The sequence below is a fragment of the Hyaena hyaena genome, unplaced genomic scaffold, assembly GCF_003009895.1.
Source record: "Hyaena hyaena isolate Hyena2069 unplaced genomic scaffold, ASM300989v1 scaffold_33, whole genome shotgun sequence".
Taxonomy (NCBI): Eukaryota; Metazoa; Chordata; class Mammalia; order Carnivora; family Hyaenidae; genus Hyaena; species Hyaena hyaena.
Genome location: NW_024080666.1, coordinates 450113 through 522201, shown reverse-complemented (window position 1 = coordinate 522201; position 72089 = coordinate 450113). Strand labels below are relative to the sequence as shown.

The 72089-nt window shown below is 44.7% G+C and overlaps 1 protein-coding gene across 5 annotated transcripts; it reads right to left on the bottom strand.

Moving 5' to 3' along the window:
- Positions 1–38300: 38300 nt before the first annotated feature.
- On the bottom strand, positions 38301–65484 carry MRO (maestro). Of its 5 annotated transcripts, none has more exons than XM_039228804.1 (8): positions 65436–65484; positions 60724–60853; positions 50021–50123; positions 48452–48598; positions 46963–47145; positions 44041–44196; positions 42853–42960; positions 38301–40228 (listed from the first exon to the last, which is right to left on the bottom strand). In XM_039228804.1, the coding sequence occupies exons 3-8, from the start codon at positions 50117–50119 to the stop codon at positions 40100–40102; spliced, it is 822 nt and encodes a 273-aa protein (XP_039084735.1). In that variant the 5' UTR covers positions 50120–50123; positions 60724–60853; positions 65436–65484; the 3' UTR covers positions 38301–40099. The 5 variants fall into 5 exon arrangements, with proteins under 5 accessions (XP_039084735.1, XP_039084740.1, XP_039084736.1 ...); XM_039228808.1 differs by having other exon boundaries at positions 40162–40232; XM_039228806.1 differs by lacking the exon at positions 38301–40228 and adding an exon at positions 42220–42503.
- Positions 65485–72089: the final 6605 nt, after the last annotated feature.

The window sequence follows — 72089 nt, the reverse complement described above, 5'->3', positions numbered from 1 at the left end:
CACGTAGGGCTCTGTGCAGGCAGCTCAGAGCCTGGAGCCTGCTTTCAGATTCTGTGTCTCCCTCTCTCTGCCCCTCCCCCACTTTGTGCTGTCTCTCTCTCTCTCTCAAAAATAAGTAAATATATTTTTTTAAGTATAAAAAAAAGAGGCATACCTCTCTCAGGCCCTATTTCACTGAGGCCTTTCCTACCTGCTTCTCTTCCCATCCAAATGTACTTGCCCTACTGCCGGGAGCCGCACCGGCCTCTCTGGATGGCAGTCACAGCAAGGAAATGGCAGTGTTTGCGCAGCTACCGCCATGAGAAATGAAAACTGGTATCTCCTGCTACTACTGGCTCATGCTGTGCTGGTATTGACCAGGCCTCACAATATTCCATATCAGCCCAATATTCTGAACACAGATACCTCATAAGGAAAAGCATATTCCTGCCTTTGCAAGAGAGATTTTAGATGAAAGCTCTATGGATGATTGTCAAAAGGCTCTTCCTATGGGCCTTGCAGATCCAAGACTTAGGGGGTTAAGGACACAAGAATTACAACTGAGCCTGGCCCCGAGACAAAGAGCCTAATTTAGAGGTAAGGTACAGATAAGGGCAGAACTTAAGTTAATACTTACACCTTCTTCTAACTGGTGATGGATGGCAGTCCCTTCCCCAAGGCCTACTTTCTGCAAACACCCTCCCTTACAGGTGGCTGGGATGAGGATAGATAAGAGTAGCTAAAACATTACCCACAAACAAAAGGCTGACACTTTTAGGGCCTCCATGGTGTTCACACATTCAGCATCAAATAGGTTTCCACAAACAACTTATTAACCAACTCAAAAACGTTCATTTGAAAGCCAGACAGAATGCCTCTTTGCCCATCTATACACTTAACCTATGACCTAACCTTAGCATTATTAACTTAGGACAAATATCTATCCTGTCTTTTACTAAGAATACCCTAATTCTCTAGTTATAAGGTTTACTTAACCTCACTATAATTGGAATAGTTCTGCAAGAATATTTCTGTAAAACCTGCTTCTGTACACTTTCTAAAGCATCTTATCACAAAGAGTTATCCTTTGTAAAAATTCCTTTTTCTGATGTCATGTTATCATTTAACCTATAAATAAAGACACCAAAACCGACAGGACGGAGATGCCTGCCTGGTGATCAGAAAGAACCTCGGGGCTCTCTCACTCTCTCTCTCGCCGACACCGTCCATCCTTCAGGGACCCCTGGACCCGCCGGAGAGGCCACTGACACCCTACCCTTTTGAAGTTCTGATTAGTGGACATTCCCAATCTGCCCCATCCAGTCCAGTAGCCTCTGACCACATGTGGCTGTGAAGCACTTGAGATGTGACTGGTTGGAATTGAGATGTGCTGTAAATGTCAAATATATACAGGATTTCAAAGACTTAGGACCCCCCAAAAAAGAATGGAAAATATCTTACTTATATTTTTTATATTGACTGCATATTAAAATTATAATATTTTTGATATCTTGTATTCAACAAAATATATTAGAACTAACTTTACCTGTCTCTTTTTAATTAAAAAAATGTTTTTAAATTAGTTTATTTATTTTGAGAGAGAGAGAGTACAAGCAGGGGAGGGGCAGAGAGAGGGAGAGAGAGAGAATTCCAAGCAAGCTCTACACTATCAGTGCAGAGCCCAACAGAGGGTACAAGTCCATGAACTGCAAAATCATGACCTGAGCCAAAACCAAGAATCGAATGTTTAACCGACTGAGCTGCCCAGGCGCCCCTCTTTTTACTTTTTAAATGTAGTTGACTGGGGCACCTTGGGGGCTCAGTCAGTTAAACATCTGACTCTTGATTTCAGCTCAGGTCCTGATCTCATGGTTTGTGAGTTCAAGCCCTGCATCGGGCTCCAAGCTGACAGTGCAGAGCCTGCTTGGAATTCTCTCACTCTCTTCCCTCTCTCTCTGCCAGCTCCCCAGTTGCTTGTGTGCTCTCTCTCTCTCTCTCTCTCTCTCTCTCTCTCTCTCAAAATAAATAAACTTTTTTAAAATGTGGCAGACTAATATAAAGTTTTTAAGTTTCATAGATGCCCTGCATCCTATTTCTGTCTTTCCCCCCACATTCTGTTGGACACCATGGTTCTAGAATGCCATGGGCTGATTATGGTCTTAATCCTTTTATAATAATATTTCACTTCAGTGAGTTCTCCGTCTTCTCAAACGAAAGGAATGGCCCTCATACTAGAACTCCAGGCCCCATGCAGTCTTTGTGGGGCAAGTCACTTTCAAATCAAATCAAAGATTGTTTGCAAACCCACTTAAACTGCCTTAAACAAAAAAGTAGTGTTAATTACAGATACAATAATGTCTCTCGAAATCTGAAGGTGAGAAGCAGAATTAAGCCTCAGGAAGGACTCCACATAAGCCCTTGGGAAGCCAAGAATCACGGCTCTTCTCTTCGTCTCCTTTTGCAAAGGGTTTTATTACCTCATCTCTTGGCTCAACCACTTTCATTTCAACTCGAAGCCCTGAACCTGAATGTCCTTCTGCTTCATCTGAGTTTAGCAAAATCAATCACTGAAGTCACCAGAACAGAGTGGAGAATCAAGATGACCTGCTTACCAGATTACAGGTAATTTATTTTATCTCCAGTGGTGCCAGACATTGCATTTTACATTTGGGTCCTGTGGCTCTGAGCTGTGATTTATTTATTAGACTTGACAATGAAAAGAGTCTGTCTTGTGCATGCAGAAGAAATTTCAGTCTGAATCTGAAAGTGGAAGATGCTATGCCAAGGATGGCCACTGATTTAATGAAGGGCAAGCCCCTTCACTTTGAGGGAACTTAGCTTCTGGCTTGCAGAATTAAGTCAAATGGGGTAGAACACTCTCATGATAACTCATACTTACAAACATCTGCATAAATGGAGGATTGTAGGAACAAAACTTCACTCCTTAAAACCTAATGGGACTGGGTCAGTCCCCCCACCCCCCTCCCGCCACTGAGCAGGCGCAGACCTACCCCCTCTCTAGGCTCAAGCTGGAGTGTCTGCAGCGCGAGGGAGAAACAGGTCAGATAAAAAAAAAAGAAAAAAAGCAGCCAGGCCTAGACCTCTCATGAGAGGGGCAAATGCCCCCCAAATGGAGTGAACAAAGCTCTACAGAATAGATGCCTCCCCCACACTCCTACTCAAGTCTGTTCCACAGCACCAACATCTCTCCCATTACTGCCTTTCATTATCACCTGCAACCATGTTACCTAGAAGAAACAACATATTGCTCTAGCAAGAGATCCTTCACTAGCTTACCCTAGACTGAGAGCAAAGCCTGAAGGAAGGGACAGAGGTCAGACCAGTCTGGCTGAGATGGGCAGTAGAAGTGTAAGTCTGCAATAGAATGTAGCGTAGCACAATTATGCCACCCCAGAATATGCCACTTTGAGGAGAAGGCAATTAAGAAGTAGCAAATACAGTTACTAGTCTGAAAGAAAGTTCTTTCTACTTTTCCTCCTTTTCGCCTAAAATATAAATTTTGTCTAAGGGTATAAATTTTCCTTTTACTGCAGACAGGCTCTTATCAGCCCAGAGAAGGCACCAGAAGAATCTGCAAACAAATTGTACTCCATTAGGTTCCTTCTATACATTTACCTTCCCCACAGTCCACTGCCCTTGGATGCCTGAAACCCTCCCTTTTCCTTGTCCTGTCATTTCCTTATAGATATATTGTTCTTTGTGGAAGATGCTGGGAGTTCTATGCCACCACTTTGAGTTACTCTTTAATATAGTTTTCTCCTGCGTGATGTACACTGCACATGTTAATAAACTCTTGTCGCTTGTTAAGGTGTCTTTTGGTTAGAGTCCCAGCTGAAAACCTAAATGGGTAGAGGTAATGTGTTGCCTCCCCTGTGAGAACCTCTCTTCAAAGAGAGATAAAAACCAGGTGGAAGAATCCTTGACCACTAGGGGAAGTAGGCTGAACTGGCCTGAGAATAAAGAGGGTATTTCTATAGGGAGAGGTGGGGAAGGGCCCACAGGGGAAAGTTTTTATTATTCTGGACAGAGAATCTGAAATCTCTCATCGGTGAGGGACAGCTGGATAGAACCTCACAGGAGGCAGAGAATATGGGTGAGTGAAGATGGGGAGGGAGGAGCATTCAGATCAGAAACCCCAGGATCTGTGGGACCCCATAGCTTGACCTGCACTTTTCTGCACCAGGAGCCTTCACAGTTTGGATATTGTCTCCCTGGGTTGGTCTGGTTACTAGTCTGAAGGCCTATAGTGGATCTTTACTGGATAGTAAAGCCTGAGTTGATCTCTCTATCTAAAAATTATATTGCCACACTTCCCAAGCCCTGTAGCCCGAGAGCTGGGCTGGCCTTGTAGGAAGAGCAAAAGGATGCCATTCCTCTGTCTCTTCTCTAGCCTGATAAAGCAGGACTTCTAGCCTTCATCAACTGCTTCTACAATAGTTCCTGTGGTCACCAAGAGGCACCTATGCAAGCACCAAGGAAGCTATCTTAGCCACGCATGGCAACCTCCATGTCCTCCGGCTTCAGCTCAGTCTCTGAAGGACCATGTTTACTGTGGAGGCCACTGAAGCCTGATGTCCAAGCGGCAGCTGTTGGGGGCTGCGGTGGCTGTAGGAAAGTTATGGCGAAGTCAGATGACAGTCCCTTCCTGTGACTGCCAGAGGCAGTCATAAATGCTGTAACTACAGCCTCTCTACTTTTCTGCTTCTTCCTAACTGCTTTGAGGCCCCCATCCCTCAGGCAGAGGGAAGGGGCGGGGCTTGCTGCTCTGAGGCGGAGACACTGCCTGCAGGGCCCGCCCCCCCGGACACCCCCCCCTCCCCCGGGCTCCCCAGCCTCTGAGCAGGCGCAGACCTACCCCCTCTCTAGGCTCAAGCTGGAGTGTCTGCAGCGCGAGGGAGAAACAGGCCCTTCCTTGGCTCCTTTCTTGCAGAAAGTCTACTGACTTAGGGCGGGGGAACCTGCTAGGGTTATAGGATTAGGCTCTGCGAAGCCGCTATTAAAGTTTTATGAACCCCAGCCTGGCTGTGACGGCAGTTATCCCGCAGCCCCCAGCTGTTCTGCCCGTCGGCTCCTGCCTCCTCCCCCGCTGCTTCGGAAAGGCAGAGCCCCCTCCTGGCCTCCGTGCCCAGAGCTGTTCCTCGTGGAGAATTCTCGCTGTTAACACCTCTGGCTGCGCGCCAGGAAAACCTCCGGGTTGCTTTGTGTCGTTTCTGTTTTCCTTTCTCTTTTCACAGCCCTCTCTGGGGGGCCGCTGGCCAAAATCCGTCACTTCGTCACTTCGTGTCTCCCCCTCACTTACTCTCACATTGGCTTCAGCCCAGCCTGGGGGAGACCTTTTGTTTGCACAAACCAGCAGCATGACAGATAGCCCATCAATATTCATGGTCTGGAATCCCAGGAATGGGCTCTTCTAGGAGGGTGGATTTCTGAGTAGGCTGGGCTGACAGATCAGAATCCTGCTCAGAATTCTCTATTCTCAAGGCGTGGATGCAGCCCTGTCTTCTTTCTGTCACATGGGTCTCGGCCCTACCTGAAAATCCTGGCGGGTGCCCTGGTGTAGACACATTGCCCGAGAGTGCCAGAACTTCCACTGTCTGTAGTAACAGGTTACCAAAAAGATGACGGACCGAAGAGGACCACCACAGGGATGTTTGAGAAGCCAGGCACACTCAAGGGATGTCCACTTAAGGGAATTTGTTAGGTAAGTAGCCCTGGAGTAATCCCATGAAACAGTTCCGCTCCCCCCACCCCCATTTGCAATGGAATGGTATCATTCTTGAACCGAAGGCCAGAATGATGGCAATAGAGGAGAGATTTCCAGATTGCCCACTGCTCTAGCATCTCACCCTTCCCAAGGCCACCACCCACTCCATTACGGTGGGCCAGCCTATCACCTCCCTGGGAAGTGTGATACTTCTTTTTTTTTTTTTTTTTTAACTGTGTTTATGTGACTTGTAGCACGACAGGGGTTTAATGGGAACCAAGCAAGTGATGAACTAAAAACAATCAGACTGGGATTTGATGACAAACTCTTGCTTGTGAGAGACCTCTGTTTTAATAGTTGTACTTCTAGTTCGGGGATGCTGTGAAAAATAATGAGTATGAGTGTGGGTTGTTGTGTGTAAAGATTACAAAGCAGAAGGTTTTTTAATTTTTTTAATTAAAATAATTTTTTTAATGTTTCATTTTTTGAGAGAGACAGACAGAGCATGGGTGGGGGAGGGGCAGGAAGAGGGGGAGACAGAATCTGGAGCAGGCTTCAGGCTCTGAGCTGTGAGTACAAAGCTGGATGCAGGGCTGGAACCCACGAACCATGAGATCATGACCTGATCCAAAATTGGACGCTTAACTGACTGAGCCACCCAGGTGCCCCAAAGCAGAAAGTTATTTCTTTTTCATATACATATAGATTGACCTTTGTAAACCTCTTAGGATGAAGGCTAAATATATTCATTTGGGGGGCGCTGAGATAACAAGCCGAGAAAAATGTGTTCTTCTAAGTTAAAATCGTCTGCAGAAGTCCATAGGAAGTGAGTTGGGTGCCGCTACAAGGTGGGGGCCCAGGAAAGGACTCCCATTGCAGACCAAACATCTGACATCAGGGACCAGTATCCAAGCTGCTGGACACTCTTCACACCATGACATGAAAAACTTCCTCTCGCCACTTAGGTTCTGTATCTGGGGTCTGTGAATTAAACAGACAAAAGACAGATTGAGGGGGGAAAAAAGGTTTATTTCTATATACCTGGGAGCCAACAAAAGAAGTAGTTGGTTCACTAAATCGTTGAAGTTAGAAGATTATGCACCTACCTTAGTGGGAGAAAGGGTGAGCAAGGAAAGGCTTTTATGGGCTTTAGGAAAAAAATAAATGGGTTTTTAGGAGAACACTCAAGAGATAACATTTGTGATAGTATTTTTCTGTACAATTATGAGTGAACTTGTGGCTCTTTCAGGGCCTTAAAACACCCTGAAGGAGGGATTTGGGTAGATTATATTCAGTTCTCCCTCTGGGAGCAAGCCTGGGCTGAAGAAGGAATTTATCTCAGCCTTCTTTCCCAGACTTTATTGCTTTTAGTCAGATAAGGGAAGCCCTGAGAAGGTTTCTTTCTGCATCTTTTGATTCTCAAAGTGCCTCCAGCTCAAAATAATCTTGATGTCCCAAGTGGTATATCTTGTGGAACACGCATTCTGATCTCCTTCACAAATGAGAAGGGAAAGTTTTCAGCAAACCATCACAGAGAGGTCACTCTAGTTTTCCACTGAGAGCACCTTGCCCCCCACGGTGCACTCACCTGCCCAGAGCACCCTTGACCTTCCTGCAACTACGCCCCACACCTACCTCCCAGCCCTTGGCTCTCAGATCCCTTCTGCTGCGTAAGGGGGGAAAGAGGGGAAAGTAAAAGACACAATGAGCACCATTAAGGGAACCTCACACCTTTACCTTTGCTGCTGTTTTGTTCCTAGCCAGTCCAGGGTGAGGGGGTGGGGAGGGATTGGGGGGACACATCAACTATGAAGGGAAGTTAAGCAATTTTAATTAGGGCTTAGAAATGCAAACCCTAACAAACTGAGCAAAGGCGATAATGTTCAAAATAATCAGAAGAGGTGTATTATTTTTAGAAATCTCAAGAAGCTAAGAGGGTGCTGGAAAATGGCCACTAAACCAGTGTTAAAGGGAGGGGGTGTGGTTAGGGGTGGTGTTAAGGGCAAAGCCAGTTCTCAGGCCTGAGTCACAGGATGGCCATGGTGAGCTGCCAGAATAGAAATGGGAACCCTGGCTAAGACTGAGAGGGCGCTGGTCAACCTTTGTGGAATCTGAGCAGCCAGGATAAGGGAAGCAAGAGTTCTGGTTGAGATGCAGAACCAGACGAAGAGCTGGACTGAAACCTAAGGGGCTGATCAGGACAGGGGGAAGGAGAGTGCATTCCCTGCCCTGCGGGAAGGGAAGCAGAAATGTGGGGAAGAAGGCTTGGGGTACATGCATGCGGGGTAGCAAGCAGACTTCTGGGCCAGGAGACAGGGATTCTGGGTCCTTCCCCCACCCATCTGCACCATGGGGAATGTGGACCCTGCTCTGTCTGCCTGGCACACTTGAGATGATCCCACGATCCCATGAGATGATGGGTCTAGAAGTGCAACATACTATGAGGTCCTGTACACACAGAAACTTGTTTAAAGGGAAGGATTACTTACAAAAGGAGGCATTCAGGTGGACACTGGGTAGATGGCTCTGGTAACCACAAGAGGTTTCTTTGGGCCTTGTCTCTAAAGCAACAGGAGCCCCAGACAGGGCCGGACATGGTTAATGCAACAACACGGCTGATAAAGTGTCCACAAAGCACAGTGCTTAGCGCTGGGGATGTAACATGAACAACACTGACCCACTCCTGCCCTAAAGGACCACACAGCATGGCAAAGGGAGTCAGAAACTTATGCACCATGGCTGTTCCTAAGCTTCAAGCGTCACCGGTCTGACTTGGGCCAAGTCCCAAGCCAGATCTTCATTTGGACATTCTGATGCCTCCCATCTGCCGTGCTTGGTAATCTGGGCACCCAAAATTAGGTCAGATGCCTGGTGATGGAATTACCAGGAAGTGCAAGGAGTATTGATTCAGGGTATAGAGAGAAGAGGGGTGGGCAGCAGGCAGGGAAGGGGAGAGGTGAGGAGAAAGCAGCCAGCAGCTGCTGCAAAGGAGAGGATAATGAAATCTGACTCGACTGAGCAAAGACAATGCATCCTGTCCATGTCTGCTGAGCACCTGCTCCAGGCTGGAAGGGGGCAGTGAACAGGCTCACAGGCCCACACATGGGCCTGACTTGCTCCTGAGCCAAGCTGACTGTGTCCCTTCCTTTCCCACCTTCGCAAATGTTTCTACTCAGCTGAATTCGTAATTAGCCAGCCTTGTAGGTACGATCTGTGGGATATGATTTCAAGGACTCCAAAGTAGGTCCCCAAACCACCGTTCCTACTCATAAGGTGGGGAACGAACTCCACTGTTAGAGACCACTTCTTCTTTGGGGAGGGGGCTTTGAGATGCTTATTATGTGTCAAAAGGCCAGTATAGTGAATGCCCTTGGAAACCAAGGGATTTAGTGCCTTATGAGTTGTTTGTACCTCACTGTTGATGATATTAATTTCTCTTAACGGACAGGAAATAGCCTGCTTGGGTCCTATCAGAGGAGCTCTGGAGAAGGAGAGAAGATGCCCCCAAGAGAACAAGGCAGAAGCTGATCCTGAGATTAAAGAAGTGGGGAGAGGAAGAGAGGCAGTAAGAGGTGATGGAAAGAGGAGACACAGGGAAGAGGGGAGGGCGGGGGTGGGGGGGGTGGTGCCAGAGAGACTCCTGCCTAACAATGACATCATGTTTTTCCATTTACCTCATCTGGCACAAGCTGTCCAGGGGCTTGTTTTCATACAAATTAGAATGTTACTCAATTTGGTTTTTGTGTATTTACCCCTCCAAGCTACTATTGGTCCTACTGAGTATCTCTAAGAGCACACACCCCCGGCCAGCTCCACTCCTGCTCTACCTGTCCTTCTGGAGGCCAAGAGCAGACGACGATCTGGACATACGCACAACACACCCACCACGTGGGAAAACTGGATGACACGAGAAAGATGTGGCCTGAGCCTGGAGTGCCGTTGGAATCGGACCCCCGCGGGAGAAGTCTGCACTGATCATCTTACTTCCTGCAGGCTGGTCTCTGCTCTCCCCTGCACTATGCGGCCAGAAATGTCCTCTCTGCCTCCGAGACCCTGACTCGCAGACCCAGCACCTGACACCAAACCTCCATCAGAATCGGGCAACAAGCTAAATGAGCAGGAACTGATTGAGTTTAGGAGCGAGAGATGCTGAGTTTATGAAGGTTGTGCTCTGTTGCGGCCTTGGTTCGAATCTGATCTTTGGGCCTCATCAGCCCAACCGACATGGACGATAGGAAATGAGGACATCTGGAGGCCAGGAGATAATTGGCAATTCAGCAAGTGTCGGTCTGAAAGCTTCCCTTTCATGCAGAGCTTAGGTCATCCTTCTGTGCCCCTGCTTCGTGACCCGCAGAACCAGGACAATTAAAAATTACTTTAATTATTCCCTCATTGAACAAATAGGGAGCGAGGATCTACTCTATCCCAAGGACTGAGTCAAAGGCTGGGAAAACATAAATATGACAGCCTTTGAACAACCAAAGCACGTGTGCTCCCACCCTGTGAGAACACTTCAGAGCTTGCAGAAAAAGCATCTATGTATGACCTCTGACCAGCCCAGGAGGAAGGCAGGAATGTTCCGGATGGGACTGGAAGGGGAGCTTCAGTGCTCTGTCTGTGACCTCACAGGTGGTCCTTGGCTGGACTGGTGTATGGAATTGGGCCTTAGGGTTGGGTGCCCAGAGGTTTAGGGGTAGCCTCTGGTGGGGGTCAGGGAAAGTGAGTGCTATAAACTGGATGTTTTTGTGCCCCAAAATTCATACATTGAAATCCTCACCCCCAACGTAATGGTGTTGGGAGGTAGGACCTTTGGGAGGTGTTTGGGTCATGAAGGTGGAGCCCTCAAGGATGGAATCAGCACTCTTACTTTTTGCCAGGGCTGGGGTGGGGGTGGTGATCAGTGCTCTTACAAGAGAAATCCCACAGGGCTCCCTTGCCCCTTCTGGCATGTAAGGACACATGAGAAGATGGCTGTCAATGAGGAAGTAGGTTCTCCCCAGACACTGAATCTGCTGGCACCTTGATGCTGGACTTGTTAGCCTACAGAACTATGGGAAATAAATGTTTGCTGTTTATAAGCCACTTGTCTATGAGATTTCTATTGTAGCAGTCTGGACAGTCTAACACAGAAATTGGTCCATGAAGTGGGGTGCTGTGATCATCAGCACCTAAAAATGTGGAACTGGGTGCTGAGTAGAAGCTGGAAGCGTTTTTGAGCTTCCTGCTGGGAAGAGCCTACATTGCCAAGAAAAGCCTGTCAAGGGCTATTCTGATGAGGGAGGGCCCAGAACGAAAGAGGAGAGCTGAAGAGAATGCCTTTTCTGCTTTACTTCTCTCCTGCTCAAACTTGCTTTTTTCTGCTTTCTCAGATGGCTGGAGCCGAAGAAGGCACTAGCAAGTGGAACCCAAAGCAGTGAAGAGAACACAGAGCCCTTGGAGAAGGGGGTAAAAGTGACCTACCTGGTGAAATCAAAGACCTGTGGTGGGGGAGAGTGGCCCCACTACCTCAAGCGTTCCTGATAACTCCCTATGAATAGCCCTTCCCTAATGGACAAATCAGGCTGAACCACACCTGCTTTCATGTCATAAGCATTAGAGCAAATTCATTGATTCATTCATTCATTGATTCATTCATTCAACAAGTGTTTGTTGAGCACTTGCTATGTGTCAAGCACCATGGGATATAGTGATGAAGAAAGCAGACAAAGCTCTCACCTGCAAGGTCTCACGCAGCACACTCCAACTTTGTCTACCTCGCATACACCTAGGAAATGATAACATACATATTGCATATCAGGGCAAATGATGAGGTTGCCCTGGCTAGAAGGGACCGGTCCAGATTCTCTGGCTGATCCAGGACCACCTCCACACACATACTCCCCAGAACTGTAAGGACTAATGTCATAATAACTCATGTGCAGTAGCACACTGGCCAGGGCACTCCAGTTACAGCGACATAGGTTGATTTCTGATCTACAGATTTCATCTGCAAATGGGGCAGATGAGCTTCATGGAGGACCATGAATGTAAGCTCAGAAGAGTACAATGCTGCCAATTCTTTTTTTTTTTTTTTTTTGCTTTTTTTGTATACATTTTATTTATTTATTTATTTTTACAAATAGTTTATTGTCAAATTGGTTTCCATATAACACCCAGTGCTCATCCCCACAAGTGCCCTCCTCCATGCCCATCCCCCCCTCCCCCCCACATCCATCAGTCCTCAGTTTTTGTCAGCATTCAAGAGTCTCTCATGGTTTGCCTCTCTCCCTTTCCCCCACCGTTTCCCCCCTTCTTCTCCCCCTTGTTCCTCCGTCAAGTTCCTCCTAATCCTCCTATATGTGCAAACATGTGATATTTGTCCTTCTCTGCCTGACTTATTTCGCTCAGCATAACACCCTCAAGGTCCATCCATGTTGCTACACATGGCCAGATTTCATTGTTTCTCATTGCCATGTGGTATTCCATCGTATAGATAAACCACATCTTCTGGATCCATTCGTCCGTTGATGGACACTTAGGCTCTTTCCATGTTTTGGCTATTGTTGAGAGTGCTGCTATGAACACTGGGGTACATGTGCTCCTATGCATCAGCATTTCTGTATCCCTTGGGTAAATTCCTAGCAGTGCTATTGCTGGGTCATAGGGGAGTTCTATTGTTAGTTTCCTGAGGAACCTCCACACTGTTTTCCAGAGGGGCTGTACCAGTTTACTTTCCCACCAACAGTGTAGGAGGGTCCCCGTTTCTCCACATCCTCGCCAGCATCTAGAGTTCTCTGATTTGCTCATTTTAGCCACTCTGACTAATGCTGCCAATTCTTGACACCTCTCCAATGAAGATGCAGGGTCTGTATCCCTCCCTCTTGAATCTAAGCAGACTTGTGACTACCTTGACCAGAGCAGAAGTTATGCTGTGTGACTTCCAAGGCTGAGTCATTAAAGGCCAAGTTGCTTCCATCTTGCTCAGTGAACCTGTGCACTTGAAGAACTGAGCCTCCCTCTGAGAAATTCCATCACCCAAGATGGCGTCTCAGGGAGACCACACATACGTGCTCTGTTCAGCAGCCCCTACCAAGCTGTCTTTCAGACAGGCATCTGATATTCGAGCCAAGAAGGCTTCTGGTGACTCCAGAGTCCAGCCATTTGAGTATTCTCAGAGTATTCTCCCATGCAGAAGAGCAAGCCCTGTCCTCTGTGCCGCACCTGTATTCCTGACCCAAGAATCAGTGCCATAATGGGATATGCTCGTTGTTTTACACCACTAGTTATGGGGCTATTGTTCAGCAGCAATGGAACAACCAAAGCAAAGTCAGGGCCTGGACCGAGGATGTTGGGCTGGCCCCAGGTGGTAAGAAAGATTCCAATGCATGCCAGGAGAAAGTGGCTCGAGCTCTGGTCACTCTGGCAGCAGGAAAGACCTGTGGGAAACTTAAAAGCTCTGGTACTCTGAAAAGCAAGGCTGGTTGGGGAGGAAGGATAGTTTATGGGCCCTTGGACTTCCTGGCAGTGGCAAAGTGAGTGCTCCCTGAGGATGTCATCCTGGTGGTGGTGTTCTACAGCCCGCTCCTCCAGCCTTTCCTGAGTTTGGCAAGCACCCAACTCTGAATATTAAGTTCTCTTGTCAGACAAGAGCCAGAGTGGCCTCCGCCACCTGCAAATGAATCTGCTAGGACAGAGTCCACACACCTGCTTGGACTCGCAGGGCCAGCTGGATGCCTATCTGTTTCAGAGGCTGGATCTCAGGCTTTTCATTAATTCTCTGAGCTACCCAGGATCCTTCCAGTAAATTCCCTTGGCTTTGCCAAAATTGATTTCCCTTGTTTGCAGCCAAAGCACCCCAAATGATACAAAATTTAAGTTGCAAATTAAATGGATACATCAGATTTATCCTACTTTTAAACAACTCATTTTTCAGATGAACAGGATAGTAGAAAAATGATTTCCATAGCATTGGAAGATACAATTATGATTTTTTAGTCTTTTTTAAATATTTTATTTTTGAGAGAGAGAGACAGAGAGTGAGTGGGGGAGGGGCAGAGAGAGAGGGAGACACAGAATCCAAAGCAGGCTCCAGGCTCTGAGCTGTCAGCACAGAGCGCAGTGCAGAGCTCAAACTCACAGACCCTGAGATCATGACCTGAGCCAAAGTCAGATGCTTAACCAACTGAGCCATCCTGCTGCCCCTGGTTTTTTTAGTCTTTAGGAGTAGTTTGTTTGTATGTTTCTATAGAAAAGAATTTTCAGGAGCTACCTTAGGATTTAAAATTAATATTCAAATCATTCAGAGACCTGGTTTTCCCTATGTTTTTAAGTTCAATTTATTTTTTTAGAATACATTTGATAGGGCTTTCCTTTTTTTTTTTTTTTTTAAGATTATTTATTTTGGGGAGAGAAGGAACAGAGAGAGGGAAAGAGAAAGAGAATCCCAAGCAGACTCTGCACTATAAGCATAGAATCCAATGCAGGGCTTGAGCTCATGAACCATGAGGTCATGACTTAAACTGAAACCAAGAGTCAAGACGTTTAACAAACTGAACCCCCAGGCACCCCTTAAGTTCAAATTAGAGACAAGTTCTATTTAAAATTTCACAAATGTCCATGATAATTTTAAAGGAGACTTTTATAACTCAATTTCCTTTAAATATTTTAACTGTATTGGTAAATCCAATGTACTCAGTTTCCTTTTAGAAGTAATTCAATTGTCTGGCAGACCAAACAGCTTTCACAAGCACTTAAATAATGCTTACAAATCCAATAAATTAAGTTTATAAATATGATGACTAAGTTCCTCTAAATGTTCCAATGCTGTTTATAGACTAAAATCTTCTTGCACTTTTCAGCTTAAAATCTAAATTAATTGCCCACTACCCTAATGAAACAACTTCTCCACATGCTTTTGGAGTATGCCCCAGTCATAGCCTCTCACCTGTGCTCTAGCCACTGCTGTAGCTCCCAGGTCTGCTCACGTGAGGTCAGACAGCCCCCGTCATCCCCAGGCTCCTCACCCTTGTCTCAGACCCATGGCAAAGCACTCTGGGGAACCACTCTGCATTCACACATGCATGGACTCCAAAGGATAAGGGATGTGATGCCATGGTGGGAAAATCCAGGTGGAGAAAGACACCGGTGCTTCTTTCAATGTGCTTCCTTATCATTCCTTGGGCACATAGTTTCACGGCATGTTCCAAAATGTTCCTCAGAGGTGCTATTACTTACAGCAATGACCAGTTCAATTTTGCACCCAGTTCTATTGTTTTACACCTATTCCCTTGTATTCCTTGTCAGAATAAACTATCTTCCCCAAAGTGATCATTGTAGCTCTGCTTTCCAGGGAGATGCAGGCTAAGACAGATACCAAGATGCACAAGTTATTCCCAGATTTCACACAATAGTAACACCATGGGTTTAAGTTACTTCATGATCTGTGTTCTCAATTCTCCATCATCCCCAGGTTTAAAGGACCCACTACTGCTGCCATAATGAAATTCCACCTGAAATTTTTCCTCTTACATTTCTGGAGGCTAGAAGTCTACAAGCAAGGTGTTGGCTGGGCTGTTGTTCTTCTGAGATTCTGGGTAGAATCTTTCTTGTCTCTTCTTAGGTTCAGGGGGCAGCTAGCAATCCTTAAAGCTCTTTGACTTGCAGCTGCATTGGTCCATCTCTGCCTCCACCTTCACATCATGGCCTTCTCCCTGTGTCTTTGCATCATCTTCCTTCTGTGGGCGTCTGTGTCCAAATTCCCCCTTTTTGTAAGGCTACAACTCATATTGGATTGGCCTCATCTTCAAAATAATGACCTCATCTTCACCAGCATAAATCTGCAAAGACTCTGATCCCAAATAAGATCACAGTCTGAGGTACTAGAAATTAGAACCTGATTTTATGGAGGACAGAATTCTGTTTGTAACATCCGCTAAGGGAACAATTGAGTAATTCTAATATACTAGAGGATTTCCAAGCAAACTTTGAAGTTCCCTTTAGGCTGGCCATTTTGTAAGTTGTCCAGAGGTTGTGGCAGGATAGAAGAACAGGAACTATGGTTCTCCGGGACAAGAAGAAACAGAGCAATCTTCCACAATCATGGCGCCAATGCAAATCTGAGTCTATGCTTTCCGAATGGGATTGTGGAAACAGATTGTACACTACACAGTCTTTCATTCAGCTTTGGCTAGAAAATATGGGAGGAAACAGAATCTCTAAGACCCAGTTAGCCATTGCTAAGGAAGAATCCTGGAAAAATCACAGATTGTTGATACAGGTGCTCTGAAAAAACAAGTCTTGAGGTAACCATGAAATCTTATTAGGTAGAAGAAATAATAGTGCATATTTACACACCTGTAAACAAATAATGGAAACTAATTCTATCCGCTTTCTGCATCTTGTCATCAGAGTTAAAATCCTGTCTAGTTGGCTAACATGCAGTGTAATATTGAAAGTTTTATTGTAAGAATAAACTGTAAGAGTTCAAGGATTTGACTTATAATCTTAAGACTAATATGTAACCACATTTGAGAGAATGTTTATTTTAGAAGAGGGTATTTGTTCACTTGGAGTTATAAGCTACATTTGTCAAAGGAAGTTGATATGTCTCAACAATCTTGGTGACAATTAATTCACTATAACATTACTTGTCTGGCTCAAACTAATTCAAAGGACTGATCCAGTTTTCTTAACATTAGAAGCGTAGCTAAAGGGATCATTTTTCTTGCAATATGCATTTTACTAGTCAGACGGTTCTAACAGATTAACGTTAACCACAATTTGACAGGATGATCTTACTAAGTTGCTTGAGTTCAAGTTACGCATGACCTCATTCTTAAATTAAGTGATTGTGTACCTAACTCACAGCCAAGCTGGCAGCCACTTGATAGGATCTGACTATTTACTTGATTCTATCACAAATTATTTTCATAGTCTCCCTATAATCCATGAATCCATTTGAATCCATCAAAAATTGAATCCGGATTCTGCAGATCTCTCGGACTTTGTCTGGCTTACTAGTCATAACCTCCAAGGTCATATGAATGACAGGAGAGAAGTTGCCTTCTTGAAGAAGTATTGTCAGATGGGCACCCACTTTCGTTGTTGTCATAAGAAATTTCCAGGTGAAAAAGAAGTAATGAACTGAGAAGTCTGATCCTTACAGTGAATAGTTAAAACGTCTCAAAGCAAATCAGTGCAGTTTTTGGCAAACATTGTGTATTTGGGTTCTATTTCTATTAAAAGGAAAGCATATATTAAATTATATGAAGTATATAATAGAATACTTACTTTATAGAAGTAAATTCTATAAAGTATAGAATAAATTATACTAAAGCTTCGGAGTGCTCCATGCTTCTGGAGTGCTTTGAGCCAAAGGACCCTCTCTCTGGTCTTTGGGAAGCAATGAAGCAAAGAAGCTGCATGTTACATTCCTCCTGAGCAACACAAATGATTGCTGTGGGAGCATGAATTATCTGGGCTGTCTCACCTGGCCCTTTGACCAGTGAAGGCCACCAGCCTGTGTCTCATTCTTCATCAGCAAAATGCCTCTTAGTTACTGGCATGAATCCAAACTAGTCAAAAGATCAAGCAGGGGGCAAAGTGGGCACTTCCAAGACACAGACAGCTACACCACAAAGAAATAGATGCCCATGACTGGATGGAAAGGTGACAATTGAACAGGTGTCAGTCAAGATGGCTAAGCTGCCTTGATTTCTTTGGAACTAAGCAGCCTCTGGACAAATAAATATGGGTGAAGAAAGTACAGGGGACTGAGGGGAGCTGAGGCCTCTCTTGAAGGTTTCGCTCTTCCTGATTTAGTCATTATCTTCACCTTTCCCCAACCTGTCTTCAGTGCATGGAGCCCAGGGCCCCTCACTGCAAGGGCTGTCTGGAGGTAATCTGGATTGGGAGGCTCCTGGGGCTCCAGGCTTGGAGTGGGAACCACATTCTTGAGCTTGACACAGACTAGCTGGCAGTTTGATTGACTCTGGAGGCTTCTTGGAGCACTTGGGTTTCATCCTCCAAACCAATATGGGGCCCTCCAGGCCATTCAAGTCAGATAGCACTTAATTTACCTCCCAGTAGGGAAACCCAGCTGTCAGGCTACCCAAGTCCCCCTTCTCCCCAGCCTTCCTGCTGCTGGTGGTGCTTCTGGACCCAACAGAACTATCATCCCTTCTCATTATATCCTGAATCTGCCCCTTTTAGCACTACACAAATTCCTCCTGCTTTTTCAGATCAATAGTCTACTACCGTTGACAGTTGGACATGGGCTCAAGGCTAATGCATTATTCACTTTCAGGACTTATTCAAGTTCTTGCTAGGCACTGTGGGAGTTACAAGTTGTCGTGCCTTCTTTACAAGGGTCTCACTGTTGCTTGCTTCTGTTCTGCTATCTAGGTCACCGCATGCACACTCCTGTGGCCCACTAGTGTCAAATGGGGGTGCTAGAAGATGACATTCAGTTCACTGGGTCATTTCAATTCTGCCCAATGAAGACTCTCATTCTGCTCAAAGGTCATCGCAAGTTTTTGAAATAGGAGAATACGTTTTCATCCCCTTCACCTTGGGAAACACCTCAAAAGTCATATCGTTGTGAGTGACAACCCAACCACACTCAGGCATGGAGACAATGTGGAGGAGCCCTTACCCATCTTTTCTGAACTATCTGAGTCCCTGGATCCCTTCCTGTGAACCATGATTCGCGAAGGGGAAGATAATCACAATAGCACCACCACTAGCCACTGATCAACCACTAGGACAACTACCAGGAGTGGATGAGCACTAAGGAGGCCAGGTGGCAGCGGTGATGTGATAAGACACTTAATCACAACTTCACAACCTCCCGTAATAAAGACAACTATTAGAAGTATAAATAATAATGATTGTAGCCAACGTTTATTGTCTGTTTCCTATGTCTTACAGTTCCACTGCTTTCTCTGGGTTTAACAACTTTAAACATTACCTATTGACTTCCTATTATAGTATATAAACATTTGAGACCTTATACCACACCCTTTTCTGCTCCTCCATCCCAATGACATTATGATTTTGAATTAAGTCCATATTCAGAATTTACCACTCTGACAGTATTTATTGCTGGGCTACGTGGTATTCTGTGATTACATTTCCTTTCTTATATTTTGTTTTCTTGGAATTAAAGACATTGTCTCTCTTATTTATTTATTTATTTATTTATTTATTTATTTAGAGCGAGCATGAGCAGGGGAGGAGCAGAGAGAGAGGGAGTGAGAGAGAATCCCAAACAAGTCCCGAACTGCCAGCACGGAGCCTGATGCAGGGCTGTAACTCACCAACTGTGAAATCATGACCTGAGTGAAAGTCCAATATTTAACTGCCTGAGACACCCAGGAACCCCTCTTGTCTCTTTTATAAATTCAATCATTTTTTAAATATATATTGGAGAGAGAGAGCATTAGCAAAGGAGGACAGAGAGAGAGGACAGAGAATCTGAAGTGGGCTCTGTACTGACAGCAGCAAGCTGATGTGGGGCTTGAACTCAAACCATGAAATCATGACCTGACCTTCATGAAGCCAGACACTCAACCAACTGAGCCGCTCAAGTGCCCCAAATTCAACCATTTTCTTAAACCTGTGGCTACATTTTCCTGCGAACTCCAACCAGTCTGTAAAATAGCTCTCATTTCAAAACTTCTATACTATTAAACAGTTTTATCAGATGATCTGTCGGTTCCATTTTCTCCTTAGGGTCCCTCCTCATTTTCCCGCTCCACTTTGTGCCAACATTCCTGACCCTGTAGACCTGCTGCATGGCTGACATCCTTACACATCACCCTTCCCCTCTCTCTGGACTTAGATCCCCAGACCCAGCAGGGATGTTGGATTTATCAGACTGGGAATTTATCGACTCTGGTGAATGTGCTAAGGGCTCTAATACATGCAGTAGACAGCATGCAAGAACAGATGGACAATGTGAGCAGAGAGAAAGAAACCCTAAGAAAGAACCCAAAAAGAAATACTAGAAATAAAAAATACCATCACAGAAATTAAGAATGCCTCTGATGGGCTCATTAGTAGACTGGACACAACTGAGGAAAGAATTTCAGAGCTTGAGGTATCTCAACAGAAACCTCCAGAACTGAAAAGCAAAGAGAGCAAAGGCTGAAAAAAAGAAAAAACAGACCAGAATATCCCAGGACTTTGAGACACTTCCAAAAGTTGTGATACATTACACAGCTACAGCAACCCAAAGGGGAAAGAGAAGTAAGTTCCCAAAAGGAGAATGAAATACTTGTGGAACAGCACTACGGCAGGAGGCTAATTTTTAAAAGCAATTTGCATGTCCCAACATGTCTTTATTGAATTTCATACTCAATTAACAATGTCTGGGACCAGAACTCAGGGTTGGAAACAATTCTCTTCCGGAAATTTAGGGAGAGGTACACCTGGGTGGCTCAGTCAGTTGAGCGACTGACTTCAACTCAGGTCATGATCATACAGCTCATGGGTTTGAGCCCCACGTCAGGTTCTGTGCTGACAGCTCAGAGCTTGGAGCCTGCTTCAGATTCTGTTTCTGTCTCTCTCTCTGCCCCTCCCCCGCTTGTGCTCTGTCTCTCTGTTTCTCTTTTCCTCTGTCTCTCGCTCTCAAATATAAACATTAAAAAAAAAAAAAAAAAAAACCTTAAGAACTTTAAGGAGAAAGTTCTCTGCTGGCTTTCAGCTCCCAGCTGCAGAGAAGTCTCAGGCTAGTCTGTTTGCTGATGCTCTGCAGCTGGCCTGTTTTTGCTGTATCTTTTCTCTTTCTTTCCCCAGTAATTTTTAGGATTTTCTTTTATCCCTGTTGTTATAATATTTTACAGTGGCATGCCTTCATATGGCTTTTTCCCCTATTATCATGCTGGGCCCTGGCTGAGCATTTTGAATCTGACACTTCCTTACTTCCCTTCTGGTCAATATTGTCACACTATTGGATAAGCCCCCTCTTCCTGTTCTCTTGCTCTTTCTAGAGTGGCTATTAGATGTCAACCTCCTGGAAGGGTGGTTTATCTTATCTTTACTTTCTCATTGGCTTTTTTTTTTTTTTTTGCTGCTGTTCTTTCTAACACACTTTCCAACTTCATCATCCCATCATTTGATATATTTTTATTCCTTTTCCCCCAAGATCTTTTTCTTAACTGATTCTTCCTGTAATGTTGCATTCTGTGTCATTCTCTACACACACTTTTCCTTGGCCTCTCTCTTCTTTCTGGCACCTCACCATCCACTGTGTCTTGGTGTATCGCCTCATGACAATGCCATTTTCCCATTGTGCTCCAGGGCAATTGGGTGCCTGGGTATTGGTTACACTCACCCAACCTCTGCTTTTTCAGTTAGGACAAAGTTCCAGCAACTCTTCTCACATCTTGTACACCCCATTATTCCAGACTTTTAGGCTGTTCCACATTCAAGAGAATCAGAGCCAAAACCCCACTCAGCCCAAATTCCTGATCCCTGTATTGAGAACAGGAAGAGGCAATCAATCAATTAATCAATATTTTAAAAAAAAACTCTTGGGCACCTGGTGGCTCAGTCAATTAAGCATCCAACTCTATTTCAGCCCAGGTCATGATCTCACGGTTTTAAAACTTTAAAAGAATATTTTTTTTAATTTTATATATTTATTTTGAGAGAGAGAGCACATGTGGGAAGGGCAGAGAGAGAGGGAGAGAGAGGGAATCCCAAGAAGGCTCTGCTGTAGCAGCTCAAACCCATGAACCGGGAGATCATGACCTGAGCCAAAACCAAGAATCAGTGGCTTAATCTACTGAGCCACCCAGGCACCCCTAAAACAACAACAAAAAAACCCCACTCTTTAAAACTCTTTAAAATGCACTTTTTTTTTCTTTCCTTGTGTGTCTTAGAAAAAATGCAATGTTCCTGGGGTGCCTGGCTGGCTCAGTCGCAAGAGCATGAAACTCTTGATCTTAGGGTCATGAGTTCAAGCCCCACACTGGGTGGAGAAATTACTTAAATAAATAAAGCTTAAAAAATTTTGTATTCCTAACTGTCGATTAAATTGATCAAGTTTGTGTTGAACAGCAGACCCTAGTTTGGGTATCCAAGATCCAGCAATGAAAAAAGTGAAGAGGACTCTGCTCTCCATCCTAATGAGGGGAGACAGACAATAAGAGTATAATATGCGGAAGGTGGCAAATATTAGACAAAAATAAAGAAGGCAATGAGACTAGAAAGTACTGGCAACTGGAGACGGGAGGTGCTGTTTTAAGTGGTCTTCCTCATCAGGTCATCCTGCGGAAGAGAAGGCACACCCCTATGGACAGGTGGGGCACAGTATTCCAGGCCGAAGGGACAGCGTGCTAAGCATTCAAGGACACACAGTGGGTCAGCCCAGTGATGTGCTCCAGGGTCCGGAAAGCCATGCCAAACTGTTACTGGAAAGAACAAGGTTCTAGTTAGACTAGTCAGTCATGAACACTTTCAGCCTCCAAAAAATGGTGTAAGATATTTCCTTATGATTCCCATTGGCTCACCTCTCAGTCCAAAGGGATAATCTTAGAGAAAGAGGGTGATGGAGGAAAGAGAAAGTTGGTGCCTTGACGTGGCCTACACCAGATTATAAAGAGTTTGGAGGAGCCACTGTGACAGCAAGGCTGAGAGACTTTTGGAGATGGGTGGCACCGGTTCCCACCTAACTCCAACAACCAAGGTGAGAGCTCCACCCCTCGGCTGAAGGTCCTCATTCAGACCCCCACCAGCTTGTTCCCACTTAAAGTATAACCTGAGCAAATCTCACCTTTACTGTCTTCTCTGTGATGGAGTTCTGACCAATCCACTGACCTCTTGGGCCCTGTGTGGCTCTGCCTGCTTTAGCTGACTTCCTGAGATTTACCAGTTGCCTGTAAAACCACTTACATCGCCCTTCCAGCTTTGTGGATCCCCTGATATCCTGGACTGCCCTCCCAGAGAGTGGTAGCAGCCAGACCTCTCGTGCCAATTAGGATGCTTTCTCTTGCAAATAAATGAAAACGCAATGCACACTCTCTTAAGTTCTATGGGAATTTATAAGCTTCTGTAACTAGAAAGCCCCAAGGTGGAAGGATTTCAGGCATGGTTTGATTAGGATTAGTCTCTAGTTTATCTGTGATTCTCTCAGCCCGGTTCCCCTTGATGTGTCATTTTCATTGCAGACTGGCTTCTTAAGTGAAAACAAGATGGCAGCCACCATTTTGGGCTTCATATCTGTATTCCACATTGTGGAAAGCAAAAAAAAAAAATCATCTAAGTCCAGAACTCTCCACTAAAGTCCTGAGAAGCATTCTGATTAGAGTGACTTAGCCACTCAAAACCAATTTCTCTGGCCAGGGAGAAGAAACATTCAGAAGAGCTTAGTCTAGAACCATTTGGATCCTCAGTGGAAATTGAGACTGTTGGGAAGAGTGAAGGCCAGAGAGATAGCCAGAAAGTTTCCAATATAGCTCAACCCTTGGCTACCTGATCTCTATTTATGTCCTTCTCATAAGCAGACTTTCTGAAAAGTTCAGATCCTGTGCCACATGCTCAGTCCCTCCCCAAAAGAATGAATGAGTTGCTGCATCCACCTCCAAACCCAGGATCTCTGAGAGATAAATAATCCTCTGAGAGACCTTGGTGGAGCAGATCAATGACCAAAGGCTAAAGAATAAGCAACCAACCCCAGCATGGCCAAAACCCAGTGGTGAATGAGAATAGGATAACGGCCATACAAACTCCCATTGGAAAAAAGGGAGAAAGGTGAACCACGCATGGGGGCCACTAATAGAAAGAGCAGGGACCCCCCACACCACGTCAGCCCAAACTGGCTGCCCATAGTTCTGCTCCCTGAAAACTTCCCTTGAAGCTTGTCTTCCATGGCCACTTCACAGGTGGGCATTGGAAAGAATGTCCTTTCTGAGGATCCACATAGGTTCAACAGCCTGTTCTCTGTGAGCAACTGGATGACTTGACCTAGCGGTTGTCTGACAGCTCTGGGGTTCTTTGGCCATAAAGCTTCCTTGAAATGTAACCGGCTTCCAGCCTATTGCTAGTCAATCCCACACGCTTGTAACTCGAAACCAGAGTTCTTGGCTTGTTTTAATATTATGCTCTAGAATTGGCCTTGGACTTGGCCCAGGAGTTCTGTTCACCCCCACCCCCCGCCCTAGATTAAAGAAAGCCCACCTTTCCTGAAACAAATGTAACATCATGTATCAGTTATACTTCGACACAAACAAATAAAAATAAAATAAGATAAAATAAAATAAAATAATAAAATAAAAGGCAGCCTAGTTTTGTAAGTCAAACCTGTAAACTGTGGTGACCAGTCTAGGAGATTATCATTCTTCCCTCCAGGCTGCACCTCAGCTACATTTTCACGAAAAGGGAGACTTTACTCTTCGTCCGGGGGAGGGCCATTAACAAGAATTGCTTATATGAAGTCTATGAAATCAGCATAAGTAAGTCTCTATTTTTGAAAGAAGAATGTAAAATCAAATGGATGGGTGTCTTTAAAGTGGGATAAGCTTTAAAAGAGATTAAAAGATTCGAAGATTAAAAGAGAAGCTGTGAAACACATCGTTTCAATCTGAAAGTACTTTGTTATTTCGTGTAATAAATCCCTTCTGGAAAAAGGAGTTAGAAGATAGAAAATATTTACAGCCCAGGGAGCCAGAAGAAAAAACAATTTGCTTGCTAATCAGATTGACACAAGGTCTCAAGAAAGACAATTGAATTATGCTCTGTTCAAATGACACACATTTCTTTTTGTGTTTTCCTGCAATTCAAAACAAAAAGCTAAGAACTTGGCTAGCAGATTGTTTTATTCCAGGATCATTGTTTACCCAACTGAAACATAAGTCTAATATCTGTACCAATGTCAAGGTTTATAAAACATAATGTAGATAATTGCAGAGCATCTAACTATGGCTCATGCAAGGCATAGTGTTATTAGTTATCTACAGCTGCGTAGCAAATACACCACAAACTTAATAGCTTAAAACATCATCCTTCTATTACCTCACAATTTCTATGGGTCAGGAGTCCAGGCACAGCTTTGTTGGGTCCTCTGTGTGGGGTCACAAGATTGTAATTAGTGTATTAACTGGGCTGTATTCTCACAGAGGCTCGACTGGCGAAGAATTTGTTTCCATGCTCATTCCGTTGTTGAACTATACGATTGAAGTCCCAGAGTTTTGCCTGCTGTCCACTGGAGGCTGTAATTCCTCGCCTCCCTAACATAAGCACTTATTTCATCAAGCCAGCAGTGAGAGTCTAACACCTTTGCCACATTCTATTGGCTAAAAGCAAATCACATGTTCTGCCCACACACAAGGAAAGTACATGTTAGATTGAAAACTGTGGAGCATGAGGAGTTGGGAAAACCAGGTGTGAATCCCAGCCATAACACTTTCTAGCTTTGTGTTCTTGGACACAAAGATTACTGTAGGAGAGGAGGCGTGAGAACTGAGAGATCGGGTCAGAAGAAATGTCTACATAAACATTGACATTGCAGAATCTTAGGCTAAGGTTTGAAGGGGACCACATGGTGAATGAAAAGAACGCATCAGGGAGAGTAACTAAGAAGGCTGACAAGGGCTTAGAGAATAAAAGAAAAGCACCGAAAGAGAAGGAGAAGGAGAGGAAGGGGAAGACGAAGAGGAAGAGAAAAGAAAAGAAAAGAAAAGAAAAGAAAAGAAAAGAAAAGAAAAGAAAAGAAAAGAAAGGGAAAAATCACCTTATTCTCAAATAGTGCAGGCAGGTGTAAAAACAAAGAGAATGGAATAGAATTAAGACTCTAGAAGCCATACATCTATTGTCAACTGATCTTCAACAAAGATGCCAAATCATACAATGGGGGGAAGAATAGTCTCTTCAACAGATAATGCCGAGACAATTGGACGTCCTCATACCAAAGAATAAATTTGGACCCTTACCTCACACCATATACAAAAATTACCTTAAAATGGATCAAAAGTACAAATATTGAATCATCATATTATATATCGGAAATTAACGTAATGTTACATGTCAATTATAGCTCAGTAAAAATACCTCACAGAGATAACACTTTAAAAAAATGATTCATGGGTCTGGCTATTTGTAGCAACATGGATGGAACTAGAGGGTGTTATGCTGAGCGAAATAAGTCAGGCAGAGAAGGACAGATACCATATCTTTGCACACATAGGTGGATTAGGAGGAAGTTAATGGAGGATGAAGCGGTAGAAGAAGGGGAAAAATAGTGGGGAAGAGGGAGGGAGGCAAACCATGAGAGACTCTTGAACGCTGAGAACAAACTGAGGGCTGAGGGGGGGAGTGTGGGAGGGGAAGGGGGGTGATGGGCATGAAGGAGGGCACTTGTAGGGATGAGCACTGGGTGTTATATGAAAACCAACTTGACAATAAACTATTAAAAAATGATTCATGGGGCACCTGGGTGGCTCAGTTGGGTGAGCATCTTACTCTTGATTTCGGTTCAGGTCATGGGATTGAGGCTTGCATCAGGCTCCACACTAAGTGTGGAGTCTGCTCCAGACTCTCTCTCTCTCTCTCTCTCTCCTCTCTGTTCCTCTTCCCCACTCACACACACGCTCTCTCTAAAATAAAAATGAAAAATAGATCAAAGACTTGACTACAATTACTAAAACCATAAAACTCTTAGAAGAAAACATAAGGGTTAATGTTTTCATTACTTTGAATTTAGCAATGGCTTCTTAGATGTGACATCAAAACACAAGCAACAAAAGAAAAAATAAACTGGATATCACCAACATTAAAAACCTTTATGTATCTATCCAGAAAGTGAAAAGACAACCACAGAACAGGAGAAAATATTTGTAAATCATATTTCTGATAAGGTTCTAGCATCTTGAATATCTAAAAAAGTCTTAAAATTCAACAACAAAAACACAGCCACCCCAACATTTTAAAAATGGGTAGAGGATTTTAATAGACACCTCTCTAAAGAAGATATATAAATGAAACCAGCATGTGACAAAATGCTCAACACCAGCGGTCATTAGGGAAATGTAATCAAAGCCACAACAGCACACTGCTTCATTTCTACTAGGACACATGCAATAATAATGTTACCAAATATAACAATAATAATGTGAAAAAGAACAAGTGTTGATGAAGATGTGGAGAAATTGGGACCCTCATACCTTGTTTGTAAGAATGTAAAATGGTGCAGCCACTACAGAAAACAGCTGGGCAATTCCTCAAAAAGTTAAACATGGAGTCAGCAATTCCACTCCTAGGTATATACCCAAAATATTGAAAGCAGGGCCTCAGGTACTTGTACACCAATGTTCATAGCAGCATTATTTGCAATGGTCGAAAGATGGAAACAATCTAAATATTTACCAACAGGTGAATGGGTAAATCAACTATGGTACATCCATGCAATGGAATACTATCTAGCCATAAAAAGGAAAGAAGGACCGACATGCATGTTTGTCAAGAGTTTAGCTAGCCTACTCCATGGAATGCTGCTACATTTTGTTTGGCCAACCATCCTTCGGGACTTCAACCTGACACTAGCCTCCTCATGCAAGCACATGCACTTGATAGCAGCCCAGAGTCATGAGCAAATTTTTAGGTTCCTGATATGACTTCTGCAACAGCCTTTGGGATAAGCAGAGTCTCCTGCCTCCCAGTGCCTATGTGCCTTCTACAGCCCTTAGATGAGATTCTTGTGGGACCTACCAAAACCATGCTATCAATCCCTAGCTCAGGAGCCCCAAAGCACTCTACCCACAGACCCCAATAGAGGCCTGTGGCTCAGGTCCCGCCCCTCTCTGCACTCTGCCTTGACTTCCTGTGTAGCCCCTGAAGTTGTACTTCCTCCAGGACCTGTGAGTAATAAAATGCTCTATTGCAATTTCTCCTGTGGTTGAACTGGGGCTCACCATTGGCACTCTGTGCTCCACTTAACGAATGTTAATTTCATAAAGTCATAACAACGCTACAACATCGATGGACCTTAACAACACTATGCCAAACAAGAGAAGCCAGACACAAAAAAACTATATATACACTGCACAATTACATTTATATGAAATGTCCAGAAGAGGTGAATCCGTAGAGACAGAACATAGATTAGTGGTTGCTGGCGAGTGAGGGGGGAAGGGGAATAGGATGACTACTTAAAAGGGTATAAATTTTTCTGTGAAGGGGATGAACGTTCTGGAGCTAGACAGCGGTGGTAATTGCATAACACCGTGAATATACCGAAAGCCACTGAATTGTACACTTTTAAAATGATCTCCGTGATGACTTTTATATTGTATGAGTATTATCACTGAAAAAAAAAGGAAAGAGGCTCTGCATGGAGGGAGGGGAATGAATCAGCCCCAGCAAACAGGGTGAGGTGCTTTCTGTGGGGCGGTGCAGGTCCAGGTGGACCACAGGGCAAGGTCACCTCAACCATCCAGAGGTGCACCTGCGGCTCCCACATAACACGGCAGAGTGACCCTCAGACGGTTCCCAACTGAGCACATAAAAAGCCTTCAACAAATTCTTCTTGAAAGAAAGAAATTTCCTGCCTGTGCTGTAAAGAGTGATACCTTCCTTTGCCTCCCCCCCCAACCCCACACTCCGACTGCAGCAGAAGAACAAAACCTTTCGTGTGGCCTGGAAATCCTAAACCATTCTTTGCCCTGACCAAAGAATGGCTCTTACACGGTCAAAGGCAGGATGCTGTCGCCCTCCTCTGGTCACTGAGCAGCTTGGGTTTTTCTCCCTCTACGGTGAGGACCATCCGCTGGCTGGATTGGAGCTGGCTGGGCAGTCTCCCCTTGCTGTGTGTGCAGAGCTGGGTCTTAAGATGTTCTGGGAGCTGAGGCGCCAGGGGTCGTGAAAGTAGCACACCCCATGCTGTCCCCTCCCCACTTCACATGCACACTGGTGTTCTGTACCCTCCATCCGCCCACGCAGCAGGCTCCTGGGTCTCAGCCTGCCCTTCTCTCCCATAGGACCCTGCAGACACCCACAACCCTCCGCTCGCTGCTTGAAAGACAAGTTCACATCCTTTTCCGTGTGTATTGCTGACCCCTACAGACAGCCTAGAGAAATTACAAAGATCTAATGGTTCTGAGTTATAGCGCAAGCCTTCCTCCTTTGCAAGTGATAAATTGGGCTTCTACCCCAGCTTTCAGTTCTGAGGAGGGAACTCTCCGTCATCCTCAGATGGACTCCTTACCAAGAAGGCTCCCTCCCCTGGCTGGTGATAAAAATCAGACTGGGCAGCAGGTGTTCTTTTGTCTCAGGTGGTCTAATTTCATCCATGAAGACCCAGAGGGGTGCTGCCCAGTTCACCAGAACTTCCACTCTCCCTCTTGGCTCTGAGATGGCCTGGCCTTTGTGTAGATAAAGAGCTGTCTGCTCAAGATGCCAGGAGAGGATAAACACAAGACACTTTCCTACGTGTTGCACTTGAGGATGCAAATTGATACAGCTTCTGCCAGGAACAAGTCGGCAAGATCTGTCAAAATTTTAAATGCGCGGGTACTTTCACTCAAAAATTCAACTTCCAAGTATTTATTCTACAGATATACGTGAGCACGGATGAAATGACAAAGATATGTACTGCAACACAGTTTGTAATAACGGAAGATGAGGGAAATCCCCAATGTTCATCATCAGGAGACCGACTGAATGACCCATAGTACAACCACCAGTGGAACACCATGAATTTCTTTTTGTAATGAGGCTGTTTTCCAGGGAAAATATCTCCAAAGTTTTATTGTTAACTAAATAGGTAGCATGTCACACAATGCAATGCTTCCATTTGAGCAGAAGTGGATAGATGGATATAGATAAATATTCGTATGTATTTATAAATGCATGGAATATGCTTGGAAGGAAACTCAATAAACTGGTAATATGATTTTTATGGGAAAGGAAACTAAGAGATAAGGAAGAGAAAGGCACATTTCAACCAATACCCGCCTTTCTAAATCGTGGTAAAATACATATAATATAAAATCTACCATTTTAACCATTTGTAAGTGTACAGTTCAGTGGCATCGAGTACTTTCACATTGTTGAGTATCATCACCGCTATGCATCTCTGGGACTCTTCCATCTTCCCGAACTGAAGTTCTCTCCCCATTAAACAATAGCTCCCCATTTCCCTCTCCTCCTGGACCCTGGCAACCCCTGTGAACCTGACTATTCTAGGTACCTCACATAAGCTGAATTATACAGTATTTGTCTTTTTGTTTCTAGTTTATTTCACTCTGTGTAATGTCTTCATCAATACCTTTTTATGTCTTTAAAAGCACCAGAAGAGCTTTTTAAAAATTATCGATGCCTACGTCTTCTCCCTAGAAAGTCTGGTATCACAAGTCTGCAGTCCAGTTGGTTACCTGGGTTTTTAAGACATTCCAGGTAAGGGGCGTGTGGGAGGTTCAGTTGGTTGAGCATCCGACTTCAGCTCAGATCATGATCCCACAGTTCGTGGGTTCAAGCCCTGCATCGGGCTTTGTGCTGACAGCTCAGAGCCTGGAGCCTACTTCGGATTCTGTGTCTCCCTCTCTCTCTCAAAAATAAATAACAAACAATAAATTTTTAAAAAATAAGACATTCCAGATGATTCTAACATTTGATGAGGCTGAGCATTCTCCCAAATCACATCAAACACGCCTGAAATGCTCCCAGCCTCCCCGTCCCACCTCTGACCAACTCACTTAGAATTTTCAAGAATATGCCATTTGAACCAACACTCTGAGTGACTCCAAGTGGCCATCCTGGCATGGAGGGAAGTGTTCTACCACACCACACGCTGGCCTGGGACGCTGGAAACTCAGCGTGCAGTCAGTACCCAGATGCGGGGGTTGACATGAATGGAACTGTCCCCGCTGGGTTCTGTAGAAACAGAATAGGAAAAATTTACTATTTAAAGAGAGAAAACTGAAAAGATAGTGATAGTGATCATTAGAGTGATAATGATCGTTTTCACACTTACCTATGATAGACTAGATTTTTTTTATGTTTATATATTTTGGGAGAAAGAAGGAGAGAGAGAGAGTGTGCGAGAAGGGGAGGGGCAGAGAGAGACAGAGAGAGAGACAGAATGAGAGACAGAATCCCAAATAGGCTCTGTGCTGTCAGTGCAGAGCCTGATGAGGGACTTGAACCCACAAACTGTGAAATCATGACCTGAGCCAAAATCAAGAGTTGGATGTTTAACCAATCGAGCGACCCAGGCTCCCTGATAGACTAGATTCTAAAATAATTCTATTTGGGGAGGGAGGTTGTAGGAGCAGACATTCTGTTTCTTATAATCTCCTCATAGAAGGGGGCTCAGACGGATCTAAGCAGCCCTGCCGAGGACCTCTGCCTGCCCGAGCGCTACGAGAGGCGTGGGAATAAATGCACTGGCCGCAACATTGACCCATACGCTCTCTCTCCACTCCTGTGCCCCGTCCCAGGGACAGTTGCTGCTCCAGCAGAGGCTGAGGGAAGACAAAAGGGGATGGTGGTCTCATTCCCTGACTCTTCCACTAACCTCCTCCCATGCACAGCCCACTCGCCAATTCCCTGCACCCACATAGGCCATGTAGCAGCTATTTAGTTTCTAGTCTCAGCTCAGCCCCTGGAAGCAGGTGAGCAGCTGTCCCACTTCCCTAACTGCCGCAGCTTAGCCCTGAAAGTCCTCTGACCCAGGGAACCCCTTTGTCCCAGGCAGACTGGAGTGATTGGTCACTCTGCCTGGAGGGGACACTGCCAAGGTGATGAACCTGTAACAGGTGAGAGAATAATGGGCTCGGGATCAGAGAGGGTCCTGTATTAACTCCTCCCCTGATTTAAGATCAGCAAAATGAGCCCCAGTGACTCATCCAAGGTCACAGAACTGTTGCCAGGGGCAGTAATGCCCCAGCCTGGTTCTACCCCATGCAGATGCCAAAATGACTTAGCTGGGATCTCCCCTGAGGCAGAGAGACAAATTGATAGAGATTTCTGGCCTCTCCTTCCCCTTCCAGCCCTGGCTCCTAGCCAAGGAGGGCCACCATGAGCCAAGACCACAATGGTGTCTCCCGGGTTCAGGAATGTTTGCTCCTGCCAATGCCTTACTTCCTCTGTCACCTCCTCCCTCCTTGCCGGCCTCATAGGTTATTGTGCAGGGGACTGCTGAGTTAGCTCAAACCCACTCAGTACCCATCAGAGCAACCCTTACTCTTAGAGGGAGCAGGTGACCATCACAAAAATGTGCTTCCTGGGGAATTCCTGGCTCAAACACTGCTTCCTACCTGCCTGGCTTTTTAAGCATATCCTGGAGCAGCAGCACTGTCAGAGGGAATTAGAACGCGAGGCACAGGTACACACCACATGTATCATTTTAGATTTCCTAAGAGCCGTATCAGGAGACAGTAAAAAGAAGCAATGAAATTTATTTTGAAACATATCTTTTATTTAACACAATATATCTAAAATATTGTCTTTGAAAGTGTAATCAGTATAAAACATCATTGAGATTCCTTTTTTTCATACTAGGTATTTGAAATCCCATGTGTTTTACACGTACAGCACATCTCAATTCGGATGAATCCTATTTAAAGCATTCCATAGTCCTATGTGGCTGGTGGCTACCATATTGGACCACACATACTAGAGACCTAGGACACCCTTGGGAAGGGTCCCACTGCACAGTCACTGCTCATGTATAATCATCCAACAACTCTGACTCCTCAGAGGTCAGAGACAATAGGGTCCTCACAAAATAGGATATGGAAGTATCAGTTATTGACTGGAGCAGAGAGAAGTCAAGGACAAGACAAGAAAGGCAAATTCAAATTCACATGGGGTTGCCCAATGCTGACCACACTACAAGTTCTCTGCCTGGGTCTATGGTCTAAGACAGCAGGCTAAGGGGCTATAAGGGGTATTTACACATAGGACTGAGGGCTCCTGGTGAGTAGGACTTTTAGAAGAAGGAGGAAAGACAGGGTGCCGCAAGGCCATATAGAGAAGTGAGGAGTGCCTCACGCATGCCTTCATCCCCATTCTGACATCTCTGCTAGCTGTAGCCCCACACAGAGCACCTCTCCTCCCAGGAACATTCCACAGCAGCCTTTATGTCAGGCCAGCCATGTAAGCAGTCTTTCGGGCAGCACTTCCAAGTGGGGGTCCCACAAAAAGATGAGCAGACCTTAATATCAAATGCCTTCTTGAAAAGATCAAAAGAATGCAAAGGAGCTGGTTGGTCAAGGGCCCTGAATGCTTATGATTGTAATGAGGGATCAGAGAAGGCACCTATCCCCAGAGCCCAAAGTTTTGCTGTCAAATCTCAAGTGCCTTAGGGGGAAAAAATAGAAAAGAACGGAACCCTGGCTTTATTGGGCTATCTGTTGTGGTGGGATGGAGATGGTTTAAAAACAGCCACCACCCTCCCCCCCGAATTTTCTAGCACTCTTTGGAAAACAGTTTCCTTGAGAAGAGATACGTATTTGGAAGAGTTTTTTTCTGTGCAGGTACCCAAACATACTTTGTATTCGCGCGCGCGTGCGCACACACACACACAGACACACACACACACGCTCCATAGGTTTTTGGAATTAATGGCATTTGACAGTGCTGAAGAAGTCAAGCAAAACAATATGTTTAAATCTCGTTAGAAATGACAATCTAATGGCATGAGGGGCGGGGAGACAGAGATCCTAACTGACCACATTTGCCTTCCTTGCAGATACTGCACCTATGCTAAACCAAGTCATGCTGTTGGGTAGTTTTAGAAAGGGCAGGGCAGCATGAGGTACTTAGAGTTCTTCAGGCAGCCTTCAAACCTGCTGTACGAGGTGACGGACTATGGCTAATAACCCAGCAGGAAAATGTGAAACCTCAACAGAATAATGAATGGTCACTAACGGAGCTTACCTCCAGTGAAAGGCGTACTCAGAAGAACAAGGAAGTATGTCTGGTGAGCCCCTGGAGGTGGCTGTGTTCCTAATGGGGAGGGAGGATTAAGTTTTGGGGCCAGAAATAATTTCTACCACCTCATCACACTTACCCAAGCAGGAAAATCCCATCCTAGCCAATCCCTGCCTTACAGAAAACTACATGTGATATCTTGGCCGCCATGTTTTGCCGCCATGTTTTTCTACAAGGCGTCTCGTATCGCTAAGCTGTATGCATCCACTCAATGGAGCCAGAGAAGGACCAGGAGAGTGGGTGAGTGAGCTAGAAAAGAGGCAAGGTTGTCAGTTTGGGGTTTTTTGTTTATTTATTTTTAATGGTTTTTTTATGCCCACCGATGAAAAAAATTTATTGACTATTGCTTTCATTAGTTGAGAGATCACCATTTAATGATCTCTTACTCAAGAACTCTGAAGGTCGAAGCTCGAGGGCTGATCTCTCTGCCGTGGACTGCCTGCCCCTTGCCACACCACAGGCTCAAGCTCTGGAAACTCTTAGAAGCATAGAGGATAAGATTTTTAGATGTGCTTTAGAGAAAATATAACCCATGCTTCGCCTCAGACACCTTCCCATTCAAGTCTGAGAAGAGAAGTGCCTTTTCTGAAGCCAGATGGGGATAGTCTTGCAACATTGGGGAAACCAGAAATTACCAGGCTTTGATTTCTCAGGCAGACTTTATTTATTGACCTGGAAGTTTAAATCGTATTTAATGAAAAGTCTTGTGAAATTCAAAATGCTGGACCTGCCCTTCCTTTTCTCAGGAAAGGTAAGAACAAGGAGGTCAACTAATAGTTAAGTTGACATATTATAAACACAGATCCAGGTAGGGCAAAGGTCTTTTAAGATTAAACAGATTTAACCTTGCATGTTCTATTATCTTCATGATAAACCCCTTTCTTTGTTTACCGGTAGTTAATGAGAAGCAATGCTTGCAAATAAAATAGGTTAACCACCTAAACAAGTAACCCCTGCTCAATACAGGAAATTGTGTTTGCTCCCTTAAGTCATAAAATTTTTGTTTATGAAATTGAATCTGCTCACCAAAGTTATAAAGTGAGCTTATTAGCTTTGAGTTAATTTAATCCACGACTCTGCACATTGTGTAGATTTTCTGACCGGCAAGAAAATCTTGGATCCGTGGATTTACTCTTCTCAGGCTTGTAAGGGTCTAGTCAATAAACTGCCACTCTGGCAGTTTTAAACCCAAAGAGATCAAAATTTTCATTTTCTCCTAACAGAGTCATAAATATTTTGGGTTAAATTTGATCCTAATGTTAGAGTAGTCCAAAGAGTGCCAGGTTTTCCACAACTGTTGAATGTTAATCATCATATCTTATCAGAAAAGTTTAGGTGTAGGGGCGCCTGATTGGCTTAGTCAGTTAAGAATCTCACTTCAGCTCAGGTCATGATCTCGTGGTTTGTGTGTTTGAGCCCCGCATCGGGCTCTGTGCTGACAGCTCAGAGCCTGCTTCAGATTCTTTTTTTTTTTTTTTTAATTTTTTAATGCTTTATTTATTTCTGAGAGAGAGAGAGAGAGAGTGTGAGCAGGGAAGGGTCAGAGAGAGAGGGAGACACAGAATCTGAAGCAGGCTCCAGGCTCTGAGCTAACTGTCAGCACAGAGCCCAACACGGGGCTCGAACCCTCGAACTGTGGGATCATGACCTGAGCCAAAGTTGGATGCTTAACCAGCTGAGCCACCCAGGCGTGCCCCTTGCTTCGGATTCTGTGTCTGCCTCTCCCCTGCTCTCTCTCTCTCTCTCTGTCTCTCTCTCTCTCTCTGCCCTGCCCTCAAAAATAAATAAACATTTAAAAAAAAACTTTCTTAAAGTTTAGGTATAACTAAACTATACAAAATAGACATATGTTAACCTTACAAATCAATCCTATTTCACATTGTAATAGGGGTACCTATTTTCTGGAGAAGCATCCTGATGTAGAACAGTGTGTTACACATGATATTCCTGGTTTTATATTTTTAAGATTTTTAACATTGATTGTTTATTCCTTTTTTAAAAACAATTCTTAATGTTTATTATTTATTTTTGAGAGAGAGAGACAGAGCATGAGCAGGGGAGGGGCAGAGAGAGAGAGAGAGAGAGACGAATACACAGAGTCGGAAGCAGGCTCCAGGCTCCGAGCGGTCAGCACAGAATCTGACACGGGGCTCCAGTCCATGGACCATGAGATCGTGACCTGAGCCAAAGCCCGACTCCCAACAGACTGAGCCACCCAGGAGCCCTGATTGTTTATTACTTTTAAACAAGGGTCTGTATTAATACTGTATTTCATTCTTCCCATCCTGTCCTTTATATAAATAGTCTCTGCTACCGAGAGCTACCATGTAAAAAAGCACACTCCGTCTTGGGGTAACCCTGTGCAGTTCACACAGACTGTCTCATTTGATCATCAGAGAACCTTGGGTGGTAGGTTCTGCCTCCCATTTTACAGATGTAAAAACTGAGGCTCTGAGAGGTTATATGACTTGATGAAGATAACTGGCCAGTAAGTGATAGAGTCAGGGTACAAAGCCAGGTCTTTTGACACCAAATCCCATGTCCTTCCAGCACACATAATACCACATTTGGGACTGAGCTCCAAGGTGCCTATACGGCCGATGTAGTCAACGCAGACGTGTGGAAAAGCTCTGGATTTCTGGTCGCATTTTTGCCCAGGCAGAGGCATGTGCCTCTAGCAGCATGGCTTAGGAAATGACATTTTAACTCTCTGATCTACATTTCTGCTAAACATTTTCTTCTTGCGGGGAGACATTTGGGCTATTACCTGGTTAACATTTGCAAACTGCTGCAGGAAATTCATTAGCTTGAAAGGAACACAATTACAGTAATCACACTCAGAAACAGAAGGTGGGGCGTTAATTATTGACAAGAGATCACCCAGAAGATACAACACAGAATTATTAACGGAGCCAGTGGGACTGTTAGGATGGAATGAACAGAGCCCATTTAACCAGCTCTGGAGCATAAAAAGCCAGGAGCTGAGCATTCACAACACCTCTACAAGACCCCCTGGGAAAGAACAACTTGCTATTCTCATTCAGTTACGATTCTCATTCTTATTAAAATATATTGAGCCATTCTAAATGTTCTTTTTTTTTTTTTTAATTTCTAGGAGAGAGAGAGAGAGACAGTGTGAGCAGGGGAGGGTCAGAGAGAGAGGGAGTCACAGACTGAAACAGGCTCCAGGCTCTGAGCTGGCAGTCAGCACAGAGCCCGACGCGGGGCCCGAACCCACGAACCGCGAGATCATGACCTAAGCGAAAGTCGGACGCTTAACCGACTAAGCCACCCAGGCGCCCCTATATTGAGCCATTCTAAAGCCTACCATGAGATGCCAGTTTCATGCTTGGTCAAAGCACTAGTATTTGCAACTCAACAAATTCAATCATTCTTCACTGAATATCCATGGTGGGGTTGGGGGAATCGTGGGGACCTGGTGAGGAACAAGAGGCAGAGCTGAACCTAGGATTACAATCCTTCATTGGGGAGGATCAAGATCACACTCAAATCCCATACTGAAAGCCAGAATGTACCTTGCTGAAGACCCTGAGCAGCATCCTGAAGAGAAGAAACAGTACCCCAAGAGCTGACTGGGGTGAGGAGCAAAATTAACTAACATTTCCTGAGCATCATCTATGTGCCACGCACTGTGCAAAGTGTTCGATGATATATAATTGAATCTTTGTAGCACAGCAACTCTGTGAGTGGGATTATTATGTTCATTCATTTCACCAATAAGCAAACTGAAACTTGGCAAGTTGTCTTACCCAGGGTCACAGCAGTAAGTGGCAAAGCCGGAGTCATACCTGGGAGGGCCTGATTCCAGGCTCCATCCCCTCAATTGTTCTGCTCTATCTCTGAGCGGAACAGAACATTTGAAATCAACACAGGGAATGGTGGATAGAAACAAAGGAGTGGAGGGTGAAGCATTCCAGAAAGTAGGAATTTAGGAAGAGGCAAAGGAAATCATTAAGTGTTGTCCATGATGAAGAATCTTATATGTCAAGCTTGGGAGTCTGCTTAGCTTGATAAATTAAAGGGGACTTTGCAATATCAAACCATCTCTCTTCAGTAAACAGGGATGCGTTGCATTTCTCTAGAAGCCAAGGTTTTTCAGGGCACATGGGTGGCTCAGTCGGTTAAGCATCCGACTTCAGCCCAGGTCATGATCTCATGATTTATGGGTTGGAGCCCTGCATCGGGCTCTGTGCTGGCAGCTCGGAGCCTGGAGCCTGCTTCGGATTCTGTGTCTCCCTCTCTTTCTGACCCTCCCCTGCTCACATTCTGTCTCTCTCCCTCTCTCTCTGTGCGTGTCTCTCTGTCTCTCTATCTCTCAAAAATAAATAAACATTAGCATCCGACTTTCGCTAGGTCATGATCTCGCGGTTCGTGGGTTCAAGCCCCGTGTCGGGCTCTGTGCTGACTGCCAGCTCAGAGCCTGGAGCCTATTTCAGAGTCTGTATCTCCCTCTCTCTCTGACCCTCCCCTGCTCATGCTGTCTTTCTCTCTCTTTCTCTCCTAGAAATAAATAAAAATATTAAAAAATAAATAAATAAATAAATAAACATTAAAAAAATTAGAATCCAAAGTTTTTCTAAGAACATTTAGCACATATATAAATACAGGAATGAAAGACTTACTCTACTATGGTCAGACTGAAAGAATGTAAATTCAGTAACATAAATACAATGATAATCAACCATAAGCCATTTTATTTGTTATCAATAGGCTAAAACAAAAATGACACAAAAGGCCAAAGGTAAACACGAATAAGCAATAACCACCCCAGTCTTTCCAAAGCAGACCACAATACACACCAATAAGCATTTCATTTTTATTTGAAAGAGCGTTTTTGCATGTGTTCTGGAATTACAAAAGTAATGCATGGCTTATTGCAGAAAACTTGGAAAACGCAGAAAAGCACAGATACGTATCTGCCTTATTTCTAGCACTATCTGCTAGCTGTCCTACACAGCTGCTCTTTCTCTCTTTATACAACACACCCGAGTGTTTTTTATTCACTCGTGTGAAGCATTAATTACTCTATGGACTGGAATTCCACTGGATTCTGTTGACACTGAGTATGGGTACCAATCACCTGTTAGATTCTCAACTTCCTTATCCTTCCTCTCCTTTCTCCATCCCTTTAAGAAAGATCCATGTCGTGAACAACCTGAAAGCAGGGACCAAGTTTTATGCATACCTCTCCCTTGACCACTTAGCGTGATAGTACTAGAACATTCCTTTTTCTTCCTTTAATTCACTCAACTGTTCTATACCTAGTGTTTAAAAATAAGAAATGTCAAAGCATTACCTCTAGACTGGCAAATTAATAGGCATCTTATGGCAAAAGGGATACTTTAAAGATATGAGCATAAAGGGAACCTGCAGTTTGGTTATGAGGAGAGAAATGAGGCCCCTTATTTGTCAAAATGGGCTTCTCTGATAGAGTAGTAGCTTCAGATAACTTTCTGACTTTTTTCTCCCCAATCAACATTTAATTACTAAGCACCTCCTGGGTGCCTTTGAGGTCATGTGACAGTTACAAAGCTATACACGATCGGATCCTTTCTTCTGCAGCTTCAATCTAACGGGGTGAAAAGACATGTAGGTAAAACTTTGCAAATGAGATAAAACATGTCAAGTGGCTAAGATTGTTAGAATGCTCTGGGAGTTCAGAGATTCGAGCTGAACTCGCATCTGATTGAGGGGATCAGGCATTGATCAGTCTTAGAGGAGGCATAAGATATACATATGAAGTGTGTGTGTGTGTGTGTGTGTGTGTGTGTGTGTGTGTGTGTGTGTGTGTAAGTATGCATGGCTAGGCAAGGGAGGGAATTTGAAGCAAAAAGAATAGACTGAGCAAAGGCGAAGGAGTATAAGAGACCAAGAAGTGTTTAGAGAAGAGAGAGGAGCAAATCTTGACTAAAGAAAAAAAGTAACAGAAGAAAAAGCTGGAAGGGAAGAGTGTGAACCCATGGCTGAGAGCCCAGAATAGCAAACTAGTTTGGACTCTCTTCCCACTATAATTTGGAACTATTTAGTCATTCAGCAAATATTTCTTGATCATCTGCTATGTGCTAGGTGCTGTGATACATACGGTGAGATACAAAAAGGCAAACAGGCATGGCTTGTGGTACAAAAGCAAGGCATCCCTGCTTTCACCATGGAACTCCATGATTACCTTCTAGAAATGTAGTTTAAGCTCGAAGAGGACTTATCAAGAGCAAAACAAAACTGGCCAAAAGACAAATGAATGATAAGGAATTGCTTTTGGTTACTTATTGCTGAGAGAGAAACTATTCCAAAAGTTAGTGAGTTAAAACAACAATGATTTGATTAACTTGCTTACGATTCTGCAATTTGGGATGGGCTTCGTGGAGATAGCTCATCTCTTTGCCACGTGGCATCAGGTGGGGTGGCTTGAACACCTGGGGACTGGCTGGAACGGCCAACTTGTATCATTTGTCTGGACCTCAGACTTCATGGTAGGTTGAGTTCCTCAGCTCTCCTCCACATGGCATCGCATGTGGTTAGCTTGGTTTTTCCCTCCAAAATGATGATCTCAGACATTCTTCTTTGTTCCTGGTAATCTGACTTCTTACATGGCAGCTGGCTTCACCCGGAGCACAAAAAAGGAAGCTCTTAAAAAGTAGCTTAAAATTGGTACAGTGGTTATTTTCAGCACATCCTAATGGGGAAAGCGGGTCACAAAGCCAGCCCAGATTCAGGGGGAGAGGTCTACATGGGGCGTGAATATCAGGAGGCATGATTCTTTGGAGGCCCACCAGAGGAACAGTCAACCACAAATCTGAAAGTCAATTCAACAGCATCTTCCACAATTTTAATCAACTAACGGGCATTAAGGACATAGATAGTTCTGCTCTCCAGCACATACCCTGCCTGCCTCACTCTACTTCCACCTTTTTGCATTGTTAGCAAAATGTATTTATTTCTCAGGCCGCTACTGATCACTGCATCAAATTCTGAACAGACCTTGCAATATAGTTACAAACAGGCCAACATCTGGGAAGGGAGAAGGCTCTCAGCTGAGAGCCATCCCTCCTGCTCCTGGGCCTATGTCACTCCCTGGGCCTGTGTCACTCCCAAGAGCTCCCAGGTCATGTACCCCAGCTTCAAAACAGGGAGACAGAAAACCCATTCGTGCGTAGCTCCAACTCCCCTTCTGCCATCTGCCATGTCCTGCCTCTCCTGGAGACACCTCAGCCCGCCTCTGTGTTACGAGACCCTGACTCTGGAGAGCTGGAGCAGAAGATGGCATTCCTGGTTTGCAGAATGACATCAAGACCCTTCTGCAGCATTTATTACCGTCTTACATTTTCCATTTCCCAAACTGGACAGAGTTGTCCAGTATGTTCTGAAGGCCAAGCTCAGTGGTAATACCAGAATTTCTATAGGAGAAGCTTGGGAGGCAAACTGGTCGGAGGGAATGTTAGAGGGGCTACGAGATTTTTCTTGAAACTTTTTACAAGAGCCATGTGATCACTCATAAGACTGGAATTGATCACCAAAATTGACATAATTAGCCAAGAGGCGACAAGTCAAAATATACACTTAGATCACAAATTTAATTAATAAAAATGTGTGCTTAGTACATATAAAAGCAAAAGTTAACTGAGTTCAACAGAGCAGCAGCTGAGGGAGTTTTTTCAAATATGTTTTGGTTTTGTTTTGTTTGTTTTATTTCTAACCATCTGTTAATTATTCCATATTGAGACAGAATCACACTGTGATTAAATACATGTTCCAGAAGTCTGTCCATACAGATTTGAATTCTGGCTCCATCCATTCACTGGGTCACCTTGGGCAAGCTACTTAATTTCCCTGTGCCTTATTTTTCCCACTTATAAAAAAAAAGATAATAACAGTACCTTTCTCATAGGGCTGTGTGAGTATGAAATAATACTTGCAAAGTGCTTAGGGTCCAACAAATGTTCTCAACAAATGTTCCTTATTATTCCATACATTACTACTAGCCAGTGGTTTTTTAACCCATGCTTTATAGATCTTTTTTTCTCTTTATTAATTCATGTTTGGGATGATCTGGAGGCAAAGACCGCTGAAGATTAGGAGAAGCTAAAGTTACCCTCCAAACCCCTTTCTGGGTCCCTTGGCCAACGTTAAATAGATCTTGCCAACAAAAGGTATCAATAACAAAGTGTCAGTAGCAGATTAAAAAAATACTTCAGGTAATACTCTCCTAAGGCTCAGAAATTAAAAATAAAATTAAAAATAAAAGAGAGGTGGGGCGCCTGGGTGGCTTAGTCACTTAAGCGTCCGGCTTTCGCTTAGGTCATGATCTCGCGGTTCGTGGGTTCGAGCCCCGCGTCGGGCTCTGTGCTGACTGCCAGCTCAGAGCCTGGAGCCTGTTTCAGTCTGTGACTCCCTCTCTCTCTGACCCTCCCCTGCTCACGCTGTCTCTCTCTCTCTCTCTCTCTCTCTCCTAGAAATAAATAAAACATTAAAAAAAATAAAATTAAATTAAAATAAAATAAAATGAGAGGTGACAGAGATAAGAAGGAAAAAGCTGAGAAATAAGCACTGAATCTACATATACTTTAAATGTTTTAAAGAAAGCGTGTACCTTCTCATCAAATGTGTATGGGGAGAAAATGAGATATATAGAAGCAATTTAGAGTTTGCTTGGGATATAATTATACAATTCCATGCAATTGCCATCAATTGTTCTCCCAGCATCGTTTTCTATTACAATCACAAGAGGCAGGCAGAAGCATCCGGAAGAGTTAAAAGAGGGGGACTCTCAGCCCTCCTGCAAGGTGCTCACTGGAACAATTTCCCTGCTGCTCTGTGTTTACAGAATCTTATTTGCATAGAGGAACTGCAGGAGCTCTGGATGATAGTGGCTCTGAAAGAAATCAGCAAAAGTGCACGTGAGGGATGGATTCAGTACACCTCCTTGACTCTAGAAGGAGTAGAAAGTTGTCAAGCACAGAGCCTGAAGAGGATCAATCTTCAGATTCTCAGAGATCGGATCATTGCCTAACGATCTAAAGCGGAAGTGCCAATAGATTTTGTGCATAATCCTCTGGGCGTTTTGTCACTGACGTTGCATGACGGGTCAGTTACAACCGAAACGTAATTGGCCTGAATCATTTTATGGGGAGTGACTCCCTCGTGTGGCTGTCTGCCTTCCGGGTTGACACCAGGAGGGCAGGGACCTCTGGGAGAATTCTCTGCTACCCTCTCTAACTCACCAGCTGCCGGCTGAGTTTAGGGTTCCTTTGATCTTCTTCACTCTGGAAGCTGTATTCCTTCCTTTCTTTCAGATATGGAGAACAGGCTCGAAATGTTGTTTTGCAAGCCTGAGAAAAATAGTATTACCATCTTATTGTCAAAAACATTAGAGTTCTATAATCCAAGCAAGGAAGAGCACTGTACCCAATCCACGGTCTGGGGGCTACGGAGGGTATTAAAGTAACTTCTAAAAAAGTTCAAAGACCTCAACTTTATCTTGTTAATCAGGCCATACCACCCAGAACATGCCCCGTTTCGTCTGATCTCAGAAGCTAAGCAGGGTCGAGCCTGGTTAAGAGCCTGTCTACTTGGATAGAAGACATCAGCCTTGAAGGATTTTGCTTATAAAGCGGCCATGTGTATATTTTGGGGCTGGTGGGGAAAACATAACTTTATAGTTTACCACGGCCCTTATCATTGTCCCATCAAAAGTAGTTCTGGATTCCTAAGTTTGATATCTCTCTCTGTCTCTATGTCTCCCATGTTAAAGAAGACAAGTGTTTGGAGGAAACTTTTGCCCCCAGTGGTTTTGAAACACTCCCCCATTCCAAAGCAGGCCTGAAGTTGATCCAACCTTGTTAGGACATATTTTCTCCAAGAATAAAACAAAAACTCTACAGGGGGTGAGAAGCCAGGGGTGGAAAATCTATACCAGGTACAGCGAGAGAAGCTAATTGGCCTGAATTAATATCGTTGTTATGGGGGCTACTGACCCGGAGACTAAACCTGTGCCTCTCTGCCCCCACTCTCCACTAACGTGAGTTTATCTAGCATTGACAGGTGTTGCTACTGGGCAGGTGGGAGAGCAGCAAATGGAAAATAACACTTTTTTTAAAAAAATATTTTATTTTTAAGTAGTCTCTACACCCAACGTGGGGCTTGAACTCATGACCCTGAGATCAAGAGTTGCATACTCCACTCACTGAGCCAGCGAGGCACCCTGGAAAACAGCACTCTGGCTCAGAGAGGGATGATTCACTGAGCACACGCCTTTCAAAGGATTCACGTGGACACACTGGCCCAAGCGAGTACAGTGTAACTCAACTGGCGGGTACACAGGATCTAGCATCCCAACAGGGCAGCACCAAAGCCCCCTTGATGAATGACACAAAGCTTTCATGCACTTGGTTGGAGAATCACAGACTTACCTTGGCCACCTGGGGGTTTCTGTCCTGTAAATGTATCAGGAGGGAATCTTGGGTCTGCTTAACCTGACCGGTGAAAAATTTCTTCCATTTCCACCCAACGAAGTCCGCCAATTGCCCAAAGAGGATAAAGGCTGAATATCTCAAGTTGTCATTCTCCTGTGGGTCCCAGTAAAGAAAACAACAAAGCCCAGGTCATTACTGAAAAAAAGAGAGAGCATCAGAGAACAACACAGCCATCAATCTTTGTTGCATGGTAGGAGATGGGTCACCAGATTCAGTCTAAAGCGTTTAGCTGGCTGAGATGAGGGACAGAGAGGAGACGGGTTGAGTCCTCAGTGAGCGTCTTCTCTGGCAGACAAGACGAGACTGGGGGATCTCTATGCTAATCCCAGCTTCCCAGCTCCTTTCTTTATTAGTTAATGTTTTGTCAGTAGAATACATTTATATGGTTCAAAATTCAAAATAACCAAATAGTTATATATATATAACTATATAAATATATATATAAAGTATATTTATAGTATATAAAGTAAGTCTCCTTCCTAGCCCTTTCTGCCTGCCACTAATTTTCCCTCCCATGAGTGAACAAAGCTATAAATTTTGTGTGTCGCCCTCCAGAAAATTAGGAACAAACCAGAATAAAATATACATTACATAGTCCTTCTTCACATTTTTACACAAATGGAAGCACACCATGCCACTGTTATGTACCTTGATTTTTCACCAAACAATCTATCTGGGAACCCTTTCCATGTCGCTACCTAAAGGAATTTTGGGGTGGCTGCATTGTAATTCATTCAACCCATCTCCTGTTGATTATTCCCAGTGCTTCTGCAAGGGCATCTCTCTTTGCTTTTGGTCTGAGTTTCCCCTCCTGTAGGAGAAATAACAAGTGCGTGTCTTCTCTGCCACCCTGCCACCTCTCCCTGCTTTTAGTTCAGTTGGCTGATTTGTCCCCAGAGGTGTGTCACTGGGTTCAGTCCTTTCTTGGCCTGGGACTATGTCAGTGAGTTCAGTCCTTTCTTGCTCTCCAAGATGATCAGTCTAGTCCAAGTATCTCCCTTTTCTCAATGAGGAGACCAAAGTTCAGGACATTTCCGTGACTTGCTCAGAAGTCACACTGTCAGATGACAAAGAATCAGGGAAGTACACAGTCTCCTGGCTGTTGGCAAAGGGATGTTATATCAATGTTACCTAGTCCCATGGAAGCTCCAGGTAAACCAGAGGGAACAGGGCTGAGCTGGGCCTCTTCAGGGACAAGAAGCACATAGAACTGGGGGGTCACAGACACTCAGCAAGATCAATGACCACTGATCATTTCATGAAGTATTAAAAAATAGCATGTGTGACACTTACAGAAATTGCTTTAGTGTTGCACTTTCCTCACTGTTCTACCAGGTGTGTGTGTGTGTGTGTGTGTGTGTAATTCAATTCAACACTACCCTAATGCTGTAAGATGTACAAGACATGTAAGATGGGTGCCTTGTCCTCTAGGGGCCTGACAATCATCTGATGAGAACGCACACACTCCTGGCATAAGGCAGGTAGACAAGAGTGGTAGTCTACATATAAATGATCAGGAAACAACTCTCCATGAGTATTTCTAGGTTTCTACACATCCAGGGCTTTCTGATAAAAAATTACAGTCAAGATGGGGGGCACCTGGGTGGCTTAGTCAGTTAAGTGTCTAATTCTGGATCTTGGCTCAGGTCATTATCTCACAGTTTGTGAGTTCGAGCCCCACGTCAGGCTTTTGCGCTGACAGTGTGGAGCCTGCTTGAGATCCTCTCTCTCCCGCCTCTCTCTGCCCCTCCCCTGCTTATGCATTCTCTTTCTCTCTCTCTGTCAAAATAAATACGTGAACTTTAAACAAATTATGGCCAACTTGGGTATTAAAAAAATGATTGCATGATGCACAAGTCCTGAAATTAAGATAGCACCTCCAGAGAGATTTAGAGACATCTCCCCGGAGGTATCTGTTTACATTCCAGGGAAGTAAAGTAGAGACCTTCCTTTCCCAGAGATAACTGGTTTACATTCCAGAGCAAAGGTCTCTCCATCTTTCTGTCTCTCCTAGTGGAAGGAAAGGCAAATGTGCCAGAAGCTGCTATATAAACTTTAAATTTCATAATTTCAAGATTTTTCTTCCTGTCATGTGGTGCAGGTTCATCTGGAGTGTTAGGTGTGGGAGCTTTTGCAAAGTGCTCTGTGAGTAAATAAAAGGTCTGTTTCCTGTTCTACAGGTACTATCTTTCTGTTGGAGTCAGAGAGAGAGAGACAGAGAGAGAGAGAGAGGAGACAGAGAGAGTTAACTGCAGTATCTCAGAATCCCCACAGCTCCAGACTAAACAGTGTACTTTCTGCTTAATCTACCTTGTCACCTGGCCACGAAGAGCACAGGTCATGTAATCAGAGGGCCTGGTTTAATATCCACTTGCTGGCTCTGTGAACCTTGGGCAAGTTACCTAACCTCTCTGTGCCGTGTTTTCCATGTTTATAAAATGAAGATATTAATGGTGCCTACCTCACAGGGCAATTAAGAAGATTATCGGAGATAACCCATGAAAATTGCCAAGCTCCATGCCTGGCACACTGTCAGGGCTCGCTAACAGCTGACTATGGTTATCGTCACATTCATAAGAGAGCACCAAATACATGTTGGCAGTGCTATCATCAACTCTATCCTCACGGGCATATATTCATTCCTCCATAGGAACAAAAACTCCTCAAGGGGTAGTGACGGAATGCTATACTTCTTTATATGTCTTCCTTAACCCCTAGTACAATACTAGTCTCTTAATATGGTTTCTTAATTAATAAGTTAATAATAGAGACCATGTTCTCTGAGCGACATACCCAGGGCTCACGTTTCTAATCCCACTTCGGCTTCAATAACCCAGAAATCTGAATTGTCTCGCTTACATCATCTAGTAAAGTCCTGGTCTGAAGAGTGATGTCTATGAAGAAAGAGCCCAAACTTTTCCCCTGGAACTTGCCCAGGATGATGGTCAGAGTCTTCAGACTCTCATGGATGACGTCAGCACTCACAGGGTCATACAGTCCATGCACCAGCAAGTCTAGGACAATTGTCTTATATTTTTTCACCTGTTATCAAGGTTTGAAAAGCATTAATAGTCTAGTAATCTAGGAATTGCTCCCAGTGAGTTGAAAAGCAATCCCACTTCTAATCTTCCAATAACCAAGGACTTGGACTGAAAGCATGGTTTTTTCAGGAACAGCCACAACTCTGGGGCATCTGGGTGGCTCAGTCAGTTAAGTGTCTGACTTCAGTTCAGATCATGATCTCACAGTCAGTAAGTTCAAGCCCCACATCGGGTTCTGTACTGACAGCTCAGAGCGTGGAGCCTGCTTCAGACTCTGTGTCTCCCTCTCTCTCTGCTCCTTTCCCGCTGGAGCTCTGTCTCTCTCTGTCTCTCAAAAATGAATAAATGTTTAAAAAAATTTTTTAAAAAGAGCAGCCACAACTCTTATTGCAGTACAAATGCTTCCATTAACCTGACCCAAGAGTCAGCTCAGTCTTGGAAGAAGAACAGAAAGAGCGATCTGGAGCTTGGCCTTTGAGCAGACGAGGCCAGCAAGGGCACATCAAGGAGTGGCATGGGCTGGGTGACCTAGGCATCCAGAGCATAGTGGGTACTTTTATAGAGCATGAGATAGAATGGTCACGGAAGTTGATAGATGCTAAAGGCAGAGGTGGGGAAAACACCTACCAAACAAGCAAAATTATTCAAAAATAAATTAAACTCGCCCAAGAGGGCGATGTCCAGGTATGTGTTAATCCCATCTGCAGCCCTGTTTCCCAAGGCTGATAGTACTGAGGTGTGACAACCCTCCAATAACTGCAAATGAGTCACACCCTTGTACAATCTCCTTCCCTTGAGTGTGGAAGGAACCAGTGACTTACTTCCAGCCTACAGACTATAACAATGATGACAGGATGTCATTCCCATGGTTACGTTACATTACGTGGGATTCCATCCTAGAAGTCATGGGTGCTAGAGGCTTTCCTGCTGGCCTTGGAGAAGTAAGCTCACAGACAGTGAGAGGACAGCCTCAGGAGCTGAGGTGGCCAGCCAGCAAGAAGGCAGGGACCTTGATCCTACAACTGGAAGGGACTGAATTCTTCCAACAGCCACACAAGCTTGGATGAGGAGCCCAAACGTCAGACAGAAATGCAGTCTGGCCCACCTTGACTATAGCCACATGAGATCTTGAGCGGAGGACCCGGGTAAGCTGTGCCTAAACTCCTGACCCAAGGAAACTGCAAGATGATGACCGCCAGGTGCGCGGTGATCTGTCACACAGCAGTAGGTAATCAGTACATGAGGTGCCATCTCCCATGACTGGGGACTTCAGGCCATCAAGTTGGCTGGGCACCATCTTCTCCTACCTTGTCAGGGGTCTCTGAGGCCATCGCTCCCAGGCCTCTCATTGCCATGTGACGCTTTTTAGCATTGGGGTCCTGGGCTCTTTCTGCCAAGATGAAAACCACGTTCTTCAGAGGCTCCTGCTTCTGGAGACTCAGTGTCCAAGAGACCTGGGTAGTAAGCCAAAAGTGTATTGATTTGGAGAATGTTCAGAGTCAGACCCACCCTAGCCCAAGCCCTCCCTCTAAAGAAAATCTGTGTTGCCTGCTCGATTTAGCCCTTCTTTGTCCTGATTTTTGCTGGAAATATATTGGTGTGATCTACACAGTGAAGAAAATGGATGAAAGAGGAAATAGGCAGAGAAAAATAATGCAGGGCTGGTGTTGAGGTAGGTTGGGGGGATTGTGGCAGGTGCCCTAGCACCACTGAGGGTGTGCTAGAGCTCAGAAGAAAGGGGGCTTTGGGCAATTGCTGTGAGCTGAGAACAGGGACCCTCCACGGGACAAGGAATGCCGTACTGCTTCCATCTCAAAGGAAAGAGTTTCCCTGACCCTTCTTTCTCCTCCAGCTCTTCCCATTATTCTGCTGTACTTCAGAGCTGAACACTTTGAAAGATATGTCTATACTGGTTTTCTCCGATTCCTCTCTCCATGATCCCTTGAACCTTCTGGGGTCAGGATGACGGCCCCACTAAGTCCAAGGGTTCGTGCTCGGCACTCATCCCCCTCAGCCTCTCAACAGCACTTGACTCAGCTAGCAAAGCACATCTACCAACATTTCAGGGCACCTGAGGGATGTCCCATCCCCAGAATGCATGCATCTGAGCAATTAAGATGAGGAAAAGAAGGGGCACCTGGGTGGCTTAGTCGGTTAAGCGTCCGACTTTTGCTTAGGTCATGATCTCACGGTTCATGGGTTCGGGCCCCGCGTCGGGCTCTGTGCTGACTGCCAGCTCAGAGCCTGGAGCCTGTTTCAGAGTCTGTGACTCCCTCTCTCTCTGACCCTCCCCTGCTCACACTGTCTCTCTCTCTCCTAGAAATAAATAAAACGTTAAAAAAAAATTTTAAAAAGGTGAGGAAAAGAAATGCATAAATAATGCAAATTGGGGAACACTGTATGGTTGACACAGGAATCTACTTCAAGGATGAAACTCTAAGCGAACGTACGATTCCCACTCCAGGAAGGCCCCAGTGTTCTATGCCTCACACACGTAGCGACATGTGCTGGAGTCAGAGCCAAGGACAATGCAAGATCCAGACAAGATCCAAGAAAAAGCCTTAGTAGCGAGGGGCTAGAGGCTGGACCCACAGCCCTATTGGGTATTTTGCTGATCACCAAGTTTCATCGCTATTTCTCAATATTGATTGCACTGCATTCTATATTTTTATTATCATTAAGCGTGCAGCAAGCTAAATTCTTCCCAGCTCATCTTGTTCTCCTGCAAACATTCTGCAGAGTTATAAGAAATGTCATCAAGCGTTTTGTCAGAAGGAGCATCAGCGGAGCCGCTGGAACTAATTCAGACCAGGCGAGCACACTTTACAAAGTGGCTGGTGGGGAGGGACGTCTGTGTACAAGCTGTGGTGACAGACCTTGGAAAAGAAAGACACCATAGACGTCCTTTTCTTCTTAGGTGGGGCGGGGGGGATCAGCAGGGGCTCGCTCAGGATTCTTCTCTGTGTTTGGTCCATGGGACTAAAAGAAAAAACACCAAGAATTGTCATACGAGCCACACACACTCCTCCAAGCCTTGTCCTCAACAGGCAATGCCATACAAAGCACTATGCCAGGGTAAGGACACAGAAGTAACAACCCCGAGGCTTGTCCTCAGGAACCAATCCCCTTGCTGAGGAGATGGGACAGTCCCATGGAAAGATAAAGAGCAGGAAGAAATGCAGCGGAAGCATCCCGATGGGCTGTCTCCTGGTTCCCATTCCATCCCAGAGCCCCCTCGTATCAGAATCTCCAAAGAGATGAAATAAAGACTCTGGCCCCGCACAGATCCTCACGAGTTAAAGTAAGAAATAGCCTGAAACTTTGTGTTTTTTAAAGTTTCCCAAAGGACGCCTGGGTGGCTCAGTCAGTTAAGCATCCGGCTTCAGCTCAGGTCATGATTTTACCATTTGTGAGTTCGAGCCTCATGTTGGGCTCTGTGCTGACAGCTCAGAGCCTGGAACCTGCTTCGGTTTCCGTTTCTCCCTCTCTCTCTCTGCCCCTCCCCCGACTCATGCTCTGTCTCTCTTTGTCTCTCAAAAATAAATAAACATTAAAAAAAAAAGTTTCCTCAAGAATGTACATTGGTACTGCATTTTAGAGGGGATCTGGATATCATCTCTTACAATTTTGAAATGTACATATCTTTCAGTGACCCTTGCATCCTGCCGATACACTGATCCATCAGACTTTCAAACACATAAACACCGGATACACACTACCACTTTGTAATGAATGACCTTGGTAATGTAATGTCCTTTAATAGTTGTAACTATTTCATAAATAAGTTACACATATATATTACAGCTATACAACTACAGGGTAACTACTATGCAGTCATTTAAAAGAATATTGGGCAAAAAACACTATAAAACACTTAAAAGAAAAATCTATGTAGGTAATATATGTTAATAGACATCATTTTTTGGAAGGAGAAAAAGAATATTGGGCAGATCTACCTATGCTAAAATGACTTCCAAAACATGCTATTGAGTGAAAGGTGAAAATCAGTATGCTACTGTTTGTGTTAAAAGAACAGGAGAAAGGGAATATATATATATATATATATATATATATATATGCTTGCATGTAAAGAGAACAGGGAAGAAAACCCAAGAAAATTTAACAAAAATTGTCTCTAGGGGTAGAAATCTGAGCAAATAGGGTAGGAAGAAGACTTACTTATTCATACTTTTTTTTTATAGCTACAATATTTGTAATTTTACCATGGGTATATATTATTTAAAAAATATATTGTAGGGGTAGCTGGGTGACTCAGTCAAGTGTCTGACTTAAGCTCAGGTCATGACCTCATGGTTTGTGAGTTCGAGCCACACATCAGGCTCACTGCTGTCAGCAAGGAGCCTGCTTCAGATCCTCTGTCCCCGCCCCCCCCCCGCCTCTGCTCCTCTGCCCACTCACATTTTTGCTCTTTCCCTCTCAAAAATAAGCATTATATATATAATAAATATATATATATAATAAATATAGCTCACAAAGTGATTCTGATCTACAGCCTGATTTGAGGTGTACTAGTATAAACAGTATAAACTAGTCTGAACTAGTATAAACCAGTGCTTCTCAGATTTTAATGTGCACTAGAATCAGGAGAGGATCTTGTTGAAACGCAGATTCACTCAGTGAAGGTTTCAGATGCTGCCTTTCTTATAATCTCCTGGGGGGGGCGCCATTGTTCCTGGTACGAGGACCACACTTTGAGGGCCAAGATGTAAAGTTAAGAGCCACAGGAGTCAAGGGAAGGCTGTGGGCTGGAACAGCTGGTAAAGACCCCCACTGCATGTGGCTGGGCTTTAGAGGCGAGGCACACAGCACACGGAATACATCAGTAATACTGTAATGATGGCATATGAGACGTGGTGACGACGCTTACATTCGTGCTGAGCACCGAGCAATGTATACAATTGTCAAGTGACTGTGTTGCATACTGAAACTAATATAACATTGTATGTTAATTATATTTCAATTAAAAAACAATATGGGAGTGGGGGGGTGGGGGAAATGGGTGATGGACATTGAGGAGGGCACTGGTTGGGATGAGCCCTGGGTGTTTATGTAAGCGATGGATCATGGGAATCTACTCCCGAAGCCAAGGGCACAGTGTATACACTGTATGTTAGCTAACTGGACAATAAATTATATTTTGAATAAGTAAATTTAAAAAAACTTAAATAAATACATATATATGTAAGGGGTGCCTGGGTGGCTCAGTCGGTTAAGTGTCCAACTCTTGATTTTGGCTCAGATCATGATCTCATGGTTCAGGAGACGGAGCTCCACATCGTGTTCTGTGCTGACAGTGCAGAGCTTGCTTGGGACTCTCTCTCTCCCTCTCTCTGCTCCTTCCTCTCTCTCTCTCTCTCAATAAATAAATAAACTTTAAAAAACCAATATAACAATAATGAATCTGGCAAAAAATACTTTATAAAGTTGGTTAACAAAGCCCAAAATTAACAGCAAAAAACACAAAGAAATAAAAATAAAGGAGAGGCAGGAGCATGTTTGACACATTGGGATTGCAGAGGGGTTCCGTGTAGTTAGTGTCATGGCAGTAGTGGTAAAAACAATTAAAATAGGAGAGTGCAAAAGAGAAGGCAACAGAAAGTAGTTAAAGGCCAGCTGTGCAGGATGTTGACTGCTAAAGAGATCAGTTTCAATTGTATTTTGTACTTAAGAGTGAACTGTTGTGTTTTTTTAGAGAGGTGAAATCCATGTAACATACAATTAACTATTTTAACAATGTTGTACAACCACCACCTCTATCTGGTCCTAAAACTTTCTCGTCACCCCAAAAAGAAAACCCCATTCCCATGATGAAGTCATTCCCCATGCTGCCCTCACTTGCAGCCCCTGGAAACCGTTTTTATACCTTCTGTCCCTATGGATTTACCTATTCTGGGTATTTTATATAGAATCATACAATACTGTAACTTTTTGTGTCTAGCTTTTTCTCTTTTGGTATAAATGTTTCTGAGGTTCATCCATTTAATAGCATTTATTGGCATGTCATTCCTTCTTACGTCTGCGTAATAGTCCATTCCAGGCATACCTCAGTTTATTGCACTTTGCTTTACTGCAGTTCACAGATACTGAGTTTTTTATACATTGAAGACTTGTGACAACCCTGTGTCAAGGAACTCTAGTGGCACCATTTTTCCAATAGTATTTGTTCACTTCGTGTCTCTGTGTCGTATTTGGTGATTCTTGCAATATCCCAAATGTTTTCATTATTAACTATATTCCTTCTGGTGATCTATGATCAGTGATTATGACTTGCTGAAAACACAGATGATGGTTAGCATTTCTTACCAATAAAGTATCTTTTTAATTAATATGTGCATTTTGTTAGACATAATGCTATTGCACACTTAACAGACTACAGTATAGTGTAAACACAATTTTTATATGCACTGGGAATCCAAAAAATTCATTTGACTTACTTTATTGTGATATTCGCTTTATCGCAGTGTTCTGAAACCTGACCCACAATATCTTAGAGGTATGCCTAGATGGATATACCACGTTTGTTGATCCATTCGTATCATTGCTGATAGACACTTGGGTTGTATTCACCTCCTAATTATTGTGAACAGCACTGCTATCAACACTGGTGTACAAGTATATGTTTGAGTATCTGCCTTCAGTTCTTCTGGGTCTCTACGTAGGAGTGGAATTGCTGAGTCATATGGTAATTCAATGCTTAACTTTTTGAGGAACCCCCAAGCTGTTTTCCACAGTGCCTGCGCCATTTTACATTTCTACCAGTGATGTGCATGGGTTCCAATTTCTCCACATCACCAGCTGTTATTTTCCAGTTGATTATTATTATCATTATCATCATCATCATTTCCATCCTAGACGGTGTGAAGTGGCATGTCCACGTGGGTTTGATAGCACTTCCCTAATGACTAATGGCTTCATTTTATGCACTTGTTGGTGATTTCATTATCTTTTCCAGAACAATGTCTATTCAAATTTTTGCCTGTTTTTTATATGGGTTGCTTGTTTTTGAGTTGTCAGGATTTTTTTTTAATGTTTATTTATTTTTGAGGGAGAAAGACAGAGTGTGTGGGGGAGGTACAGAGAGAGAAGGAGACACAGAATCCGAAGCAAGCTCCAGGCTCTGAGCTGTCAGCACAGAGCCCGCCCAACACAGGACTTGAACCCATGAACCACGAGATCATGACCTGAGCCGAAGTGGGACGCTTACCCCACTGAGCCACCTAGGAGCCCCTAGATTTCTTAATATATTCTGGATCCTGGGCCTTCATCAGATATGCAATTAACAAGTATTTTTGTCCCACTCTGAAGGTTGTCTTCATTTTCTCAACAAGGTCTTTTGATGCACCATCACTTTCAATTTTGACGAAGTCTAATTTATCTATTTCCATGGCTGTTGCTCCTCATGCTTTTAGTGATGTAAGAATCTATTGCCAGATCCAGAGTCATGAAGACTTACCCCTGTTTTCTTCCAAGATTTTTACAGTTTTAGCTCTTCTGTTTAGATTGTTGATCCATTTTGAGTCGATTTTTGCATATGGTATGTGGTAGGAGTCTAACTTCATCAGAGCCATTGATTTTTGTTTTGGTTTAAAAAAAATTTTTTTTAGTGGGAGAAATAAAACGTAAGTGCCGCAGGGGTTCTCCACCCCAGGTGCAATAAAATCACCTGAGGAACTTTGAATCTCCTAATGCACTGGCTGTACCAGAGACCGAGTCTATCACCAACTCAGGCCTCAGTAATTTTTAAAACTCACGGAGTGATTCCAATGGGCAGTCACTGAGCTAGGGCGACGAGTGACCAGTCACCTTGGTTTGCCCTGCAGTATTGTGATCTATAATAAATATATATTTGGCCTTTGTCCCCATTCCTGGCAGAAAGCTCCTGGAACCCTTGGAATTTCCTAAGTGGTTACAGTGATGGAGGCATCTTTTGTCATGTTAACGAGGCTACTTTCAGAAAGCCCTTTCTCACCAAAGGATAAAGCTGGTTGCCACGGGAAGTGGAGGGTTGGAAACTTCAGTCCCACCCCCTTCTCTAGGGAGGCCAAAGAGGCTGGAGATGGAATTCAACAACCAATTACCGATTATTCAATCATGGTGATTTAATCATGGTAAAATGAGGCCTCTACAAAAATCCAAAGGCGGGGAGTTCAGAGAGCTTCTGGGCTGTTGAACACGTGGAGATGTGGGAAGAGCTGCACACTCAGAGAGGGCATAGAAGCTCTATGTCCTTGCCCCATAACATCACCATTTGCATCTTACATCTGGCTTTTCCTGAGTTAAATAAACTGATGGATGATTCAGTAAGTAAAATGTTTCTCTGAGTTCTGTGAGCCATTCTAGCAAATTCATCAAACCCAAGGAGGGGCATGTGGGAACATCCAATATATACTGGTTGGTCACAAGCACAGGTGATACCCCATACTTGCAACTGGCATCTAAAGTGAAGGGAGAGGGGACAACCTTGGGCTGAGCCCCTAACCTGGGGATGTGACTCTGTCCCTAAGGAGATAATATCAGAATCGCATTGAATTCTAGGACACCTGATCAGTATCTGCTGAGAATTGGAGAACTGACTGGTAGTGTGGAAAAAACACACACTGAGCCTGGACCTGAGGGCTTTCCTGGAACATGGGATTTTAAATGCTAAGACCAGGAAAGTCCTGGGCAAACCTGGACATATTGGCCACCCTACCTACTGTACTTGAATTGCAAACTTATTTAAACACAGGCGGCTGACAAAACCCAGCCGTGTTAAACAGCTGTGCTTCGGAACATTTGACTCTGACCTGAAGTGCGTGAGGATTTGGTTTCTCCACCATCTCTGCCCCTCGGCCCCTGCTGGTTTCTTTAATGCTCTCCCGGTCAGAAGACACTGGAGAGATCCATGGAAATACCTCTTCACCTCCAGCCCCTAGTCTCTATTTCTTCCACATCTCTGGTCAACAGACCTCCCCTCACTACTGCAATGGGGATCTCAAATAAAAGCTCAGAAAAAAAAAATCACCCCACCGATTAGCAATATTGTCTTTGAATAAAGACATTTGCATAAGCTTTATATTACATGAACCCAGCGGTTCTCACACCTGAACGTGCATGTGTGCGAATCACACATGGAAGACTTGTTAAAACACAGATTCCCAGATCGGATCCTCAGAGTTCCTGATACTGTGCATCTGAAGGAGGACCCCAAATCTACATTTCTTTTTATTTAAGCTGACTTATTTATTTTGAGTGAGAAAGAGAGAGCAGGAGCAGGGGAAGTGTAGAGGGAGAGAGAGAGACAGTCCCAAGCAGGCTCCACGCTGCCAGCGCAGAGTTGGATGCAGGGCTTAATCTCAAGAACCGTGGGATCATGACCTGAACCGACATCGAGTCAGATGCTTAACCAACTGAGCCACCCAGGCTCAAATCTACATTCCTAACAAGCTCCCAGGTGACGCTGGGGGGCTGCGGGTCTGGGGACCACACCTTGAACATCACTTCATTCAGAGAAAGAGACTATAGCATTACTCGGCCAGTCTTCTCCAGAATGAAAGGATTTAAAAATTCACACTGCGACAAAACATGCTCGCTTTTTCCCTTTGGTGGTTTTCTGCACATAACCTTCTGTTTCACTAGAACCTGCCACCCCTTGGGCCGAATGCCCCAGATCAGAGCTAACAAGCGTCTGATCGTGGGCAGGGGGAGCTTAAAAGAAGCAAAGGTCCTCAAGCTGAGGGCTGCTCACTCAGGAGGGCACAAGCCTCGTTATAAAACAGCTGGTGTGTCTGGTTCTGGGGCAGAAGGAAATCACACCTAAAACTTCTCTCTGCTGAGAAGGAAAGCAAACCTGACTCCCTGGTCATTGTGCTGACTTCTCTTGTAGAAGTAGCATAGCAGGTAAGGCTTTTAGCCAGCCAGACACCTGCAGCCTTCAGAAGCCAAGCATCCAGCCCTGTCACATCTTTTTGTATATATGTATAGTTTATTTATTTTGAGAGAGAGAGCACAAGCGAGGGAGGGACAGAGAGAAAGGGAGAGAGCAAATCCTAAGCAGGCTCCACACTATCAGCCCAGTGCCCGACGTGGGGCTTGAACTCAGGAATGGAGATAAAATGACCTGAGCCAAAATCAGGAGTTGGGTCCTTAACAGGCTGAGACACCCAGGTGCCCCCCCTACCATTTCTTAATAGGCACATCTAGAACCTAAGGTCACAGAATGCTCTCAAGCAGTGCCAAGTACGTGAGTGCTCTTCATGGTAGATTCAGTATGTGGTTAGAAAAACACACAGGAGGGGCGCTTGGGTGGCTCAGTCGGTTGAGTGTCCAGCTTTGGCTCAGGTCATGATCTCGCAGTTCGTGAGTTCGAGCCCCGCATCGGGCTCTGTGCTGACAGCTCAGAGCCTGGAGCCTGCTTCAGATTCTGTGTCTCCCTCTCTCTCTGCCCCTCCTCCACTCATGCTCTGTCCCTCTTTCTCTCAAAAATAAACAAATGTTAAAAATTTTTAAAAAGAAAGAAAAACATGCAGGACCCCACCCCTACCTTACCACCTCTGCTAGCAAGCCCATCCTGCCTCCCTACCTCCCCATTACAAGATAAAAACTGTGATCTAGTTCAGGCTCTCAGGATATCAGGACCCATCTTGACCTCTGGTGCAGGAAGAGTGAAGTATTTCCCACAGTGTTGGCTGGGTCTCTGACATTAGAATCCCCTGAAGTGCTTGTTAAAAACTCCAGGCCTCGTCCAGAATTTCTGGATCAGAATTCCAGCGTGTGCAGGGCCTGGGCACTGGGTTTTTTACACTGCGTGATGGTACACACACTGGTATGTTCTCTACAATAGAACATAAATCACCCCAGAACTGGCATACCACACACCTCACAAGAGACCCCAGAAGTCAGAAGAGCAGCTGGGGGCCAAGAGGGTATAAGAGGCAGGAGAGTGTTGGTGTCTTCGCAGGGAACAAGGCATTGACCGCATATGTTCATGAAGCACACTGAAATTTTCACAATAGAATTAAAATCATACCGAGCTGCGCAGGCTATGATTTGTATACTTTTCTTTAAAAGTTTCCTTAGAAAAGAAAACAACATAAAAGTGACTTTGGGGTCCCCAACCTCCCCACCTGGAGCTCTGCGGCTCTTGAGTCTACAGCTGCCACCATCCACACGCACTCCCTCCTGCCCGTCATGTCCCTCTGGTCTCCTTCCCAACACATAAGTCCTTTACACCCAATCCAATCAAACAAAAGAATAATTTCCATCTATTGCAATGCTGGATGGCAGAGAGGAGCATTTTAAACAGACTGCGAATAAACATAGTATGTATATGGATTCAGAGATTTTTTTTAAATGTTTGTTTATTTTTGAAGGCGAGAGAGACGGAGTGTGAGCAGGGGAGGGGCAGAGAGAGAGGGAGACACAGAATCCGAAGCAGGTTCCAGGCTCTGAGCCGTCAGCAAGGAGCCTGCCGCGGGGCTGAAACTCCCGGGCCGTGAGGTCATGACCTGAGCTGACATTAGACACTGAACCGACTGAGCCACCCAGGCGCCCCGGATTCAGAGATTTCTTAGGTGCTCTAACTCCATCTGCAAGCCCAGTCACCCCCCACACTTTGCTGTGAGGAATTAGGGTTTTCTGGCGGGCTGGCTGGGTCAGCACAGGTGCCTAGGCCAGTGGGACTGGGCCTGGGAGGCCACCTGGCTACTTTGAAGCCAACAGCATGGCTCTGCTTGTAGCTTCATGTATCCCTGTGTGCTTTCTTCAGCCCATTCCTCTTCTTCCGGGAAGTCCTCCCTGTGCATGCTAATGCCCTGTCCCCTGGTTTTTGCTGTTCCTGAGACCCTGGAGCTTGTCTTCATGGCCACGTTGTGATGTCACCTGGTCTTCCTGAACACACACAGATTTAGGGTGATGCAAAAAACTGCTTTGTGGGGCGCCTGGGGTGGGGCTTGGTCTGTTGAATGTCTGACTCTTGATTTTCCTCAGATCGTGATCTCACGGTTTGTGGGACTGAGCCCCGCATCGGGCTCGGAGCTGTTGCGGAACCTGCGGCGGAGTATCTCTCTCCCTCTCCCTCTGCCCCTTCCTCTCTCTCAAAAATAAATAAATAAACTTTAAAAAAAACGAAGAAAAAGAAAACGCTTTGTATTTTAGGCTGACTCCCAGATAACTTCTGTATATTTAAATTCTTCTGACTCAAAATATGAGGTTTATGGTCAATAATCCTTGAACTTAGTGAAACCAAAAGATATATTATAAAGGCCAAAATTACAAAATACTTCGATCATTTCTGTAAAACAAGGGGAAGAAACTGTTAGATTTCTAACAATCCTCCCAACACTGACCCCATTAATGATAATAATGATATTAATAGATACCATTTATTGGGCACTGTGTATGCTGGGCACGATATTTAGTACTTTGTATAGACTGCAGGAGGCGCTGTTTAACCAGCCAGGTTAACTGTCTTCTCCAGGCCCAACCAATGCTTGTGGCTGCCGGTGCTCACACCTAACTTCTGCTCCACTGGCCCTGACAAGCTTACCAAGAACCAGTTTCTGACAGCTGTGCTTGCTTTGGTAACGGTGACACTGAAATATTATAGACATTGATGAAATAAGAATACACAAAGAAAGGAAGTTATTTCTCTGAAAGCAAAATGGAACATTTCGGAAAGATTCAACCACAGGAACTTAGAATCGGTGTGGACAGTAAACGTTTGCAAAGAGTCTTAGCGGAACAATTATTGGAATTTGAATCGCTGCGCAGGAGTGACTTTACACGTGTCTCCCCTGGTGTCCTTAAGCTCCCATTCTACTGCAAGAAACCAAAACCAGAACTCACAGAAGAAGCATTATGCGTGTGCCTTATGCAAGACAGCTCAAAACCCGCCAGCTGGCGGATCCAGATTCAAAGAAAAGACGATGGCCCTACATTAAAGACTGGGAAATGCTATATTTTAAGGTGAAATATTTGAGACGCGCATCATCTTTTCTGATTCTCTGCTGTAATAAGCTTCTTCCATGAGCTCTCCAGTCCCAATCTTTCAAATGAGAGGCTTTCCCCGTATTTGATTTAATCTCCACAGTAATCTTGAGAAGTTGGTTTAATTATGTCCACGTTAGAAAAGAGGGAAATGGAGTTTAGAGTAATGTAAACGACGCATATCAAATAGCTCCACGTGGCAGAGCGGAGCTCCAGCGTCAGCATCACTACTTCCCATCACTGTGCGCTAAGCCTGCGTCCGGCTCCCAGACTGCGCTCTGCGTGCTCGCCAGCTAAGGACACGCTGTGTCCACACCTCGGTGTGAAGCACCAATGTCTCGTCTTCAGTCCCCTCCCTTCCCAAAGCTCTTTGATGACTTGATATAATGATCTACAGTCTACCTATTCGTCATAGATGAGATTGACAGTTTGTGAAAAGAAAAAAAGATTGGCTTCATGGTCAACACTGCCCACTTCACTTTTACAAAGAGAATGCCAGGGACCCGAATGGCGTTCCAGAAAGGCCCGGGGAACCCAGAGAGACCTCTTCCCGCGGGCAGTCTGAGTGACCCCGGCGCGCAGCGGGCCTTACCTGCGGCGGTCACGTGGTCAAGTGCGGCAGGTGCGGCCAGAGCGCAGTCCCGGGGGCTACTCTGAGCTCCGCTGTTCCGGGGTGGTCGCCAGGTGGGATGACTCGGCTCGATTTTCCCAGCCCTGAATTCCTAACATAGCAGAAGGGGAATGGGACGGTGAAACAGGATCTGTTCAGGACAACGGGTCAGCACCGAGTGTCGGAAATGGAGACTCACAGGGAGAAAACTGAAGTTTAGATGATGGTATTGGGGTGGGGGAGGGAATTGCCCCCGAATACCGACGGGATTGTTCCTAGGCGTTGCAAGCATTACTTGTGTCCTTTACTTTCCCAAACTGTGCTGAGATGTTGTTCCCCCTTCCCCTGGCTGTGCTTCCCCCGTTTTCTTCCCTCATTCCGAGTCTCACCCACACTTTGTAAAGAAAGGACTGCAGTTCTGGGCTCTTCCCCTGCACCAAACGAAAGGGCTCTGCCCAGAGTGGTTTCCCCCGTGGCGCCACTAGATGGCAGCATCACTCAATGGGCGGATTCCAGGCTCGCACACAGCTGCAGCTGCAGGCCTGCCTTCCCTAATGCTGTTAGAGCCGCGTTTAATCTAAGGATGGGACACTGTGTTCCAGGCCAAGCAGCTCCTTTGTGACTGACTGGTGCACCAACAGCTAGAGCTCTCACGCTGACGCCCCTTTCTGCTCAACAAACACCATCGGTCCTGAAAGGACCGGTTTAAACTCTCAACCAAACTGTTGATTTATTGCTAAAACAAAACAAACAAAAAACTGGGAATAATAGTACTTGCAAATTTGACAGCCTCCCCTCCCCCTCCCGTTCCTCCTTCCCTGGACTTCCCAGAAATCTGTTTATCAATAATTATTTATTGTCTGGCCTTGTGTTTGCCAAGGTGGGTAATAAAAGAACAAAGAAAAAAAACTAAAAAAAACTAAAAGAAAAAAGTTACATTTTCAAAGCTTTAGGTGTCCATTGTTATGCTAATAAATGTTTATTGGCTATTTCTCTGTGCCAGACATTGAGGTGACTATTACACAGACCATCTCACTTGATTCTTACAACAAACCTAAGTACTCCTATTATGACCCCCGTACTAAGGATGGGGAAACCAAGGCCCAGAGACACAATCTTGCCAAATGTCATGCAATTAATTGGTGGCAGAGTTAGAGTTCAGCCACAGGCAGGCTAATGTCACAACTTAGACTCTTAGCCACCATGCTACGCAGTGGGCAAGCTTGGGAAATCCAATTAGGACATACGCAGACGATGTAACCAAAGAAGTACGTCAGAGCGGAAGGTTGAAAGAAAAAGTGGAGAGAAGGAAAAGCGATGCCCTTGAGAAAACAAGAAGAATGAAGCTAACACAAAACCCTCTCTGGACTGGGCCCACCGGGCACGCGTGGTGACCTCTGAGAATGCAGTTTCAACAGTGACAGAGAAGGCAAGCCAGAACACAGGGCTATGGGGCTACGTGGAGAGAGGAAATTGAGATGTCTTGCTGCAATAGGAAGGCAATAAATAGACTAGAAGAGAGACAGCAAGGTCACGCAAAGGCGTTCCGGTTTTCTTGCGTGCTTTTTAGAATAGAATAGAGTCTGGGCACGTTTGAAAGCAGTTGCAAGGGAGGCTTGGGTCTTGCAGGTGGTGGAAAGTGGAAGAGGAAGAGGCAGAAACAAAAACAAAAAGAAACCTACGGGGGTGGGTGGTCCGGGGCACAGAGGAGGAGGGAGAGGAGGGAGAGATGCCCCCTTTTGTCTGAAAGTGGGAGACACCACAAGGATGGATATACATTAACACACACATGAGAAAGATGGGCAAGTTTAATTCTTCCAAGTTAGCCATCATCCTTCCCTAAAGCCAGAGTTCAGTTATCTGCCAGAACTGGGAATGAGACTTGAGAGGACATTTTCTTATGCTGAGCTAATCCATATAGTGCTTAGAAGGACCAGAAAGCAGATAAAACTAAGTGAGGCAACAGAGGCGGCTGGAGAAGGGAAATCCCTGCCAAATCTCACTGGGGACCCGGGACTGAATTACCCGCTGCAAGGGCAGGAACACAGCCGATACTATATATGACCCCTTATGTTTAAAGTTTCTTCTGTATTCAGGTTTTAAAATATTTGACAGAGAAATAGTGCCTTCTTCATTTGCCAAATGGGAAACTTAAAGTGCAGATAAGCTCTCCCGGTTTGGCTTAAAACCACAGAGAAGATCAGGGACAGAATCCAAACTCGTGCCCAGGATCCAACTCCGACTCTATCAAACACTTCCTACAAAGGGGTGGGCACAGCCAATGGCCCCACAGAGTTCCAGACACAGCACAGACTTGGGGAGCAGCCACATTAAGATGTGGAGCCCGACAGGGCTAAGCTTCTCCTAAAGTGGCCTTGGGTCGCAGCACAATTCTTCTGGGAATTAGGGAGTTTCTTTGATAGTTTGATTGCAATATTGATACACTGATGACATGTTGTCCTTCACACACCATCATTATTTAATTTTATTGTTTGATGACCCAATTTTCATTCTTAATTAATATTTCCTTATCTGCAAAAGTACATTACTGGGGCTGATGTAAGTAAAAAAATCAAAAAGTATAATTACTTCGTCTGCATTACTGATGAAAAAGGCAACAGGCAGTACTAAATCAATCAACAGCTCACGTTCGCTTTAGACTCAGGAAATGAGAACAAATAGTCACCGATCAAATGGCTTTTCTCCAGTGTGAGCATTTTCAGAGGCCCCTCCTCCTGCGATTGGAGCATTGTCTAGGCAGGAAACTTACCTAAAAGGGAGGGTTTCTCATTTCCTCCCTCTCCTCTTCTTTTAGGAAATCCCTCCGGGTCTAGGCCAAACCCTGTCCTGATTTTCCCCTCCAAAAAAGAAATAAAATCGTCGGCCTGCTCAGTCACAGATTGGGAATACCAACTTCTCATTCAATCGTTGTTCATTCTTCACGTGTTTGTTGATATCTTACTTACCACAAGGCACAGTGCTCGCCAGGTGACACAATACTCAGACTGTGCTCTCCAGGAGAGAGGAGAGAGAGGAGCTGAGACATGGTCTCATGAGTCCAGAGAGAGGAGCCCACAAGGAGCATGGAGTCAGGGGGGAGTCCATCAGGATACCCTTCACAAAGGAAGGAGCATCCGTCCCCGGGCTTACCAGAAACAGAGCTCAGCAGAGGGAGACAGAGAAGAAAAGCATTCCAGGAGGCAGGTGCAGCGCGGCTTTGGGAGCCCAGGTGGATGACCCGGATGCATCAGGGAGCCTCGTGCTTCCCAGACTCTTCCAGAAGCCGCCAGCAGCAGTGGCAGAGCCCAGAGCTGGCTCTCCTCAACCTTCAGCACTGTGTGCTTCCCATTCTACTGTGTATTTGTCTGTTTTCTTAGAAAAAGCCATGGTCATTTTGCACATCTTTGCATAAAGTAAATGCCAGAGGGAGAAGCACCGAGTTTATTTGTTGGCTTCAAATACCATCTAGCACAAGGAAGCAGGAGCCTGGTGATAGCCAGGTGGGGTGAGTGGAATGAAGGCTCTCCGGTTTGACAGACTCTGGGACAGAAAGTTACTGTCAGTTGTTTCCTCGTCTAACTGACTGGCTGTCCTGCCTTTCTTTTTCCTGATTTTATTACTTGACGGTCATTATCAATACCGGAATGTAAGAATAAGTTACAACTCCTCCTTAGGTAGCCTGAGATGATCTCTGGAAATGGTTCTCTACTCTCTTGACCCAGAAAACCTTGACCAATCACGCAAATCAAGAGGTTCAAATCTCTGTGTTCACTTTGAGAACAGCCATGAAACAGCCCAGACGATCGAAAGTATCTGAAAAGTCACTAAGTCCCTGAAAGGTGTCACTTTACAGAAGCAATGCGTGCCACTCCATCGTGACTATGGTGTGGAGTTCAGGCCAGACAGTGGGACTAGACACAGGTCAGTGGCCCCAAAATAGTACTACCCATGCTGAAAAATACAGTTGAGTAATGCTGAACTTAAGAAGTTAGATATTGATTCATTGATCATTGAGCTCATCCAGGTGGACAAGGCCCCAAAAATGTGCCTCCGGATTTACAGAGCTCAGGGTCAGGTTAAACTCCTCCTGCTGCACTGAGATGATCCTTACTGAGAAAGAACAGATTACTGCACTGAAGAAAAAGATATCCCAGAAGAAACTGATAAAAACAAAAAACTTATGGGCCAGGAGTACATTCAGCATAAAATAAATGTCAATAAAGGGTTTTTGGTGTTGTTTTTTTTTTTTTTTGAGAGAGAGAGAGAGGGTGCAAATGAGTGAGGGGCAGAGAGAGAGAGAGAGAGAAGTGAGGCTCACCTGAAGCAAGGCTCACCACCAGACGCGGGGCTCGTGCTCCCTGAGGCAGGGGTTGAGCTCACCCAACGTGGGGCTCGAACTCACAAACCATGAGATCATGACCTGAGCCAAAGTCAGATGCTTTAACCGATTGAGCCACCCAGGCGCCCTCTGGCCAGTGAAGGTTTTACTAAAAGTTCAAGGTTAAGACTTCTACTATCTGACATATGAATTACACCCACACCATCACTCATACCCCTACTTCTGAAAAATTATCATCAATGCCTATAAACTCTTTCAACCTAACTGGTTAAATCTACAGCAATCAATGAACTGTGTTGAACGACAGTGTTTAAGAGAATCGCCTGAATGCGGAAAATGCCCCGTGCTACCTTACCTGATCCAGGCAGTGAGGAGCTCCGCGCCTGCCTCCTCCACACTCATCCGGATAGAAGATGAATGTAACTAATCCCAGGAACATCACCGTCCTTTAAAGGAGCCTGGGGCCGGCCAAACTGCATTTTTGTCCTTGAGGATGAAACACGGAGTGAATTAGAGTTTTATCACAAGACGGAAATAGATAGTAAGACCTCTTTAGGCTATCTACCCCTGATAATTGCTACAGATACATTTCATGCAGGTTTGCAAACTCTGAAAATTCCCACATTAGTTTCCTATTTTGCAAGGGCCCGGTGAGAAAGCTACGCGCACTTTATTGTCGAAGACAATAGACAGCAACGCGAGAGGCCTCATCAACCCCATAGATAGGACCATAAGTCACTGCCCCTGCTTTTAACAGCCCAAAGCATTCTTATGCTGTGTGTCACTTGGTCCTCTAGCTCTGAGGAGGGGGTCGTTCTCATGCTCCTCGACAAGTTGGGAAACTGAGGGGCAGGCAGAGTGAGTGGGGGCCTTGCCAGGAGTCTCAAATCTAGTTGGTGGGACTGGAGTCTCCGAGTTTGGCTTCCTCTCCTGCCTTGACCAGCCAGCGGTTCTGTGGATTCTCCAGATCATCTCTTCAGGCCATTCTCTGTGGCCTTTCCCTCCTCCCATCCCTTCCTTCTCCCGCACCTTCCTTGTCTCCAATTTCTTTGTCGTGGACATTGCCTAGTATATTCCTTCTTCTTAAACGGCCTTAAGGCTGAATTTCCTCTTCCTTCAGTTTTACATTTAAGGCAGAATCCCACCAAGTGACAAATGTGTAGGCATTTTATGACACAATTTCAGGCACAGTTTTACCGACAGAACAGTACACCCATGGCCAACAGTGCTTGAATATGTGTTGTGCTTCTGTTATTAGAAATCCAGCCGGTTATTGGGACAGTTGACTCTTCCTTGAGGGACTGGAGAAGGCTGTTGTAATAGGATGTCTTTTATACAGCCCACGACAGGTACATTTCCACAATCTGTTGTTGGTCCCATGATCCCAGCCTCCATCACAGCTTCCTGTGCCTTTTAAAATATTGCTTATTTAGGTCCTCCAGAAAAGAACAAGAGAAGATGGTTTTATCAACACGTCTATGTCCAGGAATGAACTCTGCGGGCTTTAGGTCACTGTTCCTTCAGGAGACTCTACATTGGATTGTCCCCAGAAAGATACAGAAAGTAGGTAACAAGCAAATCATCCAATCTTACCCACTGGGATTTTTTTTTTTTTTTTTGCTAGCTTTTAAGTACTTCTATTCTCATTCTTTTTAACGTAAATAAACCTTAACCATGGCTTAAAATGACGTGGCAAGTTTTTGATCTTAGAATCTGCCACTTTATCTGTCAAAACTGAGGCTATTGGGGCGCCTGGGTGGCTTAGTCGGTTAAGCGTCCGACTTTCGCTTAGGTCATGATCTCGCGGTTCGTGGGTTCGAGCCCCGTGTCAGGCTCTGTGCTGACTGCCAGCTCAGAGCCTGGAGCCTGTTTCAGAGTCTGTGACTCCCTCTCTCTCTGACCCTCCCCTGCTCACGCTGTCTCTCTCTCTTTCTCCTAGGAAAAAAAAAAAAAAAAAGAACAGAGTAAACCTATGTATCCTGATACAAAGAGATGTTCGAAGTATATTATTAAGTGAAAAAACTAAGGTACAGAGGAGAATATATTATAACTCAATGTATGTAAATTTTAAAATGAAAAATATGCTGATATAGCCAATTTTTTCCCCTCAAAAGACGTTCAGGGAATCATTAACAGGAGTCCTCAAGGAGGACAGTAATTGGGCTAGAAAGAAAGCTTTTAGTTCAACTGTATACTTTTCTGCATTGTTTAAATTTTATTACCAAAAGCATTTGTTACTTTCAATTTAAAAAATCAACAGGGAGAGGCGCCTGGATGGCTCAGTCATCTGACCTGTCTCTTGATTTCAGCTCAGGTCAGATGTCATGGGTTTGTGAGAGGGAGCCTCGCCTTGGGCTCCATGCTGACAGCACCGGAGCAGGCTTGAGATTCAATCTCTCCCTCTCCCTCTGCCCCTCCCCTTAACCCCCCCCAAAATAAATAAACTTTGGGGAAAAAATTAACAAGGAAGGGTGCCTGGGTGGCTCAGTCAGTTAAGTGTCAGACTCTTGATTTCGACTCAGGTCATGATGTCACAGTTCATGGGATCAAGCCCTAAGTCAGCTCTACAGTGACAGCACGGAGCCTGCTTGGGATTCTCTCTCTGCCTCTCTCTCTCTCTGCCCCTCCCCTGCACACATGCACATGCACACATTTTCTCTCTCTCTCTCTCAAAATAAATAAACTTAAAAAAAAAAGATTCTCTCTCCCTCTCCTCTCTCTCTGCCCCTCCCCCCCAACACACTCTCTTCCCCTCTCTTTCTCTCTCTCTCTCAAAAAAAAAAAAAAAATCAACACAGGAAATCAGAATACAAACTTCTCAGTCTTTTTTCCCCCCCTTGCATTTTTAAGCATGAAAAATCAAAGAAATGTTTTTTAGTTGCTGGGCACATTCCCCAAAGGAATACATTAAAAAATAAATGGCAGTGTTTTGGTTTTTGTTGGTTTGTGTTTTATAGCAAAGGGGCAAAGGAAGGGAAGGTAGAAGGCTGGTGGAGTGGCAGGCAGCAGGGCTCTCTCTGTGCCCCTGCTCTGTAAGGGCATGTGCACCTTTCAGTCCTTGTCTGAAACTTATTTCTATTAGACAGCTAATATGTTTAAACATAGAACAAGAGTCTCATGAATCTCACTGTCTTTCATTGATCTAGGTCTAGCTGAGTGTCAACTCACTGCTCAAGCCTGCCCATTATTCAGAAACCTAGGGATCTGTGACTCACGATGTGCCTCCTTCATCGTACGGTCCCAGTAGGTGTAGAATAATGAGATCAGATGTCTTTTTCTCTTTGTTTTTGATCCCTAGAGAAAGGAGAACTCTAGCTCTCTACTTGTTCATGAAATTTAAACCTCTGTTAGAATAAAAGTAAAGCTGAGTTCACTGTTACAAATTTTATGCCAAGAATTTACTCCTCCAAATGGAGATTTATTTAGGCTACACATACATTATTCAAAAAAAAAGAAAAAGAGAAAAGAGGGTGAGAAGAAAGATTTCTTTCTCTGATGAATAGAAATAACACTTAGTGTAATTAAGTAGCATAGCAATCCCAAATCTCACAATACAGTGACTTTTATATCTTAAAAAAAAAAAAGAGAGAACTATGTGTAGTTCTTTAAGAAAATTCCTTTCAGGAACGAATGGAGGAGAACACTCTGAATGTTACAAATTTTGCAGAATAGTTTTCTGCTTTGGGGCTTTGTATTTTGAATCATGCATTTATTCCAGTGTGAAGGGTACTGGACCCCGATTCCAATTAAAAGTGATACATGTTTTGATGATAATTTACACATGTTCTGTGCTGCTACCTATTGGCAAATAGGTTTTAAATACTGAATTCATTCCAGGTCTTGATCTTCTCTTGCACATTTATGTAAAAAAGAAAGAATACCCTTTTATACCTTGCTGAATCTCTATTTGGACGCTGATTATTTAGAGCCCCAGGATTTACTTGCTTACCACCTTTGCTTTGGTTGCTCTCACTGTGTCATTAAACAAATATTCATTCAATAAACGTTTACTGAGAGTCTCCTCAGTGCCAGGCTCTCAGCCCAACGCTAGGGCATGAGGGAATATAAAGACAACCATATAGATAAAAATATATGATCCCTACCCTCGGACAGGTCACAAGCTGGCAGGCCATGGGCTCTTATGTCCAATGTCCATTCTGATGTTTGTTCAGTACAATCAGGGCCGGGGCTAAAGTAAGGCAAGAGAGACACAGGACAGTATCTTAGCAGACCCCCCCCAGCCCCCTGTCGGGGGTACGCAGATGAAGAGGGGCACTTGAGAGGGAGGGTCTCCACACATTTTGAGCTCTAGGGTTCCTGGTTTCGCCCAAGTCCTGGCTTGCCAGCATCACCTGGCCACCTGGCTGCGTGACCTTCCCACGCGGCCTTGTCTTCTCTTCTGCCACTTCTCTTCTGTCACCCTCAACTTAGCTCCTTTCACTTTCCTGAAAATATCTACACTCAGTGTGTTTTTCATGCCGAGGGCTATGCAATCGTCTCTGTAGCCACCCCATCTAATGACTTCTAGGTCTTGATCAAACCTCACACTGGGGCACCTTGGTGGCTCAGTCATTTAAGCATCTGACTTCAGCTCAGTTCATGATCTCCATTCGTGGGTTTGAGCCCCACATTGGGCTCTGTGCTAACAGCCTGCTTCGGACCCTGTCTCTTCTCTCTCTCTCTGCACCTCTCCTGCTTGTTCTCTTTTTTGGATCCTGTGTGTGTGTCTCTCTCTTTCTCAAAAATTAATAAACATTAAAAAAAATCATACCAAAAGTCTGCCCCAGAGCAAAGAGTCTGATCCATTTCTCCCCATGCACTTGCACTCTTACAACGGACTTTATCACTAGCCAATTCGTATGCAAATTATTACATAGGAACCCACCTCCCCAGCCCGGGGTTGTGAGCCTGTGGAAAGCAAGACCTGTCTTCCAGTCTTTGCGGGAAGTCACTCCAAACTCGAGGCCCCCAGCACAGTGCTTTACAAACGGCAGGGGTCGTCGTCCCTTCAGGTAGCTATAACAAGTTACCATAGACAGGGCGCCTTAACAAGAAACATCCATTTCTCACAATTCTGGAAGCCAGAAGTCCCAGATCAGATGCGAGCAGATGCAGTGTCTGGTGGGGGCCTGCTCCCTGGTTTGCAGACCCCGTCTTCTCGCCGTGTGCTCACATGCTGAGGGCAGAGAGAGGAAGCGCGCTCTCTCTCGTCTCTGCCTGTCAAGGCACCAAGTCCTTTTCCTGAGGGCTCCATCTCATGACCTCATCACCTCGCAAAGGCATCTGGGCATAGGGTTTCAACATATGAATTCTGGGGGGACACAAACAGTCCATAGAGTGGGTTTTTAGCAAATGACTCCCCCATTTATCTGAATCTTCACAACCTTCAGCACATTTTCACTGTTTCTTTCACGTTAACAAAAGCAAACATTGGGGCGCCTGGGTGGCTTAGTTGGTTAAGCGTCCGACTTTCGCTTAGGTCATGATCTCGCGGTTCGTGGGTTCGAGCCCCGCGTCGGGCTCTGTGCTGACTGCCAGCTCAGAGCCTGGAGCCTGTTTCAGCCTGTGACTCCCTCTCTCTCTGACCCTCCCCTGCTCACGCTGTCTCTCTCTCTCCTAGAAATAAATAAAACATTAAATAAATAAATAAATCTCTTAAAAAAAACAAAAAAAAAAACAAAAGCAAACATTGGTTTGAGGCATTCGCCACACTCATGTAACTCTATAGAAGCAAAATAGGAATTACAGGAAGTTAACTTGCTAAAAAAAAAAAAAAGCCATATTTTTTTATTTCCCAGAAGCTAATTAAATGTAATAACAGCTTAAGTAAATCGATATTTCATTTAGCACTAATTTCATTTGTGTGTAGGGAGTGAGGGGGGTAGGGACTAAGCTGTTATGACAATAGGCTTTCCCTTCACTGTGTAAGAGTCACTGGGCAAAGATCTGCACAGCCACTTCTTGGGCAACAGAATGGCCTCTAAGAGTGGATGACACTGGGGACCCTGTCCAAGTTGGGGAACTCCTGATGACAGCAGGATCTTTTTACCGAAGATGACAGTGTGGTGTAAGATCGAACTAGATGCAGCCAACTTAATAAGCAGTGTTCCATTGCTTCATCACAGTAGGAAGCCACAACCCCTACACACACACACACACACACACACATACGCACACACACTCACACTGAAGAGCCAAAAATTAAGTCCTCCATTAAGAGAAACCTCGAGCTGCACGTAGCCCCAATCCCAGTCCCAGGAAAAGCCTCAGATTGTTCAAGGCTAAAGCCATCCTCGGACCGCCCTCAGTTCAGCTAATCAAAAAGAAAAAAAAAAATTCCTATGGTCTGAGTCAAGGCTGGGAACTGCAGATACAAACTAGCCAATTTCTCACCGCTTGCCTGAACCCCACGTGGGCCCTTTGAACTCACCTCATAATTGGTCATTTTCAAAGGATTCTCAAGAGTCATGACTGGGTCCCACCAAAAGTAATGAACACCTCACAGATACTGAATGGTCAAAGCTGTAATTGTAATTGGTGCTTATGTGATGATGCTACATGTACTGTAACACCCCCATCCCTTACTCATTAAAAACCCTGTTCGCTATTGTTCTTCGCTTCACCTTGCTGCCATGACACCAGCAGGCTAGTGAGCCCCTGCTGGAGCTTGTAATAAAGACCCTTTTGTACTTGCATCAGTGCCAGCTCCTTGGAGGTCTCTGGGACTCGCGATTCGGGCACAACAACACAATGGCTATCTGACACAATGGTTATTTGAGCGAACAGTTAGAATACCTCCCAAGATGGTGTCCTGGAGAAGTTAGTGGCCTGGGACCCTTAGCATCATTTTACTCATGGCATTTGCTTTACACGAGGCCATGAAAGAGATGATCTATCAAACCTATCTCAGTATCAACCCCTCCCACCCCCACCGCCACCTTGGGCCAAGCTTTTGTGAAATCCATCCTGGAATTGATTTCATGGCCAAAACTTGAATCTGCCTGATCAT

What these genes read in the sequence shown, in the direction of transcription:
- MRO (XM_039228804.1), bottom strand. Translation starts at nt 50,119, where the DNA reads ATGGACCAAACACAGAGAAGAATCCTGAGCGAGCCCCTGCTGATCCCC. An exon ending in CCTCAGAGACCCCTGACAAG is followed by an intron (nt 47,146 to 48,451) that starts GTAGGAGAAGAT and finishes CCTTGATAACAG; the next exon opens with GTGAAAAAATATAAGACAAT. An exon ending in GAAACCCCCAGGTGGCCAAG is followed by an intron (nt 42,961 to 44,040) that starts GTAAGTCTGTGA and finishes TATTTTTCTCAG; the next exon opens with GCTTGCAAAACAACATTTCG.